The sequence below is a fragment of the Camellia sinensis genome, chromosome 2 (assembly GCF_055761805.1).
Source record: "Camellia sinensis isolate YWXY chromosome 2, ASM5576180v1, whole genome shotgun sequence".
Classification (NCBI taxonomy): domain Eukaryota; kingdom Viridiplantae; phylum Streptophyta; class Magnoliopsida; order Ericales; family Theaceae; genus Camellia; species Camellia sinensis.
In genome coordinates this window covers 96,475,317-96,547,405 of record NC_138962.1, presented here as the reverse complement: position 1 = coordinate 96,547,405, position 72,089 = coordinate 96,475,317, and the positions used below count along the sequence as shown (strand labels likewise).

The 72,089-nt window shown below is 36.2% G+C and overlaps 1 protein-coding gene across 6 annotated transcripts; it reads left to right on the top strand.

Annotated features, from left to right (window-relative positions):
* The first annotated feature begins 13,271 nt into the window (after window positions 1-13,271).
* Window positions 13,272-64,620, top strand: LOC114268835 (protein HASTY 1-like). 6 transcript variants are annotated; one of them, XR_014361378.1, is made up of 22 exons: window positions 13,272-13,649; window positions 20,256-20,357; window positions 21,867-22,010; window positions 22,101-22,181; window positions 22,274-22,343; window positions 23,927-23,997; window positions 24,072-24,235; window positions 24,317-24,388; window positions 24,493-24,730; window positions 26,634-26,696; window positions 26,811-27,098; window positions 36,995-37,108; window positions 37,263-37,389; window positions 37,489-37,658; window positions 37,775-37,876; window positions 56,156-56,259; window positions 56,356-56,650; window positions 56,774-57,018; window positions 58,359-58,862; window positions 58,991-59,285; window positions 59,435-59,592; window positions 64,256-64,620. XR_014361378.1 is itself a non-coding variant. In XM_082915209.1 (22 exons), exons 1-22 carry the CDS (start codon window positions 13,542-13,544, stop codon window positions 64,333-64,335), a joined length of 3,621 nt encoding a protein of 1,206 aa, XP_082771335.1. In that variant the 5' UTR covers window positions 13,272-13,541; the 3' UTR covers window positions 64,336-64,620. The 6 variants fall into 6 exon arrangements, 2 of the variants coding, with proteins under 2 accessions (XP_082771335.1, XP_082771334.1); XR_014361380.1 differs by having other exon boundaries at window positions 58,359-58,903; window positions 59,409-59,592; XR_014361377.1 differs by having other exon boundaries at window positions 58,356-58,862.
* The last annotated feature ends 7,469 nt before the right edge of the window (window positions 64,621-72,089 follow it).

Sequence of the window (72,089 nt, the reverse complement as noted above, 5' to 3'; positions counted from 1 at the left end):
TACATTTGTATATTTTGAAAAATCATCAATAAAAGTGATAAAATATCGGTTACCACCACGAGTTAAAATTCTTTCAAACTCACACAAATCAGTATGAAATAATTCTAGCAATTCGGTATTTTTCTCAACACTTTTATGAGGCCTCTTGGTAATTTTTGCTATACTACATACTTCACATTTGTCAAAAAATTTTGCCAATTTAGGAATCAATCCTAAACTACTTATGATTCCCACATATTTACTATTAATATGACACAAGCGAACATACTAAAAATTAATAGAAGACAACATATAAACCAAATTGGTAGATGGTTTATTATTTTCAACATTTAGTTTGAACTTCCCATCATAAGCATAACCCTTACCCACAAAAATACCCTCTTGGTAATCACATATTGATCAGATTCCATAGTTTGCTTAAAGCCAACCTTATTCAACAAATAACTTGACATCAAATTCTTCCTTATAGACGATGTATAAAGCATACATCCAGAGATGAACTTAAGGTCAACCTCACCACTCCCAAGTATCTTGGTTTGACTATAGTCACTAAGCATAATTGTTTTCTCATCATCAAAGAGAGTATACACCTTGAACCAAGCTTTATCATAACAAACATGTCTAGTAGCATTAGAATCTACCCACCAACCTTCCACATAATTAACCATGCAAATGTCTGTAATCATTGCCACAAATGGCTCATTGGTAACGTTAGCCTTTGGGACATGTGCACGTTTTCAGAATTTACAAGTTCGAGCAATATGCCTCTTTTTGCCACAGACAAAGCATGCAAAATTTTGTGGAGGTGGTGGACCTTGGTTCTTATTTGGATTAATTCATTTATTGTGAGGTTTACCATAATTCTTCATATTCTTTTTATAAGGCTTCAAATAAGTATTCTTGGAATTTTGACATTTGGGTAAGTTATTATTTACTGAAACAAAATTTACATATGTGGTGGAATTGGCATTATCCTCTTGTGTTATCAATGCATCTTCGCCTCTAGCCTTCTCTTCGACTCGTATGTAAGTGATCAACGCCTCTAGGGAAGTCTCATTTTGTTTGTGGTGCATGCTATTTGGAATTCTCTCCAAGATGGCGATAACTTGTCAACAAGTCCTACAATTATCAAGTTGTCACCAATCTTAATGCTTTTAGATCTTGCTTCTACAGTTATCATTTGAAAATCTTGTGCTTGCTCCACAACAGATTTTCCATCCACCATTTAGAAGTTAAAAAATCAGTTAGCTGCATACTTTTTTGCTCATGTCTCTTCAGTATCACACTCAGTTTATAAAGCTTTCCAAATTTTCTTTGCGGAAGTGTAAGTCGTGTCATAGTAATCATAAAATTGATCAGCAAGGCAATTTAAGAGATAAAAATGACATTTATACTCATTTGTATTATATGAAGCCACTTTTGCTTCATGTGCCTCGTAGTCTTTATCATCCATCTCCTTAGTTGGGATTTTGTTTAGGTTCTTCTCTGTAAGAACATAAGCAACTTTCAAAAGGCTGAAGTAAAAAAGAACTTTTCCTTTCCACCTCTTAAAATGAACTCTCTTAAACTTGAAAGGCTTGTTGAGATCTCCAATTTCGTCATTGGCTTTTTTTGGTACTTGTTCCATTTTGATCTCCTTAAAATTGTTGGTGACATAGCAAAAGAATTATATTTTATTGATAAATAATGCAAAGAAAATGAGATATAAATAGATTATGCTAAGGCACGGATATCTCATTTTCTTTAAGGAGATCAAGCCCACTGTGGTAGAAAGAACCCAAATACCGATACAGTAATCACTAAACTCTGACTTGTCCCCTCCAGGATACAATAGCCCAACCACTAGTCGTATGGTTCAGGCCAACTCTACACAAGATGGTGAACCCAAAGCCTCACCAAGAAAAACACCATTTTTTGGCTAGTAATTTCTCAAGTGTAAAAAGAGTTGGAATAGAAATGAGTAGATGAGAAAAACAATTTGTAGGCCACTAAGACTTTACAAATTACACCTAAAAATAATGATCATTAAACTAGAAAAAAGAGAGAGTCCCAAAACTTCCAAAATACTAACTCAGCACCAATGCCTATGACCTTCCAATAATCTTCATTCATAGACAAAACAAAAGGTCACCAAAAAAAATAAAATAAATAAAAGATATTAAATTGGTCCAACAGTTTCCGACGAAGATCATCATATGGTGATTTGTTATGGTGATTTGGTCCAATAGAAAGATAAAGGCTGTGGTTTTAGAATGAGATGAAGGAAAAGAACAGGGTAGTTTTAGAATAAAGTATGGTGAAATTGGAATGGAGATGATGATGGAAAATGATGGCTTTGAATGGAGAATGAGAGGGAAAATAGTGGCACTGAATAAGGAGGGAAAAAGGTGTAGTCAAATGTGGTAACATGTATGGTGTAATTGATGATAAATGGTTTTGATATAGTATATGGTTATTAGAGTGGAGTTGTGGTGAAGTTCATAATTAGAATTTACATTATATTGAAATTCACAAGCTCATAATTAGAATTTACATTATATTGAAATAAAGAAAAAGATAGTGCCATGTGTGTTTCAATTATATTTTTTATTTTTTTGATAATTTAGGATTTCATATGAAAAAATATATATATATATATATATAACTTGAGGTTTTATTTTTTGCAAGGGTCAAATATGGGGTTGTTTATGCATTATTTTTCTTTTGAAATCATTAAGGTTATTTACGAAGCTTTTAAATGGCCCCTATATTTTGGGGAGGTTCTATTTGCACCTCAAAAGTTAGGTTGGGCACCCCAACTTAATAAAACTTTTTATATTATTATTATGTCTTCATTTAAAATAAGTACTTAATATTGAAAAGAATACAAATCAAAGTGTTTTGAACATCCTATTCCTAATCAAACTTTTAACCTTCCTTTCTGCCTTCTATTCTTTTTGTACTCATTTTACTTTGGATCTTCATACTCAATCATATTTTTTTAATCCATCATTCTTGTATTCTATTTCATATTGACGTTAACAATTGAAGAAGATGTTTCTAAGCAATTTTATTTATTTTTTATTTATAGAGAAGTTAAGTTTTATATTCATGTTCATCATTTTCGGTTGTTGGATTTATGGAATTTGTCTGAAAATTCAGTACCGAACAAATTGCATTTATTCATGAATTTGTTTGTAAACAAAATTCGTATATTCAACAGTGTGTTTCTAAAATAATGGTCATTGTTCAATATTTAATATCCGAACAATTGTCTATGTTTGGCTATATGTTTCCAAACATTAAATTTTTTAACTTCTTCATATTCTAATTATGAACAAAAAGAACTATTTGGTGTTACATATGTTCTAATTTCCTGTTGTTCGGACCTGAGTATCCGCACATGTTTCATTTATTTGGCACCCAGTATTCAAATCAATGTCATAATTTCATAATTAAGTTTTTGTACATATATAATTTGTTCGACACTGAGTATCTAAATGGATTAGTTGGAACCAATTTTTTGTTGTTTGGAATTGAGTATCCAGACATATTTGATTTGTTCGATACTGAGTATCTGCATGAAAAAGCTGGAACTAATTTTCTATTGTTCGGAACTAAGTATCCAGATATATTTAATTTATTCGGCACTGAGTATCAAACATACTATAGAACTCACTTTTTTCAAAGAATTAAAATTGAAATCTCCAAATTGATGGAATGTCAAAATATCCTAAAACGATAAGGTGTTAGAGACGAGTATGGGTTGGAGGTTATAGCAATTCTGGTTTAGATCCGACCCATTTGATATTCTAGATCTGAGTTTTATTGTCTTATATGATTGTTCATGTTTTATTTCTCCTTATTCCTCATTGAGATTGATTATTGGAGTGTCTTGGTTACTTTTAGAACAGGTCGGGAATTAGTTTTTCAAATGGTTCCTACCTAGAATTTGGCTTCTTCGCTCGAGCGACATTTCTTGGCTCGAGCGGTCTTTGAGAACTCTCAATACTTTTGCAGGCTTGCAAAATTAGTGGGAGTTGGCATTCTACGCTCGAGCAATCATTCTTGCGCTCGAGCAGTGTTGGCTCGAGCGATCCTTCTTGAGCTCGAGCGATGGTCCTCTATCTGTAAAACTTCTGGGAGTTTGTATTCTTTGCTCGAGCGGTAAACTTGTTCGCTCGAGTTGTCTCATTTATTGTGTCTGGTCGTTCGAGCGACACTTCTTGCACTCAAGCGGTCTAAGCATATATCAGTCCGTAAAAGTCACTTTTTGAGTCACTTTTTCATATCTCTCTCTCTAAACATTTTAAAAACCCTAGATCCGCAGTCTCTCTCTCTAAAACTCACATTCTCTCTACAAATACACCCTCATCCATTGATTTCTCAACCTTAGTCCCTTTGTCAAAAATGTAGAGCTTATCTAAAGCTTCGTTCTAATCGGAACAAAGTTGAGTTTTGACATTTTTGAAGTTTTTCCTCTCTCTCTCTCTCGTCTTCTAAGCTTGAGGTAGGGATTCTTCGTACTTTTTATAATTTTTAACTTAGTTATTTGCTATTTCTAAAATAATATTGTGATTTTTGGAATTTTTGAACAAACCTAGGGTTTTGGTTTAAAAATCAAAAGTGGAATTTTCAAATGGTTTGTTGAAAATGGTCGTGGGATTGGAAATAATGAGGAATTGTGATAAAATGGTTTGTAAAGACCCAAAAAAAAAAAATCAGAATTTAAACGATGGGTATTTATTTTCCAAAATTGACGGATAAGCAAAATTTTGGTGAAGTTTTGGGTTTTAAGACCTATGACATATTAATTTGGATTTATGTATGTAAGTTTTACTTAACTGTTTGGTCCTTTTTAATTATATAAATAGTGGGGACCATCTTGAGTCCATCTAAAATATTTGTAGTCTAGTCTCAATCGAAAATTTATTTTAGATAATTAAACTTTATTCATTTTAGATCTAATTGATTAAATTATGTGTCATCTGTAATTACTTGTTATTGTTATTATGAGAAGATTGTGAACATTTATGATATGTACTACCAAACGAAATGTATATTTGTGATGAGAAAAAAATTATATCATTTTATATTATAAAATATTTAGATGTTAAAATAAATTTTTAATAGATATATATACATATATATATATATATATGTATAGATGTATGTGTAGTTAGATAGATGTATATATATATATATATATACACATTATAAATTGAAGCAATAAAGCAGGCAACCCACGTGGGTTACCCCCATCCCTCTTCCCTTACTCCTTTTCTTTATTTCTTCTTATTTATTTTGTTTTGGTTGTTTTGGTAGAGACACTTTCTATCTCTCTCTCTCTCGGCTGCTTTCTCTCTTTCATTTTTTTTTACTTTCAAGACACAAAACTCTTGATCCACCACATTTAGAGTTAGAATCTCACCCTAGTCCTTTGGGCCAAAATGATGGGCATGTTGAGGACATCGTTTTGACTGGTGGAGATTGAGTTTCGGAAAGATTGATTTTTGGGGCTTTTTCCCTCTTCTTTTCTAAAGGTAGAGATTTTTCCTACACTTCTTTATGCACTTTTACTTGATTATATGGAGTTTAGAGTTGTATATAATTTAATTAGAACTTTTGAAAAATTTGTATTTTATTTGCTTAAAAGAGAAATTTTGAGAAAAATAAAAAGTTGATGCCCAAATTGCGAAAGTGTATACTTGGAATATGTTTGTAAGGTTATGAAAGAGTTATGTTTTAAATTTGAACAAAAACGGATTTCGATTTGATTGGTTTTGAAATTTTTACCGGTTTGTGGCCAAAAGAGCATTTTTAAAGAAAACAAAGGAATTCGTTTAACTTTTGGGGATTTTGATCAAAATAGGATGTCATAGTTGCATAATGCTTGGAGAATGAGTTTGGAAAGAAAATGATGTTTTCTTGGGCATTAACGGTATTATTTTTCTTAATGTATCTGTTGGAACAAAACTGACATGGTTACAAATGGATCTTGAGAGGTTACCGGACGCGCTTGTGATATGAAAACTAGTGTAGTTGTTCATATTTGATGAGATGTGGAATAGATTGCATTTATCAGAATTTTTTTTTGAAATTTAATTATTTAAATATCTGTTTAGAAATATCTGTTTTGGGCTATCGGTGGAGCATAGCCATGATTGTTGTAGAGATGCATGAAACTTAGGTAAATTGAACCACATTCCTTATTTGTTACATTAGACATTGCATTACATTCATTTCATTGGAAATATATCTACTTTTGAGAAATGTTTGGAAATATATCTGTTTGTGAAAAAATGAATACTTGGTGAATCTGGGTAGGGGGTGTAGAACTTCGCGGTTAGGTGTCAAGCCTTCTAGTTTACTGGTAAAAATGACAGTGGTAGTGCATTAGGGCCTACTTGCAGACACTTACCTAGAGATTTACAGAGCCTGTATTCATGTAGCAGATATGGTTTAAAATAGAAATGGTTTTATATCTGTTATTACATCTCAGCATTGCATGCTTTATAAAAAGAGAGATAAATTATTTTATCATGAGCATGGCATGAGCATACTCCTCTTTAGTCTTGTCATGGTTCATATGTTGTGTAGTATATCTCTACTGGGCAGTGGCTCACCTTATAAGGGAAACCATTTCAGGTACGGGTGCTATGCCTTCACCAAGGCATTGACTTAGGAGGAATCGGAGTTGAGGCTTCATTTTTATTTTATATTGTTATTTGTTGAATGTAAGCCCATGACTGTATTTGCGTTGAGTTGAAACTCTATTTTGTGTAACCAAGAATGTTCTTGGATAAATTTGTAAGCCTGTAGGGCATTTATTATCTATTTGGCTTCCATTTCATACTTGTTGTAAAATGTATGCTTGGGATTGGAACTGGGGCATTGAGATGTGAATAGCATGTATTTGGCATTTGAGATTTAATGGAAATGGATGTATGGAATAGTTAGCTATATATATGTGTTTGTCTATTAGATGGGTTTTGTAGCATAAATAGATATACACTGCCCAATTTTCGGGCCGTTACATGGTTGGTTTTGATACTTGGAATTGATTTTGGAAGAAAAATGGGATTTTGTCCTAAATATCTCAAATATTGATTTTGTGTAAATAATTGGAATTGATGTTGGAATTGTGAAATTGGATTGATGTTGATGGGGATGGTGGAGTTGGGTATGTATTACCACTTGTATCTTGGAATTTGAAAAGTTTAGCTTTATGAAATTTAATTATTTGTTTAGAAATATCTGTTTTGGGCTATCAATGGAGGATAACTATGATTGTTGTAGAAATTGCATGAGAATTAAGAGAATTGAAACTAATTTATCATCCATGGCATTGAGCATTGTTGCATATTTACTATATTGAAAATGTGCATTTGTTTTGAGAAAAATGAGCGAATCTGGAAAGTAAGTGTTGTCTCGATTGAAATAAGTTGGCCTGTGTGTCCATGATAAAAGTCCTAAAAATTGCGCATTTACATGAGTGCCGATCTCGCAGATGAAATTTTCGTGAAATGGCAATAGCAGTGCTTGTATAGCCTACGTTTATATGGGTGTCGGTCTACAGTTTCCTATGGACGAAATTTTCCATAAAAGGTTGTATTTGTTTTGATATTCCTGGAGATTGTGATTCATTGCCCTGTTTTTTATTGTAAAGGAAATAATTTCATAATTGTGATAACCCTGGCATGGCATGGTTTTGGGAAAGTGATATAAAATATTTTGGCGCTAGCATTGCATATGTATATCATCATATATCTTTGTTAAGATTCATATATTGTATTGGATTATTTTTACTGAGCTTTGGTTTACCCTATGTGGGAAAATCATTTTCAAGTGCTAATAATATACCTCCACCAATGCAATAACTTGGGAAGACTTGGAAGCAAGAGCTTCATTTTGGTTGTTTTGTTGTATTTATTTTGTATAAGTCTAGAGCTTTAACTATATTGGATTTAAATCTATTTTGTTATAACCAAGCACTGTCTTAGAAAGCTGTAAGCCTTACTTTTATTTTATTTCCTTATCAAGTAACATATGTTATAGATTCAGGGTTCGACTTGCGAATGTATACCTGCATATGTTACCCTTTTGTACAAGTAATTGGGATTAATGGAAGATAATTATTTCACCATGTGTTATTATTTAACTAACGTATTATATGGGTTATTGTCATTTATTTCGGGGCATTACACAATGGGTCAGAGATGGCAGGTTAGCGACAATGGTGTTGGAAATGACGGGTTGACTTTGCCATGAATGATGAGTTTGTGTTTCTGTTGTAACTATTAGACTGATAGGGTATAGAAAATATGTTTCTAGCATATTTCTAGGATTTTTAAGGGCATAATATGTATTATTTGGAGTGTCCAAAAAAATAAATAAAAATAAAAAATTTCAATTGGGGTGTTGTAGCGATCCCGGTTTTGACCTGTCTCTTTGTGGTGTTCCAGGCTTAGGTTGGTATGGTTTTGAACAGTGTTACGTATCTTAGTTCCCTGTAATGTCTCATGTTTGTATCAGGTAATGGAACAGGTAATGTCTCGTGTTTGTATCGGGTTGTAGCGTATCTTTTATGTTTTGTCACTTCGCTGACTATGTCAGGGATCAAGTTGCTCGATCAGCTCGCGGGGGTCGAGGAGGCAGCGCCCCTTAGCGGGTCCGAGGACAGCACCCTGGCAGGGTCGAGGGGTAGCGCCCCCGAAGCAAAAATGCAAAATGCATGCGAAGTTGCTTGTCTGCTCAAGCGGCCGTTTATGCGTTCGAGCAGAGAATATTTGGTTCTAGAAGTTTAACCTGTCTGTAAAAGTACTGGGAAGGTGTATTCGACGCTCGAGCGGGGTTTTCCACGCTCGAGTGGACTATGTTATATCAGTTTGTGAATCTGATATTTCATATCACTTTTATATATATCTCTCTCTCTAAAAACATTTCCTCTCCCTTCTCTCTACATTTCTCTACACAAACGAGATCAAAAACCTTGATTTCTCAAGATCCATTTGAGTTTTACCATTGCTTCTTCATCAAAGTGGGTTATCATCTCGAGAGCTTCATTGTGTGTGGTGAAGATCAAGTTTAGGCATCGTTGATTTTGGGGTTTTATCTCTATTATTCTTCAAACTTGAGGTAGGGATTTTCTTTGAGTTATATATATATTTTTGCAAGATCTAGATGATTTTCGAAATCATTATTTAATAGCTTTTGAAAATTGATTGTTGATTCAAGAAGTTGAGCAATTTTGAAAGTGTGTTTGTCTCTTGTTCTTTTAAAATGATCTTATGGGTCTTGATCTTCGTTGATTAAAGAAAAGATGATTTTGGAAAGTTTTCTTTCAAAAGATTTGGGTTGTATAGTTTTGGTGAGAAAACCTAGAAATTGGGAATTTTTAAAAGAGATTGAAAATCCATGAATAATATTGTTATATTTATTTTGTGTGTCAAAATAAATGGATGTTTGGAAAATTTCTTATTTATATTTATATAAATGATGAATTTCATGGAATATAAGAATTGTTGTTCATTTTGGAAATTATTGTTCAAAACGTTGAAATAGTCTTGAAATGACTAATTGTTGAGGATACTTGAGAAAAGGGAATTGTGTTATTCCTTGAATGATGAATTGAAATAAAAGTATTTATATTTATCTTGTGAAATTGGCATATCAATTCAATTGATTACATTAAACTTTGAAAGTTGATTTGAAAACTTGCATTGAGAAAATAATGTTGAGAAATAAGTTTTCATGAAATGGTTTTGGGATAAATACGTTGATAAGTCTTGATAGGTGGTGTAGATGATATTGAATAAGTTGGCCTGAGAGTCCGGGGTGAATGACCGAAAACCCGCGCGGATAGGTGTCGAGCCTTTCGATTAATACCGGTAAAAATGACAATTTGGTAGTACTTGTATAATTTACTTGCAGACACTGACCTAGGGATTACCAGAGTCGTATTTACCGCCCTTGAAATAAATTGTTAAGTTTTGAACAATTGAAATTGCATGACATCATTGAGCATGATGGTTTTCAAAAGATGAAAATGTGATTTATCTTCAAACAAGGGCATAGCATGGCATGTGCATTTCATCTCTTGAGACTTGTATAAAATGTATATACTTTGTTAGGAATTTCCTACTGGGCTTTATGGTCACCCTACGGGATTTTTGTGCAGGAAAAGATGTGGTGATCCCACTCAACTAGAAGCGTGAAAGTATGTGTGTTGGAAGTACAATGCTCTTATTTTGCGTGACTCTGTTTTGTAAGCCAAGGGCTGTATTTGTGTGGGTTTGAATAACCGCTTTGTATAACCGGACCTAAGCCTTGGAAACTTGTAAACCCTTGGGGATATCTATTTGTTTATTTATTTGGTTTTGGATTAAACGTATAATCGCATTGAGGAATTAATTGTATCATGTAATGCAAGTGTGGAGAATTATTTATATTTTCCTTTAAGGAGCCATGATGGTTGTGTGTTATCATTTGGGCATAGAAAATTGGGGCGTTACAGGTGTTCAAAGTAATGGAGTGCCTAACCTAATTTTGGGATACATTTAGAGCTATCCTTTATTTAGTCTTCAGACCTTACATCTTCATAATTTTTTTATTACAATTTTACCCTTCACAAAAGTCCTCATTTAACCACATTCCTAACTATCCCAACTATAACCCTAATCCATTCCTACATACTACTACTTGGGGGTGCTCACAAACTTGACCAATTCGCCAAAACCAACTTGACCCGACCCAATTCACATGCTTTTAAGCAGTTTTGATAGTGTGGACAGATGGATGTGGATGAAGATTATTCAAATCCGTCTATATTTGGATGGATGACGGATAAGAGGTCACCCAACCTAACCCGATCCACCAACCCCCTTAAGAAAATGATATTATGTTTTTATGCTTTGTATGTAAAAAAAGAACATTTTATTTAGTGATAATATTCGCTACTTATGAAATATGAAAGTTTGACCTTTATTTTAATAATAAAAAATGAAGAACAAAAAATTTTGGACTCAAATAAGGTCCAAAATAGTAAATTACTCTAAAATAGTTTAAAAAATATAAAAAAAGTAAAGCCTAAACTGTTAAATTAATTTGCTTCCATTCGTCAAGCCGTACGACCTGCTTAATCTACATTCGCTAATTAAGCAAACGGATGTGGATTGATTTTTTTCAATCCGCCTAAGTTTGGAAGGATAGGCAATGGAGGTTATTTGACCCAACTTGATCCGTAAACCCCCTTACTATTACTAGCTCTGACTAGCCTCCACATCCTTTCCTACTTCTATTACCACTACATAGCCCCTCATCACCTTCGTTCACCACCATGTAACCCCTTTTCATCTCCAACATCCACTCTTTAGCCTTTCTTATTTACAGTTGCCACTCCTAGCCGCTTCTCAAAATCGGTCGCTCTCTCTCCGCCCCTCTTTATCTTTTTCTGCCATTTTTTTATTCTCCTGCCACCCCAACCCCTCTTCAACCTAGCGATACTCATTCTCTACCAATCCCTCGTGTAATCTTCTCATCATTTATCTTTTTCTCTCTTTCTCTCATTCTGCATTTTTCTTTTTTTGTAGCATTTTCTCTTTGACGTGATTTCTCTTTAAGGTTGCGTCGAAGCTGGGAAGGGGCTAGAGGGTTGCACTATAAATAAGGAGGGGCTGAGAGGCAACATCTAGAATTAGAGAAAAGCAAAAAAGGATAGACAAAGCTAGTGGTAGTGAGTAAGAGTAGGGTACGATTGATTAGGGTTTGAGAGGGTAGAATAATTTTGGTATTAAATGATGCATTTAAACAAATTTTACAAAAAAATATGAAAAAATATGAAAAAATTGAGATCACATATATTATGTAGGACATTTAGAAGCTCTCAAGTGATTAATGTAATTTTATTTTGAAAGTACGAGGGAGGCATAGGGATCAAATATAATAAGAAAAAGTGCCATGTAAATAAATCCAAACCCTAAACCCTTTATAAAAAAAAAAAAAAAAAAACTAAAAATGGAGAATTGAGAGAGGAAAGGGGGGATTCTATTTACACCCAAAAAATCATTAAGTACTCCCAATTTTTAAGTACACTTTATTTAATTATTCAAAATTTTATTTTACTCTCACTACACCCTATTATTTTTCCTAAATTACTCTCAAGGTAAACCCAAATAATAGATAATAAACAAACTAAAAAAAACTAAATTATTTCAAAAACTTTTCAATATAGAAAATAATTCTCAAATACAGAAAAAAAACCAAACTTATAAGTACATAAGTATTATAAATACAAAAAAAATCAAACTTTTACATAAGAATTATAAAATTTTCAATACAGAAATTTTTTTTTACATTATAAATTATCTACAATAATACTCGTGAAAAAGTAAAAACCAAACTTATAAGCACATAAGTATCATGCACTAACAAGAAAGAGTAGTTCTTTAATAATGTACTATATAAATGATAAAATAAGAGCAACTCCAATAATATGTTATTGTTAATCTAACTACTGGACCCTTTAATTTTTATCAAAAAAGATATAGAAAATAATTGATGGTGCTCTACAAAAATTGTGAAACTCTTTATATGAATGCTTACCTCATTTTTGATGGGTTAGTTCAAAAAACTATTTTGATGATTACTCTCATCCATTATTTGGTTTTGTTCAAATTTTCTTCTAGGGTTTAGGGTTTCAATATAATAAAAAATAATGATGTTGATGATAATGGTGAGTTTTGGTAGGGTGTATTGGAGTTTTAGAGGGAGGAGGAAGAACAAGAAGAAGAAATAACTTTGATCTCTTATGGAAGAAGATACATAAATTTGAATAGGCATAACTGATTAGGGTGTACTATGAGAAAAAAAAATATTTTAAGATTTAATATGTGTTGTTCTTATTAGTAAATTCATGTTAAAATATAATAAGAATTAAAATTTATAAATTTAAATTGACCGTGCTGGCACATATTTTAGTTTCAAATAGAATCCCTCAAGGAAAGGTGAGTAGAAATGAGAATAAAAAAAAAAAAAGTTTTATTTTGTAACTAAATAGAAAAGAAAATGAAAGAAATGAGAAGTTTTATTTTGTAACTAAAAAAAGAACAGAAAAGAAAAGGAAAGAAATGAGAATAAAAAAGGAGGGATTTTTGAAGACTCGAGGCCAAGGTCTTTATGAGTATTTAGAATTTATTTTGTAACTAAAAAAAGAAAAGAAAAGAAAATAAAAGGAAAGAAATGAGAATAAAGAAAGAGGGATTTTTGAAGACTCGAGGCAAAGGTCTTTATGAGTATTTAGAATTTATTTTGTAACTAAAAAAAGAAAAGGAAAGAAAAGGAAAGAAAAGGAATGAGAATAAAAAAAGAGGGATTTTTGAAGACTCGAGGCCAAGGTCTTTATGAGTATTTAGAATTGAGAATCTCCCCCTTCTATACATTCATCAGTATAAGCGTAGATTTTGTCGTGCTCTCTCCACATATATCATCCCTCAATTCTTCCATTGCTCTCTCTCTCTCTCAAACGTCAAAAACCTCGATAAACCCCTGAGAAAGCGACAGTGATGGAGGAGAATGGCATAGCGAACAATGTGGCTCGAGCCATATTAGCTGCCCTAGACTGGAACTCCTCTTCCGATACCAGAAAAGCTGCTGTCTCTTACTTAGAATCTGTATCCTCTCTCTCTTTCTCTCTCTACAATCATATATATGCATGTGTGTATATATATATATATATAAGCCTCGTCTAATTTGTAATTCGATATTGATAGAGTCTGTTGTCCATTTTTCTTTTCCAGTAATCATTTTTTCTCATACCCAAAAGTTGGAAATTTGATATTTTAGGGTTCTATAGGGTTTCCAGTGAAGATCATGCTTTTAGTGTCACTGGGAAGCGTTTTAGGTCAAATGGGTTTCTTGAATTGATAAATATCATAGCACTTACAGAAGGAAAAATGTGGCATTTGTTCTTTGTACCCCACAAGTGAAAGTGCTACTCGAATGCAGTAACTTAGGGCTTGACAAATTGCAAATTGATAGATTTTTTTCCCTGCAATTATAAGACTATTGTATCAGAATTTCTAAAGTTATGGCCTATTATTGAAAACTAAATTGTCAAATTCTCTAGAAGTTTTCACCCCAATATGAATTTTATTTGACAAGTTATTTTTTTGATAAGTAAATTGTTTAAAATGCAGTATATTCAGCTCTCACCCACATAATGTAATTTGATGAGCTTTCTTCAAAACTTTAAAGGATAGTGGAATCAGTGACTTTTGTGGTTATTTCTGTTTCGTTTGTTATTTAGTTTTTTGAATCTGTTGAACTTCTGAATTTATGGCCTACATACTAAATATTCAATCTGGGTTGCCTTTTGAACTCCACTTGGGTTGAGGCAAATGTTAAAAGCTATCGAAAATTTTAGCTATTATAAGCAACAATTTTAAAGACATAGATGCAGCCTGAAAGTTTACTGGGATACAAAAAAGTTTATGATTTTCTTGTTAAGTGCTGCATGTGGTACATTGGAGACTGTTAAATCCGAATGTTGGGTGCATTGGCTGGTCTTCTATAAAGTCCTTATGGAGTAAAAAAGGAGTTTCTATGTGTTTTAATCAGTATCTGAAAATACATGGCCTAGTATATGATCATCATAAATTAAATATTAGGTGGAGAAAGATCTAAATTGACATAGGATGTAGTAGTAAAAAAAAGATATGAATTTATTTTGGGGTTTAATTACAATTAAATGTATGGTTTTAAAGTTGAGGGGATTTAGGTGGTATTCAGTAATAATAAATCTTGGAAAAGCAAAATGATGTTAAAAGATTCATGTAGTCGAACCCACTTGATTGCAATACAAGGCTTATTTGTAAATCTTTAGGTCATCGGCTAAGAAGATGCATAAGTTGAATGTTACTTTCAATTGGTTATATGGAAGTGTGATTTGAATTGATTTGTCTTGAGCTTAATCAACAATTTTATCGAAGAAAAGAACCTAATGAACCTAAGAAGAAGAAGAAACTTTTTTTTATATGCCACATTTTTTTCTAAGAGTTGGATTGAAATTTTGTGGTACAATCTCTTGGAGGGATTTAGTTGTTTCTACTTTCTATGAACACCTTGGCTCAAGCAGTCTTTGGAAAGTAGCTTGCTAAAGGAAGGTTGGTTTGAGATCAGGTTACGGGCTGTAATGTCTGACAGTGTAAATAACTTAATTAATGTGGGCTTATAGCAGTAACCTTGGTGCTTTATAGTGAGAGGTTGTAAATGCTAGTTGTATAGGCCCTATTAATTAGGTTAGGAAAAATTAATGCATCATTTGCACTGCATAAGTTAACATCATCTATTCCTACTCACTTGTACATACAGACCTAAATTGGAGTCCAGTTATGCCAGAACAATTCCCAGAATGTTGACTTCCTCATTGATTAGGCCAAGACTGATTATTTACTTCTTACTCTCAAGATGAGCATATATTTTGGCATGTTTATTGGTATTTTCACCTTCAATCTAGAAGAATGATATTTAATTGTAATTTATTTGTAGATGTGTGAAAATTTCAACAATTTTCAAAACTACGGACAGAATTTCTAGAATAGGTATTTGATTTGTATTTATTTCTAGATGCATAAAAATTTATAATTTTTTCTATAGATGGATATATATATATATATATATATATATATTTGAAAACATTTTATATGGTAAAAGTAAAAGAGGTGCATAAGGATTAAGGAGGAGAAGAAGTTCATTGGAAAAGGAAGAAAATTATAAGTCACAAACAAACAACACACCAATCTCTACAGATAAAAAGCAAAGGAATCCTTTGGAAGGGAACCGAAGCACGAAAGAAAAAAAAAATCTTTGTCTCTAACACTTTAAGATATTCACACTAAGCATCAAAAACCCTTGCATTCCTCTCTAACCAAATGACCCAATACATAACACAAAATATGCTTCTCCAAAGCATTGTTGTCAAATTGAGAGTTGTATTGTGAATTAAAAATATTATTTTTTGTAATCCCAAGGGGTTGGCCTGGTGGCAAGGCTTTGGGTCTTGGGGGTGTGTTCTCTCAGAGGTTGAGGAATTGAAACCTCTTATGTGCTGACAATTCTTTGGGGCCATCGGACTGAGGAAAAACCTTTGAATTAACTGTGGTGCATTTGCAGAAAACTCCTTGTTGAGGGCCTGTGCGCTCCTGGGGGATTAGTTGGGTTTTGATCTGAACACTCAAGTGCCAGTCAAAAAATATATATATATATATATATATATTTTTGTGTAGATTGGATTGAGTCGAGAATAGTAAGACTCAATAGAAACTGGAAAAAAATAATGTTAAACAATTGTATATATTAAAAAAATAAAATAAATTGTTTTCAGTATATGTACAATAGTTCCTATACAAGGAAGTGGTTACTCCGTCTAGTTGAGAAGATATTGTTTTCATAACAATAGATATGGGTCCAATCCCACCAACCATAAAATAATTTAAACCATAATTTAGTCTCTATTGACATTCAGAAATGGATCTAGAAACCCTAAATAGAGTATAACAAGAAGAAATCTGACCCTCCCACATATTCTTCTAAAATTGTATATCTCCCCATTACCCACAACAAAATGCGTAAATTGAGAAAAAAGGGAGTTCGTCGACTTCCATAGAGATCAAGAATTTTCCCAATGACCCACATGCGAATCCCAACCATTAGCTTATATACCATATTTACTGTTAATAATAGAAATTCATAAAGAATTATGCTCAATGGAAAATTTCCATTAACACTTTCCAAGCGAAGTTGCATTTCACAACCCAAGACCCCCTTTGTTCTTGGGGATAAAACCACATTCCAATTAATTAGATAATCTTTCTTTCCCTCGTCGCAGCCTTCCCACAAAATCTCTCATCGGTTTTTCATTCTTATTTGCCACTCCAATAGGAATCTTGATCAAAGATAAATAATACATAGGCCCACTTGACAAGCATATTGAATCACAATACATCGCACCCCTAGATATCAAAGCTCTTATTCATCTGTCCAATCTTTTACCAATTTTCTCTACAACTAGAGCCCAAAAAGTTTCAGTCTTAGTATCTTTGTTACATTGGCTCTTACTTCCTCCAGTGTACCCTTCCGTGTTTAGTGGATATGACAAGGATAAGGGTGTGGGATATGTGTTCACCCTTACCCAAATTAGACTCTTGGATCCTCAAATTTTATATGATATTTGATCAAGATGACACTCACATTTGTTAGTAAAAAAACATTTCTAGCTTGTCACACGAATAAGAGATATAAATTCCATATTTCCCTAAATCACATTTCATTTGAAGTATATTTCTAAATAATTTACAACATCTTATCTAAGAATATTATACAATATGGAATATATATACAAGTGTTTGAGACGTGTCTCCATACCCATGCCAACTTTTGGATGTATATTCCAATATCCTAATATTTAGATTTAGGTAGATCTGATGCTTGGACACATACTTGCACCCGAGTTCATGTAATATAACCTAGGATTACCTCCCAAAGGTACTTTAAAGCTAGGATTCAATGGAGCTTCTCAATGGTCTTGCCAAACTTCACAATCTGTGTTGTGAGACATTGAGGTCCCCTGGTGCACTCTTATTCAGATTAACTCTTATCAAAAAAATCTTCAAAACTGAAAGCAAACTACCCATCTTAACCAGCTCACAAGATGAACAAAGTATGGTATCATCTACAAATTGTAAATGAGATGCATGCAGGTTTGTTGTCCTTCTCTATTAGAAAGCCCTCAACCAAAATGCCTCCTTGGAGGATTGGCCTCGTCGACCCTCCTACCTAACTCATCAACTACTATAGTGAATAGAAATGGCGACAAAGGGTCACCTTGCCTAAGAGCCCTCTATTGTCCTTAAAGGTATCGCTTGCATTGCTATTAACTATAACTAAAAAATTACAAGAAGGAAAATAACCGTTAATCCACTTCCTCCACTTAAGACACAATCTTTCTTTTCATAATGAAGTCTGAACAATCCTAATCTATCACATGCTTTTTAAAATTCTACTTTAAAGACGATGTCTTCCTTATTTGAACTCCTATTCTCCACCACCTCATTACTATCAAAAGCCACATACAGAATTTGTCCTTCTCTACCAAGTGTGAAGAAGATACTTATATCCGTCAATACCACTGTCAATTTCTGTGAAAAAAATGTTCGCAAAAATTTTGTACTAGGATTTAACCAAATTGGTTGAAAATCACTAATCCTCAAGGAGTTCTCTCTCCCCCCCCCCCCCCCCTTTCTCGGAACTAAGCAAATAAAAATAGCATTTGTACAAGGATTTCACAATCCCATTCTCATTTCCGCCAACAAAGAAAAAAAAGAAAAAAAAAAACTTTTGCAAATCATGTTTGACCACATCCCAACAATCTTGAAATACACTCATAGAAAAACAATCAGGCCTTGGTTCTCACATTCAAAGATTGCATTGGAGACCACTCCAAACCTTCCACCCTTGGCCTAGAGAACCCCCTCCCTCGCGCGTGGGGGAAGAGTACAACTTAACATAAAAGGAAAAATCTCTTGAACAATTTGATCTTCCCTATCTATCAATTGATCATAACCATTTTCAAGTCTTTTGATCGACATATGGATATTTATATTGTTGGAAAGATGAAGAAATCACAATAAATTGGTTAGGTAGTGTATTGTCTATAGATTTTTTAATATGTTAGGTATGGGTACGATCTTTCTACCCATTTAGAAGGTGGGCTGTGTTTGATCAAGAGAACTTTTGAGCTTTGAGCTCTGACCTCCTAAGCTGACATTGTCTTCCCATCCAGCCCCCTCCCACCATTAAAACTCTGCATTTTTTTGATTTTGAGGCTATTCTTGAGCTTTTGTTTGTTGAAAGTGGTTGAGAACTGTATATGTGTAGTATGTGTGTGTGTTGGGAGGGGTGGTGTTGGTGTTGGTGTTGGTGGTGGTGGGATTCTTAATCTTCATCTCGATACTAGTAAGTAATACTAATAAGCATTAGAATTTCATGAACTAAAGTGACTAAGTTTTGACACACGGTATTTCAATCAAGGAAATACATCACTTTCAAAAATGATAATTTTTGAGCTTTTAAATGCCACATGGCAAAACATTGGTCAACTTGAAGGGGTGTGATAGAATTCAATTTGTAGTATGTGTTTACACGATGGTCGATTGATTTATAAAGGCAGTTCATGTGTCTCTTTCAAGCTAAGAAGCATGGACACGGACACGTGACACGACACGAGTACGACACGGACACGCCGACACGTTAATTTTCAAAAAATGCAGGACACGACACGAGGAGGACACGCATGAAATATATAATTTTATATATTTATTATATGTTATATATATATGAATATATCATTCAAAGATAATAAAAAATGCAATATGACACTAATTCTTATAAATTTATATGGTTTTTATTTTATTATTGTATCTTAAGTTATTTTGTTCAAACATAAAATTAGTTTTACGTATGTCTAATCGTTAGACACGTGTGTTTAAACGATTGACACGTGTGTCCTTCAAGTGTCCAAAGAGTGTCCAAGTCTTTAAACAATAGGACACGTTTTGAAGAGTGTCGGACACGTGTCCTGAGAGTGTCCAAAGAGTGTCGGTGTCCGACACGTACCCGACACGGATACGTCACCTTCTTAGAAGTGTCCGTGCTTCTTAGCTTTCAAGTATTCTGATAATTATGGAAGTGTTACCTTGTTATCATTGTTTTTATTGAAATTCTCATTATTATAATAATACTTTTGAAAGTTCTCATTAACAAAAATTTACTACCCCAGGATAGCATTTTAGAAATTGTTCTTTCACTTCTTTTAGCTTTTGCAAATTAGTTCAGAACTACTTTTGTGTATTGGACTTGTGTGGGTACATGGTTAGTGCAATATTTTCAGAATTCTGACATATTCCCTTTTGTTTGTTTGTTTGTTTTTATTTTTTTATGGTTCTTAACTGTGTGGTTGGACTTTGGAGCATTTTTTTAAAGATTTCTCACATATTCCCTCACTTTCTCTTGTATTTTAAAATTCTCATATAATCCCTGATTTTCTTTTTTGGTTTTATCTGCTCATATTTTTCCAACTTTTCGAGTTTGAAAATCCATAAAGATGTCAAATTATGTTATAAAAACTTTTTTATTTTTTATTTAAAAGGAATGAGAAATTTTAGATTCTTACCTTTGTTTATATATTTTTCTTTATGCGTTATTTTCCCAATATATTGCAGATTAAAGCTGGGGATTTACGTGTCTTGGCAAACACATCATTTGTTTTAGTCAAGAAGGACTGGTCTTCAGAAATTCGGTTGCATGCTTTCAGAATGCTGCAGGTTTGTGTCCATACTTCTTTCACTCATTCTTATGCCAGAGGGTTATTTTTCTAGTTCAGTGATTTTTAGTCTAGCCACTGTAAAATAGATGAGGACTGAATAGTATATGGTGAGATTCCTTATCTGATGGTTTGTAGTTGAAATCTTTGAAAACAATGTCATGTTGTTTCCATTTCATTTCCTACATTGTAAGTATGGTCTATACATCCACTTCATTTATGGAGATACATATTTATTGATAGTTGGACATATTTAAAATATCTACTACAGCCTGCTACATTTACTATAAAAAGTTGAATGTTTCAAACTTGCAATGTGTTTAATGTATGCTTGTCTAAATGATGGAAATGTGTGTCCTCAAGTGTCCGTAGTGGTCTGATACTAAAAAAATAGAAATCTAATAGGATACATTTGGACATGTGTCCGACGAGTGTTGGTGTTTGACATGGACACACCACCTTCTTTGAAGTGTCCATTCTTTTTAGTGGGCCTTATATGTTACTAAAGAGTTCACGGTTTGGATGGATAGATTATATTCTATCCCGCCTGATATTGGGGGGAGAGTACGGTTTGGAGGGGTATATTTTTCTGTTATGCTTTTAATGCTGTTGTTTTGTTTAATACTCTTTTTCATACTAGTGGGGGAAAATTGCATATGGTTTAGTTTTGTCTTGTCTGTGAAATTGAAATTGTGATGGATGAACATGGAATCAATCAATGAAGATTGGAATGTTTATTTCAAAATTTTTTCTTAGAAGCATGCTGTGTGCTTGATTATCAAGGATTTTGGTTTTGAACAGATTTTTATTCAGTTGGAAACAATTTCAAAATGTCCAATTTCAATAGGTTGGGTTCTCATGCCAGGAATCATCGTAGTACATTGTGTTTTAATGGCAGACTTTCTAATATTGTACTTGTACAGATGAAATATAATTTAACGCTTAAGGTTTTCCTTGGCGCTTTGCATAACTTCCACCTTCTGATTTTGTTGTGTTTGTTTTAGGAGCCTGCAAGCTAATACACTAGGTTTTGCCAAAAGACAATGACTTAACTTTAGTCCACTATGTTGGTGTGTTTAAGGATCACAGTTGTACTAGTTTTTTTTTTTTTATCTTATGAGATGTGTTCTGTTTTTGTGGCCTTTATTGGTTTTCACATTCGCCTAATGGCCATTAAAGGTTGTTATAGGCTTATGATGTATGGATTTTGGCAGGCAACTGGATGACAATTTCTGGCTTATTTTTCCATTATCTTCACCAGTTCACCTTTCTCCTAATCTAGAATGAAGGAGCTATATTTTTCACTATCTTCTCTAATTTTCCTTCCTCCTCTCTACCAATTGCTTGATTTTGAAGAGCTTTTTGACACTTTCAAGATTCTCATAGTTTGATGGCATTGTGTTTACTGCTTTTTTTGGTGGTTGAACAATATGATTGCGTTTTTGAGATTTACTATTTCTTTTAACTGTATGTATGAAGACGATCTACCTGCCATTTTGTCTCTATGCAGCATTTGGTGCGACTGCGGTGGGAAGAATTAAGCTCTACAGAGCGAATGAACTTTGCAAATGTTGCTGTTGATTTGATGTCTGAAATTGCTAACCCTTGTGAAGAATGGGCTTTGAAAAGTCAGATGGCTGCTCTTGTTGCTGAGGTTTTCATTATTTAGCTCTTGATATTTTGTTCCAGTGGCTGATGAATCTTTTGGAGATGTAGTAGTCATTCTCTTTTACCTTGATTACAGATAGTTAGGAGAGAAGGCCTTAACCTATGGCAAGAGCTTTTCCCGTCCCTAGTTTCTCTTTCAAACAGTGGTCCTATACAAGTATATGGCAGCTTTCCCTATTTGCAGTTGTTGATTACTTTGGCTCTTAATGCTTGCACAAGTAACATAGTTGATTTGTTTTTCTATTTTAGGCTGAGTTGGTTGTGATGATTCTAAGGTGGCTTCCTGAAGATATTACAGTTCACAATGAAGATTTAGAAGGTTTATAACTTGCAGACCTGAGTATACATTTTCATTGTTAATGAGTCTTGAATCTTAATGTTATGAACTAAGGAATTTGACTTTTACATTTTCAATGTTCCCTTTCAATTTTAATGTTATGAGCTTAGGAATCTGTGCATTTAATTGTCTTCTCACTGTGAAAAAGGAAAGGAGTGGGGTGTGCATGGCCACCGAGTATACTTCGGGAAGGATGCACCTCTGGCGTACCAGTTATCATGCCCACGGTAAACGTTGGGTAGCCAAGTGCAGAGTGGATAACTGCTGAAAGCACAATGCTTCAACTTTAAAACTAATTAGAAGCTTTGAAATGGATTAACATAATGAAAATTAAAAATCGAGTGATCTAGTATGGTTGGTTTTGGAATTATGTCTTAATTTTTCTGTTTAATTTGTTTGTTTGTAAGATACTTGTTTGGTTAAGATAATTGCTTTTGTAAGATTTGTGGTGTGATGAAGATAAGAAGAGGAAAAGGGAAAAGAATGAGAAGCTAGAGAGATTATTCTAGACAAAAGAGAGGATCCAAAATTAGGGTTGCCGCTCTTAATGAGTGTATTTATTTTAACAAGGAGATAAATACAAAAATACCCTCATAACTCCTACCTTAACACTCTCCCTTAAGTTGGTGCATAGGAATCTCTCATGCTTAACTTGCATACAATAGGGTGAAAAATTTATTACCCAATCCTTTAGTGAATACATTAGTTAATTGATTTTCTGATTTCACAAAAGGCATGCAAATCAAACAATTATTCAATTTTTCTTCTTGCTTTGCCTTGTAATTAGATTCCCCTCCTCTCCAAAACTTCAATAGGCATAAATAGATCTCTTATCTTGTGTATTTAAATAAATAAAGAGATTAATACAAAAATACCCTAATAACTCGTAACTTAACAGTTTTTTAAGATAAATCGGTTGTTGGACTCGAACGCTGTCACCAATCAGAAGGGGCAACATGTCAGTTGGGGAAAACTCAACAGGTGAGATGGCGGCTTAGGGGGTGGGTAGTGTTTAGGAGGAATCTTCAAGCCTGGGAGAAGGTTCTGAGTTGTGAGAGTGGGTTGAAGAGGGTCAATGTCCTTGATCAAATTCCTTGGAATCCATGCAAATGATTTCAGAAGGATACTGTATAGTTGATAGCAGCTATTGAAGCAAAGAAAAGGCCAAGGATAGACTAATTCTGTTCTGAGGCATGCGAGGATCAAAGTGAATAGTATAAGGGAGTTAAAAAAATTTTGGTTAGTAGTGTTACTTATGATGGCAGAGTGAAAGGAGCTGGAGTGGACAGAAGTCGACAAGGGTTTTGTTGATTTTTGTTCTGGATTTTTGCTTTATGTTTGGGATAGATCTTTCCTTTTCTTTGTTTTCTTTTTTGCTTTTTGGCCTTTTTTGGTTGCTTGACTTCCTGTTAATACTTGTCTGTTGGGCTTCCTTGTAGGCTTTAAGTTTTTTCTTCTCTTGCTTTTGTACTTTGGTGGTGCCCCCTTGTCACCTTCTTTTAATTTGCAGTTGCTTAGTACTGTTGCTTGCTTTTATTAACTGATTCTGAATGAATTGCCTTCAGGTGATCGGCGCAGAATATTGTTACGTGGACTTACTCAATCTTTGCCCGAAATTTTGCCATTATTATACACTGTATGTCTTGGTTCTAGCTCTTGGCATGAGATGCATGTTTTGGAATGCTTTTGATGCCTTGGTTTGTATTACAGTTACTAGAGAGGCACTTCGGAGCTGCAGTGAGTGAAGCAGGTAGGCAACAATTGGACATCGCAAAACAGCATGCAGCCACAGTAACAGCTACTTTAAATGCTATCAATGCATACGCTGAGTGGGCTCCTGTAGCTGATCTTTCAAAATATGGAATAATTCATGGGTATAATTTGCTTCGTATTTTTTAGCCTAATTTGAAATTTTTGTAAGGGGAGTTCACAATTCTCTCTGTCTCTCACAACAGGTGTGGCTTCTTACTTTCTTCTTCTGATTTTCGTCTGCATGCTTGTGAGTTTTTCAAACTCGTCTCTCCACGGTACAGAATTTTACTTCTTTTCCACAATTATGTATATCATTAAGTTGCAAAAGATGAAAGGCATTCTTATGTTGTATTTTGTAATTTTGAATTTTGGTTTGCAGGAGAAGACCTGTTGATGACTCTGCTTCTGAATTTGATTCTGCAATGAGTAATATCTTCCAGATACTGATGAAAGTCTCTGGAGAATTCTTGCTTAGATCTAGCTCAAGTGTTGGTGCTATTGACGAAAGTGAATTTGAGTTTGCGGAATACATATGTGAGAGTATGGTATCTTTGGGTTCTTCAAACTTGCAATGTATCACTGGGGACAGCACAATACTCTCTTTTTATCTTCAACAGGTAATGCAGTAGTCTACAGGTTTTTCAAAAAAAAAAGAAAAAAAAAAGAAAAGTAAAGAAAAGAAAAAGAAGAATAGAAAAATAGCAGTAGTCTACATTATCTTATGCCATATGAATTACTTATGCCTGAGCTGGAGAAAGTAGGACACTATCAATAGAAATAATTGTTGGGGAAGTAATAAAATTGGGCTATTTTTTTGTTGTTTGTGATCTTCTCTTTATAATGTAAAATCTATTTGCTTGTAACTTCGATTAAACCAAGTACAAAAGTTTTTAGGACTCGGGCAACATATTTTTAAATATAGAGCGGATTTGGGTAGAAATTTAAAATCTCAAATTAAATTTGGGCCGGGCTGAGGAAAAGACACTGAGCAACCTGAAGCACAAATTGTTTATATAAATTTATAAAAATACTAAATAATAAATTATTTATTGTTGAATGATGTTAAATATTCTTGATCTTTAGATCATATTTATTATATGTATCAAATACACAAGTAACACAACACAAAACCCACCATTTTTCTTTCTCAGAAATGGCAATGACCACTACAGTGGTGCCGCAGTTTTTCAATTCTCCTCTCTCCTCTGTCTCTTTTTTATCACAAATTCGTTAACTTAGCTGGAAAAAAAAAAGAAGCTCAAATCTATGGTTAATTTGGGGCTGTTACACCCTGCAATCGCGTCAACGCTACCGTTATTGTTACGGTAACCGCCATCGTTATTTAAAACCTTGAGTACATCTTTACTACATCAGCAATCAGAAATTTATTTCATACTGTTAATGGAATTTTTTCAAAGTCCTTTAAGTTGATATTACTTTTACACTTTTTATCTTTAACTTGTGTATTGGCACCTATTTAGGGGTGTAATCGAGCTGAGCCGAGTCGAGTTTATCAATGTTCGAGCTCGGCTCGATTTATTTTGAAGCTGTTCGAGCTCGGCTCGAGCTCGAAACGAGCCCCAATATATTGGCTCGGGCTCGGCTCGCACAAAATTTGTCTAATGCGAGCTCGGCTCGTTGTGGCTCGTTAGCCAAGTCAAACTAATGAAAGGCATGAAGCCTACTACACTACACATAAATAGAGATCCCTTTACCTGAACACCATTGTGTAGAGACGATGTGGGACAAAAATTGTTTGACATTTGATACACTTGTTTTGTTGCTGAGAGGACTTGCACAAGAAAGTCCCACATCGGTCCAAGACAGAAGTGTGGTCAAGAATGAGTGCTTATAAAACTCCCCCACATGGCCCAATATTTCTCCACTCAAGAAAAGAAAATAATCCCAAAATTGCTATATGTATGTGTGTGTGTGTACGCATATATATTATAGAAAATAAGCTTGTGCAGTTTAAATTTTATTAATTAAATTTACACATATAATAGAAAATTTTTTTTGAAAAGTTTAATATTTTGTTAATCATATTTATGTATATATTATATAATTATATATAAATAATATATAATATAATTATATATATATATATTTGAGCTCGTGAGCCTATCGAGCCGAGTATTACTGAACTCGGGCTCAGCTCGTTTGTTAAACGAGCTTAAAATTTAAGCTCGAGCTTGTTTATTTAGTAAGCGAACCGAGCTTAAACGAGCCTTAACGAGCTGAGCTCGAGCTTGTTCATGAACAGCTCGGTTCATTTGCAGCCCTACACCTATTCATAACCAGAATAGTAGTTCCGTTTCACCTTTAGTTCTTCATAGCTGGTTATTATTGTATGCTAATATTGATTTGGGCCCTGTTAACCGTGGCTTCAAATCTTGGTTAAATAATTAAGTAGACTAGGGAGTTTGTTCAGTTCATAATCTATTCTATACTGTTTTTTGACTGGAGCATATTTTGAGAAACTTAATTATAGATTGGAATCTAACTCTTCTGTCTTTTCAGATGCTAGACTATTTCCAACATAAGAAGCTGGCAATTCATTATCAATCTCTATACTTTTGGCTGGTATATAGATTTTTTTGAGAAATTACTTGTGAACGTTCTAATAAATTCCATATGCCTCCATGCATTCTTTGAACATTTGTGTGCGTGTGGGTGGGTGGGTGCTTGCTGTTGCAGGCACTGATGAGAGATATTTCATCCAAACCAAAGAACGTGGCACAGGCAGCTGCAGATGGTTCAGTTAACAATCTGACTTCTGGTTCAGGCCATGGTGATAATGAAAAAAAAAAGGTTTTAAGCTTTCTGAGTGATGATATCTGTAGTTGTATATTGGATATATCCTTCCAACGCATGCTCAAGAAAGAAAAAGTTCTTCCTGGATCAGCACTTTCTGTTGGGTCTCTGGAATTTTGGAGTGATGATTTTGAGGGCAAGGGAGATTTCAGCCAGTATCGTTCTAAGCTTGTATGTTCTACGTTTCATTACTTTTATTACCAATTTGTATGGTTATACATAACTGTTATGGTAATTGGATTCCTAGCAAATTATTTGCTATATATTTCTTTACTTTTGGGGGTGACCCTTGGTTCAGTGGTAAAATCTTGGCCTAATAATAAACTTGAGGTTATGGTTTCAAGTCACGAGGCAACCATTTTATGCACTATGCTAAAGGTTAGGTGTGTACTCAATCTTTTCTCTTCTCAAACACACATTAATGTGTACTAATTGGGCATTGTTTTTTTTTATATTTCTTTACTTTTCTTGTATGGTTGTATATATCTGTATTAAGTAGTTCCTTCAATCATTGTAATATATGCAACTATTGTAATATGTATGACTATTGCAATATATATATATATATATAAGGCTTTGGTTTATTTCAGTTACAATGTAAATGCTATAGAGATTGGTAGTTCTAAATTATCATTGCTGACAAGAAAAAATGTACTTAGATGGAGATGTCAAGCACCATCTTTGTTTGGACTTTTGATCTTTCTTTTCATTTTGACAAATATATCTTGTATAAACTGGAAATGTGTTTAGGGTTTGAAAAATGATGCAGACCACTAATTAGTGGTTGCTCTAATGATGTGGCAGTGGGTGACCCACTGCCACATGTATTTTGTGTCTTAGTTTTGTTTTGTTTTGTTTTGTTTTTTTTTTTTGCTTTCCACATCATTAGTGATGGTGTTAGTGGTAGGAATTTAGTGGTCTGTAGCATTGTTGTTAGGGTTTAGGGTAGCTTCTCCTTTTCTGCTAGCATCTGATCAGTCTCGTGGTTTTTACTTCTTAGCTGCTCTTCCAAATTACTATTCTGGTTCCGTAGAGAGTCCACCTCCCGTTCCAGGTTCTTCACCTGTACCATAAGACCCTCTCTCTCTTCGAGCATCTTCCGTTGATCAACAATATTTTTTTCTGACTCCTCTTCCAGAGTTCGTATCCGAACAAGGTATTCTGACATTTCTAGAATTTTTTTCTACAGTTGAGATTCAAATTCAATTTTCTGGCTATTTAGAGCATCTTCAATGGTGTGCCATTGGAGCTGCTATTGCCAAATTATGGCAGCAGTTGATAGAAAGGCATCTCCATTAGCAAAGATAGCAGCTGCTAAAAGTTGCCAATAGAAGTGCCTTTCTATCAACTGCTGCCATAATTTGGCAATAGCAGCTCCAATGGCACACCATTGGAGATGCTCTAAATAGCCAGAAAATTGAATTTGAATCTCAACTGGAGAAAAAAATTCTAGAAATGTCAGAATACCTTGTTCGGATACGAACTCTGGAAGAGGAGTCAGAAAAAAATATTGTTGATCAACGGAAGATGCTCGAAGAGAGAGAGGGTCATATGGTACAGGTGAAGGACCTGGAACGGGAGGTGGACTCTCTACGGAACCAGAATAGTGATTTGGAAGAGCAGCTAAGAAGTAAAAACCACGAGACTGATCAGATGCTAGCAGAAAAGGAGAGGCTGCAAGATCGAATTTCTGAATTAGAGGAAGACTACTGTGTTTATGAAATCTTGATCGAGGAACAACCAGGGGTCCAAGAAGAAACGAAGAGCTACGAAGATGATGATGATGATTTTGTGTTCCCTTGTGTGTGTGAAGACCCCACCTCTGCTGATGAGATCTTCTACAACGGCCAGATCAGGCCTGTTTTCCCTATTTTCGGCAGAGTTTCGTTTTTTTTTTTTTATGTTGAAAATTGTAAAGGTGAAGTGAATTCTTCTAAGCCTCCCACTTTGTTGCAATCTTCACACAGACAAGGGAACTCAAAATCATCATCATCATCTTCGTAGCTCTTCGTTTCTTTTCTTCTTGGACCCCTGGTTGTTCCTCGATCAAGATTTCATAAACACAGTAGTCTTCCTCCAATTCAGAAATTCGATCTTGCAGCCTCTCCTTTTCTGGTAGCATCTGATCAGTCTCGTGGTTTTTATTTCTTAGTTGCTCTTCCAAATCACTATTCTGGTTCCGTAGAGAGTCCACCTCCCGTTGCAGGTCCTTCACCTGTACCATAAGTCCCTCTTTCTCTTCGAGCATCTTCCGTTGATCAACAATAATTTTTTTTGACTCCTCTTCCAGAGTTCTTATCCAAACAAGGTATTCTGACATTTCTAGAATTTTTTTCCCCAGTTGGGATTCAAATTCAATTTTCTGGCTATTTAGAGCATCTCCAATGGTGTGCCATTGGAGCTGCTATTGCCAAATTATAGCAGCAGTTGATAGAAAGGCACCTCCAATGACAACTTTTAGCTGCTGCTATCTTTGGCAATTTGACACAAACTTTTGGTAGCTGCCAAGTTAGCTTCAACCAACCATTTCCTTCCTTCCTCCCTCCCTTTCTCATCATCCTTTTGAAACATTGTTTCAATATTCACCAAAAAATCACACAAATTTTCAAATTTTCAAACAATATTCACCCAACAATTTCCAAATTTCCAAAATCACGCAAGCAGAGCCGTCGACGAGGCTGTTCAGATGTTAGCAGAAAAGGAGAGGCTGCAAGATCGAATTTCTGAATTGGAGGAAGACTACTGTGTTTATGAAATCCTGATCAAGGAATAACCAAGGGTTCAAGAAGAATAAGAAACGAAGAGCTACGAAGATGATGATGATGATTTTGAGTTCCCTTGTGTGTGTGAAGACCCCACCTCTGCTGATGAGATCTTCTATAATGGCCAGATCAGGCTTGTTTTCCTTATTTTCAATTGTGTGTTTGTTTGTTTGTTTGTTTTTTTTTTTGTTTTTTTTTTATGTTGAAAATTGTGAAGGTGAAGTGAATTCTTCTAAGCCTCCCACTCCGTCGTGGTCCTTGGGAATCCGAATCTGCGACGGAGTAGGAGGCTTAGAAGAATTCACTTCACCTTTACAATTTTCAACATAAAAAGAATACAAAACTCTACAGAAAATAGGGAAAACAAGCCTGATCTGGCCGTTGTAGATCTCATCGGCAGAGGTGGGGTCTTCACATACACAAGGGAACTCAAAATCATCATCGTCGTCGTCATCATCATCTTCGTAGCTCTTTGTTTCTTGTTCTTCTTGGACCCCTAGTTGTTCCTCGATCAGGATTTCATAAACACTGTAGTCTTCCTCCAATTCAGAAATTCGATCTTGCAGCCTCTCCTTCTCTGCTAGCATCTGATCAATCTCGTGGTTTTTTTGTTTCTTCTTCTTCTTGGACCCTGGTTGTTCCTCGATTAGGATTTCATAAACACTGAGTCTTCCTCCAATTTAGAAATTCGATTTTGCGGCCTCTCATTTTCTGCTAACATCTGATCAATCTCGTGGACGGCTTTGTTTGTGTGATTTTGGAAATTTGGAAATTGTTGGGTGAATATTGTTTTGAAATTTGGAAATTTAGGGTTAAGGGTTTGACAATGCTTCAGAAATATGCCCATTTTTGCACACCCCATCCAATAAGATACCATAAGTTCGAGAATCTAGATTTATGCCTGCAGCTTGCATATCATTAAAAAGTTTTTGAGCAGCTCCACATCTACCTGTTTGAAACAAACCCCATAACATAGCTTTGAAAGTTCCACTGTTGGGTTTCAACCCCCTCCGAGGCAATTCTCGAAAGAGAAGCATGGCCTCATCTATTTTCATTTTCTTGCAATATCCATTGATTAGAATGGTATAGCTATACACATTAGGGTGAAGGCCCCTCTCCACCATGGCATTGAACACTCTGATTGCTTCATCCATGTGGCCTTGCAGACAATATCCATCCTTTAGAGTACTGTATGTGACTACATTAGGATCCACACCTCTTTGTATCATGACTTCAAGTACCCGCTCTGCCTCTTCGATCTTCCCTTCCTTGGTACATGCATCTAGCAACACACTATACATATGAACATCCGGAGCAATATCACTATCCAACATTTCTCTAAACATTCCGGTAGCCTCCTTCCACCAGCCAAAATTACATAGACCATGAATCAAGTGCCGAACTCTTTAATTGCTACTTCGATCCTTGCAACAACTGAGCTTTGTCTGCATTGGACTTCGGTTCTTGTACAACTTTGTTCCTGAAAAATGCTTCTAGCTTTATTGGTAGCTATGCCTCGGTAATTAGCTTCTCACTGCGTGCATTAGAGGTCAAACGGCTAACCATGAAATTGTATTTACAATCTCATATAGAAAACAGTGGCTTGTTTAGATGGGGAAATCCTTAATACTAATTTGTCAACCACTATCGGGTAAGCAGCCAGCCATTGCTTTTCAAGAAATCATTTCTCTGTTCTTACCAGCAAGAGAGAGAGAGAGAGAGAGAGAGAGAGAGAGAGAGAGAAATATTATTCTCAAATACTACAGGTAAATTGCTGGGTGTTGGCTCAACTCAACATCCATCAGGAAAAGAGCACCGTTTAGGCCACTTCAGCCTAAATAATATCCATCGGGTTTTTATATTTTTTGTATTATAAAAAATGTTCTCTATTAGATTCACCAAATATTCTGTTCTGTGAACCGCATTATTAATAATCAGTGACCACTTTGTGCTGATTAATAAAATACCTGAAACTATGAGCTGCAGAACTTTGTCAATTAAGAATTGTATGAATAAATGTTGTGACTTATTATTCAAAAAGGAGGAAGTTAAACATAAAGAACTTTATTATCATTAGTATATGGTGTCATGAACGTGACTTTGTGCAAGACATTTTGCTGGTGGTGGCCCCAAGTTACATACAATCTACTAGTGACATCCAAAACAATATGTTTATTAATTTTACTAGCTTAGTATCACCCAAACATTTTTGATGATCATAGCGGATTACCTGCCCCTCTACTGTAGCAGATACAGGCCATTTGCATTTCTCAAAGTTTGTTTTAGAGTTCATTTTTGAATATTTGAATAGAGTTGCTTCTTGTAAAGTTGTTCAAGAGACATGGGGATACAGGATTGGTATGTGGATGTTGGAAACTATAATTCTTGGAAATTGAATGCAATATATTTAAATCATTTGAACCTACTGCTCCTTTTCTTTTTTTCTTTTGTTTATGGGATAGTTATTTTTTTTTGTTTTGTTTTTGGGATAGTTAAAGGTATGAACCTATGTTAATGCAAATGCCACTTGCAACTATTTATTAACCCTTAGATTTTCACATCAATATATATGTATGTTCAAATGGTTTTATGTAGCTTCTCTATATTTTGCTAACCTTTATATTTTGAGGTTAGTTTAATATATATATATATATATATGCAAATAGATGAATTCTTTAGCCCAAGATACATATCAGAAATGAAAAACCAAATGCTATCCACAACTATTAACTGGACTTTACATTCTCACATTAATTTAGTGTATGTATGTTCAGAGAGATGAATTCTTTAGCCCAAGATTCCCAGCAAAAATGCAAAACAAATGGTTGTGTTTAGCTTCTCTGTATTTTCCTTTGCCATGCGAATCACAGTAATTGAAGCAATTGTTTACGGTAGGGCCTTAAGTTTCCCAAGTGTGGCAAAATGTAAGTGTGTGATAGATTGGGATTAGATAAATGAAGTAGACACACACACAGAGACAAAGAGCTTGATTTTTTCACATATTCTAGTGCCTCAGGGTGAGAATATCTTCAACTTACTTTTAGATTTATGGCCTAAGATAGGATCAGCTTACACTTGTGCAAGATGCACACAAGTATTCTTACACCTCATAAGTTTTTGTAGGATTCATCTTTGTCCACTTCCGGGGTTGGTTTTTATTTATTTTTTAATGTTTATGAAGCATGCCAAATATCAATTTATAGGATAGGGGTATTCCGTTAAAAAAATAGGATAGGAGGACCGTAGAAGGCAATTGGAGATTTAAGTGATATCTTATTGACACTAGGCTCTATGTATTACTTTGTACTTTTTTCAATGTAATGAGAACAACAGAAGATTGAAACATGTGCTGTAGATTGTCCATGCAACGAAGAAATTTTTTTACTACTATATTTTTAGGCGCTCCATCTCTACTTCTAAATCACAGTTGAGTATCAGAAAGTCCATGGATTCAATGAACATAAACTCAAATTAGGACCACGGATTAAGCAGAGTGTATTTTAAGGCTTGATTTAAATGTAAATCCGAGGAAAAAGTTTCACTTTGTAAATTTATCTATTTATTTTTAAGCTTTCATTGATGTATGTTGGTGCAATAAGTTAACAGGATAGTTTTAGAGTAACAGATCTTTTAGTTTTATTAGCCAGTGAAGTATTTTTACTACTTTCAGGAAATATGCCAGTATTACATTCCATTGCCTTTTTTGGATTTCTGCAAAACTTAGTTTGGAAATCTCTGATACAACATTTTTTTTTTCCAGTACTTATTCACCACGACCTTCGTAAACTAATTCTGCTTTTAGAGTTGTTACTCAAAACAAAATCAAATTAACAAAAGTTGTAGCAAACTCTAGTAAATAAGGAATACTATATTTTTCTTCAGGGACTCGCCTTGATCTAGAGCATGCTGCCAAGCTGTCCAGTCGACCTCTTATGCTTTTCTCCCTGTAGTTTGTATTCCAGTTTCTGTAGGTTGGACAAGTTCTAAGGTGGCTTCATTTGGGCAGGATTTGCGAATGATTTTGAGTGTTATGACTGTTATCTATGGCACTGGAGTTCTAGTGGTGGGCCTAGGGCCATTGGAAAGTAGCTGTGGAGATTTGGTTTGCAAATTGAAAGCTTGTGGACGAATGTTGTAACTTGAAACCATGCTCATGGAAAAGAAGATTGGAAGTCAAAAGATGTGAAGGAAAGCTGTGGTGTTGGTTTTTGGAAGCTGTTAAGTTTGAGGTTGTGGAAAAATGAGATCTATAGTGGAATATTTTGGTGCGGGCATGGGCTGCATAAGCGTGAATTCACAGAATTGTTATACACTGTTCTGAAGAAAGACATATTTGGGTTTTTGTTTGTAGTCTATGAGGGGCAGTAGTGGAATCCTACATTATTGAAAATGTCTGGGAGATTGAGTGTGTTATATTTTTAGAGTTGTTTTATCATAGAAAGGGTATATAGGAGGTAGCGCGTATGATGGCCTGGAAGAGGGGCAACGATGAATTGTTTAGAGTGAGTCCTTTACTGCCATTTGAAGCTTTGTATCCAAGAAAGTTCCCGTGTCTTGTGTCTTGTGTTGTGTTCCATCACAGTTTGCTTTATTTGTGTGCAGTGCTGCTAGATATAAATGCTAATGATGAACCACAAGGTTAGTACAAAGATTGGAAGATTTTTAAAGATGTAGCATGTATAAGAAGATGAAGAAATGGTTATTCATCTTATGTTTGTAACTGGTTTGAGCTTTTGCTTTCTTTACCTGGGTGTAATCGGTCCTGGTCATGGTTGACATGTTTGAGGATTTTGTGCTTCAACAATTGATATATATGAAATATTTTGGAGATCGGTGTCTTTTTGTCTTCATTTGTGTGTGCATGGATGGAGAGGGAGTGGGAGAAGGGAGAAGGGAGAAGGGAGATGAATTTTTGAAGATAGCAGCTTTCTGTTAGAAAACTTATCATATGTTTTTGGGTCTTTTTTTTTGTCAGTACTTTCTTATGTAGGTTGGGAAGGCTTCATTCTTCGAGTATTTACATGGTTATCGTTTAACGTGATGTTACTATGTTAGGAGGTCTTCATATACCTTTGAAGGGATTGGGGTGGCGTAGCAATGGCTAAATATTCTTTTGTTGGCTATGGTGCAATGCAATGTATTTGTCGCTCAGTTGATCCTATTCTGAAAGCTTATATATCTTTTCCAAAATATGCGTTGAGCATTTGTTTATGCTTTTGGGAGTACTTTTCAAATTAAGGAAAAACAATGTTTGGTGGTTTTATTTCACTCTGTGAACGTTTCAAAGTTTCAATATGAAATTTTATCAAAAGAAAATGCTGTGTTATTCTAAATGCTAATAAGAAACATATAATGATTAGATGGGGAAGGGATAACATACACTCAATCCATTATTTATAAGATCATGAGCTTCTACTTTATTGTATGGTTACAGTTCCTCACAAGTTTCATTAACACAAGGAACAGATCGAAAGATGTCTAGGTCATCATTCAACATGTGAATATTAGGGAGATAACTATATTTGGAAGGACAACTTAACTTTTACCATATGTGTTGGGAAAGAAGATATCTACGGGGTATGTGTGGGCAACAAGTGACTCCACATCACACATGCATGGGTCTGCATCTGTAGATGCGACCCAACTAGGGTTTCTCTGAGTTGTGACTTGCCCTGAATGGCTTAACACCTGTTACACTTGCATGGTTCACATCTATAGATATATTTCTATGTGATTAAATTTTGATGAGTGATGTCGAAGTGATAGCTCAGTTTGTCCCAAGCTCATCATTAAGGGTCATCATTTGGCTTTTGGTTTGGCCCAAGCTCATACATCAGATTGCCCGGCTTAAATGGGGCTTGGGTTTTTCCTGAGCCTAGGGTTTGAAGATCAACTTGACCCTTGGCCTGTGAGAGTGGAAACAAAAGAGAAAAAAAATAGGCATGAATCTTGACCCGTTGGCCTGCGAAAGGTGGCCCGCCTGGCCGCGCTAGTTTGCAAGCCCACTCAGGCCAAGCTTGTTGTGCAGGGCTTGAGCTAAGGTTTTGCCGGCGGCTCGACCCATCAGGAAAATCCGTTGAGCTTAGCCTGTGGACAGTGCATCATTCCATCATCCTTGCTGTCACGTGTCATGCATGCACGGTTCCACAGTTAATAGATGTGGCCTAGTTTGTTTCTACTGATTGCACAGTTTATTCGTCATTCTTGGTGACACTTCTCATACATGCATGGTTTCTATTGTTTTACTAGTGTCGAATGGTAGTGAATGTACTACTAGAGGGTGTTTGTTTGGACTGATTGGATAAGGGAGGATTGCAATGCAATGAACTGTTAGCTATGAAGCACGGGTACAAGTATTCGTACTGGTACGATACAGGTACGTTGATACGGTAAAATCTAAAAAAAATAGGGTACAAGGGTACGGCTAGGGCTGGGTACGTTTATAAATACATATATATTAATTTGAAGTAATGCAAAAATTAGTTAAATGGTTTAATTTGTTCAAATCCAACCTACAATTCACATTTAATCCAAAAGTACAGGTATAAATCAAAATTAAATGTCACTATGTTAAATAACTTACAAACCATAGCTTAATTTTAAAATCATGTTAAGCATAAAAATAAAAAAGAATTCCAATGAAATTGATTTTACTTTTGTATTAGAAGAAAATACTATTTTGATCGAGGTACAATACAATTTAGGTATATATTAGGTACGTCTAGGTACACCAAAAATTAAGAAGGAAAAATTTGGGTACATGTTTTGTGTACCTGATACGTATGAAGAAAGAGGTACCATACAAAGCACCAGTACCCGGTACTGATACGACATGTTTATTGAAGTACCATGCTTCATAGAACTGTTAGTCATGCGATAAATAATCTCTGGACTATTTGGCTGAAAATGATGTATAATTGACTATTAGTCCAACTTTCACCTTTCCAACCAAACGATGGACTAGTAAATCTATTGGATATGGAGTCCAATCCCATGAAAAAACGCCCTTAAAAGTATCTAATGCTAGACAGGACAAAGTAAAGCAATCAACAATCCTGTACAATTTTAAACTTGTAAGGAAATTTGGTGGCAATGTCAGTACCTATTACACTAAAGCAGTTAAACAATTCTTCTCATTTGATGCGAACTTGCATTTCTTTTTGGCCAATTGGTTACTCATGCCCATCTTGTGAATCCTGTTCATTACTATAAATTTTAGCTCAATTGAGCTTTATATTTACCCTAATTTTCAAACTATAGTTTTCCTCATTTGTTTTTTTATTGATGCTCTAACCCTCGATGCAGTTGGAGCTGATCCGGTTTGTCGCTTCTGTTAAGCCCTTTATAGCTGCTTCTAAGGTTTCTGAGAGAATAATTACGATTATCCAGAGTATCTTGCTTGCTGCAGTGCCTGCACAGGTTTGGTTATACTTCTATTGGACTTTTTCATGGTGGCTTCAGATGTTGGAATTTTAATCTCTGGGACTTTTCAGAATTTCTGATTTGTTGCATGCTTGTGGAAGTTAACATAAATATATTAAAAAGCACAATCTTTATCATTTGACAATTCCAGGAATTGGCTGTAATGGAAAGCATGCAAGTGGCTTTGGAGACCATTGTTAGTGCAGTTTTTGATGGATCAAATGAATTTGGAGGGAGTTTTTCTGAAACTCAAATTGCATTGTGCAGAATATTTGAAGGTTTTCCATGGACTTCTTTGCACATCATTTGAGTTTATCATTAGTTTTTTTACTTTTCATCTTATGGCTTTGTGATACCCTGTTTACTGTGAACTGAAGGTTTACTTCAACAACTTCTTTCTTTGAAATGGACTGAACCTGAACTTGTGGTAGTACTTGGGCACTACTTTGATGCATTGGGTCCCTTTTTGAAGTATTTCCCTGATGCGGTTGGCAGTGTCATCAACAAACTATTTGAGCTTCTAACCTCATTGCCCTTTGTACTGAAGGTACTGTTGTAGGTATATGTGAAATTGTGAATATATCTCTTCTCTGAATTTTAATAAATGTAAAGAGAATTTAGCTGTGGAATTTTCAACCATTTGATTTTTTTTTTTTTTTGCAGGACCCATCAACAAGTATTTCCCGACATGCAAGGTTGCAGATTTGCACATCATTTATTCGAATAGCCAAAGCTGTTGACAAAAGCCTGCTGCCTCACATGAAGGTGATTCATTTTCTCTAAGAATTGGTTGTTATATTATTAACACACTTGTCTGAATGTTGATTGTTTTTCTGAATTTTTGTTGCTGGAAAAAAATTGTTACCCTGTCCGGTCAACCAATGTGATGAATCTTGATCACTGCAGTTTTTATCAATTACAAGGTCTTTCTGGAAAATAATGTAGTGACTTAGTCATATTGTGAAGAAATGATCCTTGATTGTGCAAGATGAAGTTTAATCTGAACTTAAGGGATCAATTTGGGATCTTGACTACTTTTTATCTTTTATTATTTATTATTATTTTTGAATGGAAAGCAACCGCCATCTTTCTTGGAATGAAAAAGTTGTGTGCAACAGTTTCTTTGGATTGCATTGATTCCAGTCTCATGGAAAATTCATGACTCAGCTGGCACCATACCCCTAATGATGACTGGATATGTTTTACTCAGTTACTGTTCAGTAACCATTTTGTTTTCCATAAAGAAGTCCTAGTAATTGTAATATAGTTGGGTGCTTCATTCAACTTTGGACCACTACCAAATATTACAATATTGTCTATCCTGACTACTTATCCCTTTCGTCGATAACTCAAGACAACTAAATGACTTGATTTGACATGACATGCAAAACTTGAACAGAATGGTACCTTCATTACACACATTTATCAGCAGGAATGTTATCCATGAAATTTTTAATTGTTTTGAGTGATTTGTTGGCTTAATTGGCTTCTATTTGGACATGTGGTAACATAGCTTCTCCAAATAATGCGTTTTTGTGTAGTCACAATGAATGTCTATCAAACATATTGTTATGTATACTTGTCTTTAAAAATTTAATTGTTAATTAAATAGTTTCAGTTTCAGAAAATATGATTAGACTCTGTAGCATTCTTAGTTTGTAATATCTTTTACAAATCAATTCTGCATGTATATTGAGAAGTGTTGTAGCATTATTTATAAGTCAGTGTCTTGATGTTTCTTCATAGCAATAAAATCTCTTCATCAATGATTTGACCTGATCCCTCCATTCTCAGTCAAGATTCTGCTGGTGGAGTGGTTCTCATACTTTTTTGGTCTGTTTAAATTAAACCATTCAACTTTAATCACTTTTTGGGACCGGGCGGCACTAAACTTAGTGGTTGCCTTTAAACTGTGATGTAGCATCAAACTAGAAAAAACATATAGCAGTGAGCATGTCTATCTTAAAATATTAATTATGACTAATCAATCCTACATTGTTGAGTCCCTTGGTGACATTCACTTCTTGGTAGGCTGTCTCTGGTGCAGGTAGAAGGTTAAGTAACTCAATAACAAATAATACCAGTACATGATGTTTTATTGCACTAGAAAAACTAGAATAATGATTTTATAAAAATTAGGTATACAGTAGACAATGGTCATGGAAAGGTTGTTGGTTCATGGTGTTCCACTTCCATAAAGGTAAAAGTTTAGTGGTAGGCTTTGTTTTATAAAAGTTGGAATTGCTCAATTATAAAAGTGAGTGGTTGTTCTCTTCCAAAGGAGAAGGCCTAATCACTTTCTTTGTCCTCCATAGTGCGTGATGTGCAAGACGAATCCGGAATCGGTAGATCATTTATTTCTCCATTGTCCGGTGGCTCTTTTATTATGGCAGCGTCTTTTCGGTTTGTGTGATGATCAGTGGGTTGCTCTAAGGGGAGTGCACACACATGCTTCTTGTTAGGTTTGAAGGGTTTGGTGGCAACAAGAGATCCAAATCTTGTGGTCTTGTATTGTTGTAGCTATCTTTTGGTATTTGATTGCAAAGAATGCATAGATCTTTGATGGCAAGGAGTTAGATGCAGAATCTGTATGGGATAATGCGGGATATTTGGCTTCGCTCTGGGCTTTTGTGTCTCGTCCTTTTATAGGAGTTCCATTTTCTTGATTTATAGGGATTGGGCTGCTATTTGCCATTCTTAGTGTTTGGTTTTTTCTTGTTTATTTTCGGTTTTTGTTTTGATCTTTTTCATCGTTTGAGGACTCCTTGTCCTCTCTCCCTTTTCTTGCTAATTCTTAATAAAATTCTTCATTGTTTTTCAAAAAAATAAAAAAAATAAAATATAAAATAAAAGTGAGTGGTTGTTGGGCTTCAGAAAATTAATTTTTCAATATTGGGGAAAACAACCATTGTAGGGTTTTGTCGGTAAATTGAAGGCCAAATGGGCATGGGAAAGGTTTGCATTTATGCATTATGGTTTGGATTGCTACACAACCAAAAAGCTTAAATTAGGGAATGGGTTAAACCTAAGAAGTACAAACATTTATATGCAGGAGGCATGGTCTGTTGTGCCGGACACCCTTATTGAACATCGACACTTTGCAAATGCTTGTCAAAGTGTGTTTGACACTTCAACATGTTTTAATTAAAATTTAAGTTCATAATATGTCAGACACTTTATGGACACTTCACGGACACTTTAACAAAACTGCTTGAACTTTCCAAAAATGACTTTTGTGGTTAATCTCCTCATAGTAACTCTGTTTTCTTCAGAATGCAACTTGTGTATATATTTTGCAATGTTTATAAGCCAAATGACTCTGTATTTCAATAGTGTACAATTGTTTTGCATTCTGTCTAATGCAGTTGTTAGATAAATGATATATCGATGTTTATGGAATATTTGACATTTTAATTTTCATTAGTGTTGTGTGTGTTTTTTTTTTCATTGAATAACGATTCATTTTTTTCATATATGATAAATTTATAAAAATATAAATTTTTAACGTCTTAGACATATTGTGTCTTGCATTTTTTGAAGATTACCATGTTGTGTGTCCATGTCTTCGCGACTTGAGGTTGAAAAATATCTATTGAAGCCTTACTCTTTAATGTGAGTTCTCCCCTCTGCCCCTCTGAAGTGATTTAGAAAGATTCTTCTTTATTGAGGGTGATTAGTCATGATATTCATAGTTTGGATTTCATTTTGCTTCTCCCCTTTCGTTAGAAAAATCCCCTCCCTCCTTGCGTCTAGAAATGGGCACACAAAGCTGGGTACAGGGGGAAAAAAAAAAAGGTGGGGTGGACCTTTGAATGCAAGATATCACAAAACCAAAGCTCTGATGTCATATTAGACAGCCAATTGCTCCAACTATTAGGGAATGGCTTAATGAAATATATCAAGCTATTAGAAGGGCAAACGATTAAAACGAATAAATACTAATTCTAATATAGAAAATGTAATGTAACACTAATTTATAAGGTTTAAAAGAGAAGAATATTTATAAATTTATGTATATATATTTACATCATAGCGTATCCAGTGCACGAAGCTTCCGCTTAAGCGGGGTCTGGGGAAGGGTTGAATGCACGCAGTCTTACCCCCGCAAGCGGAGAGACTGTTTCCACGACTCGAACTTGTGACCACCTGGTCACCAAGGGGTAGCTTTACATCATGGATTTTAAGTTATTTAGTTCAAACTTGTAATATGTTTTGTGTTTCTTAAGAATAGATACATGTTCTCCAAGTGTTTGAAACGTGTTCGAGTCTAGAAGTTTTTTAAAAGTAGGACATGTTTGGACATGTGTCGGGTAGGTGTGGAGAAGTGTCCGATGTGTGTTGTGTCAATGTTTAACACAACACACCAAATTCTTAGAAGTGTTGGTGCTTTTTATATTATGATTCATAAATAGGAAACTTCAAAAATATTTAGTAGTTAGACTATTCTAGACGTGCTAAGGACTACACATGAAAAATCGAAAACATTAATTGACTTACAATAAGAATTATATGGACCACCACTACATGTCAAGCAAAGCTTGAAAATATCCAAGTATTCTTGGCTCCTAAAACTTAAGAAATAATAAATAGAATTACAAAAGTAGCATATTAGCATATAAAGAAAATAGGAGTAAAGCCTTGAAATTAAACAAAGACTTCATTGCAAAAGGTCCTGAATGCACTTTGTATGAAATTGGCAATTTGCCTCCTTTCTTGTTGGCATCCTGTGCATCAATCTCCGTCACATGGAGAAAACGTGGCTTTAATTTTTTTAATGTTCAAGTAACCATAAAGAAGGAGCATCAATTTGACCCATAGAAAATTTATGCAAATAACCTTTCCAGAATAATATCAAGGATATAAAAGATTTCAACCTTTTCATTTTGCCATCCATATAACAGGCTGTTACTTGCAATTCTTTAAGCTAGTCAACTTAAAAACTGAAGTTATTCTCATTCTTCACTTTGACTTTGTTTCTTTAAGTTAGTCAACTTAAAAACTGAAGTTATTCTGATTCTTCACTTTGACTTTGTTTTTAGCACTGTGATAATCAAGTTTCTTTGCAATTTCCATAGGCACTTCGGCCATTTCAGTCTCTTGTTCTGTTTTTTCTACTTGTTGCTTGCTTTACGTGGTTAGCTTAGGTAGGTAAACATTGTACTGAAGTTGGAGCAAAATCTTACTACCACTCCCTAGTTCCTAAACCAGGTGGATCATCACCAAGTGTACACCATTGCTACACTAACGACAACATTGAAGTTCATAGAAATTCAATGAATATAGGCTCAAATCAATATCCGCGCGGAGGATTGTCAACATGGAGAATTTTCCTTTTTGACAGAAGATTTTCGGTGGAATGTTTTAGCTGTTGGGGATGTTTCTGGTGAAGGAGGAGACGGGTCCACGCCAACGAATCCTATTGTTAGGGGGTAGGACCTTTGAAATTGAGGTGGCGGCAACGGATCAGAGTGGCGTCGGCGTTTGACAATTGTGGAGCGAGGAGAAGGATTACGGCGAGAGGTGAGTTTGATTGGGTATGAAGTCTATTGGATTGGAACAAAGATGAAGCTGGCGTCACGCAACCCTGGGTGTCAATCCTTCTTGGGCCGCCTTGATAGGCGTCAACGGAATGTCGCAATTTGGATTCGGGGTGAGGAGGATGGTGGTCTCTTACTCTAGGTAGTGGTCATGTCCGGAAGCAAAAGGACTCGAGCCTTCTTACCCATGTCTAAATATGGGGATGGCTGGGAGGGAGTGGCATTGGTTCTAGAGGGCTTTGCAATGGGGGATGAGTGGGTGTCCTAGGGGGGTGAAGTCGAGAGGGTGGCGGCTATGAGAGGCGCGGCTATGACGACCTTGGATGCACATGTTCATGACGATGAAGGAGTGGCGATGGTGCAAGGCGTGACAGAAGAAGGGTGGTATAGTCTAGTATAGTCTATTGAATAGGGCATTAGTGGGCAAAGTGGTGGTGGTGGTGGATAAAGGGGTTAGTTTTACAATCATGACGGAATGAGTGAAAAGGTGGTGGAAGGTGACTGGTAAAGTGGAGATTTGACTAATTAGTGGCCAAGACTTTCTCTTCGTAATGCCGTCGCGGCAGTGTGATGGGAGTCGTGGCAATATGCCATATCTGTATGGTCAGAGGTAGGGCCGGAGATTGAAGCGGTTCGACTGTTGGTGGGGGTGTGTGGCGATGATCGTTCGGACACGAAAAGGTGAGATTAGATGCATCTTGGTTGGAGGGATTGGTGGAGTGACTGGAATGGAAGGAATCAATGACAATTTCATTTGGATCCTCACAGAGGAGGCTATCAAGGCAGGTCAGCCCAAGGGAGGAAAGGGATAGGCCTTATCCGCAAGGAGGTGGGCCAGATGGCCTATGTTGAAAAGGGTCGTGTGGACTAAGTTCAGGCAGATGGTGGATCATGTATTCTGGGCCATGGACAAGACTAATTTGGCCCAAAAGAGGTGGAGCAAACAGGAGCATTGTCTAGCCCAAAGACGAATGGGCTGCTCAAATTGGGTCAAGTGGTGGACCCATCTGTGTTTCAGGTTTTTGAAACCTTTCGTCATGACGTTGGGTCACAACCAAGGGTTGTCAATGATGGGCCTTTAACGTTGGCCAAGAAGGAGGCGTTGACTTCGTCGGTGGCAATTGAACCTCCAGTGGCTTTATACTCACGCCATCGATCTGTAGGGAACAGGGACATGGGGGCCTCTAAGTTGAAGCATATAGATGAGAGACAGATGCTGGTATAATTCGAACAACGGACTGAGGGGAAGGGAGAGTCTGGTGATGAACAGAACTGTGACCTATAAAGCACGGACACCTCTCCAAGGACTCCGTACCAGTGTCGGACACCGACACGCATCGAACACGCAGTTGACATGTGTCCGACACGCAACAGAGAGTGTCCCCCCCCTTTTTTTTTTTTTTTTGCAGCCAGACACGTTCGGACACGTTCGGATAGTTTCAAGACTCGTTCGGATAGTTTCAAGACTCGTTCAAGGTCAATTTCATAATTTATAAAACTTCTATGGGTCAATTTGTAAGAAAACAAAACCAGAACAATATTTGCCCTAAATCAATTTAGAACGGAAGAGAAAGACAGAACAGAAGAACATAAGTGAAATAGAGAAGACCTGGTCGCTTTTCGGTGGTCATTCGTCGGTCACCGTCGCTCGTCGGTCGCCGTCGCTCGTCGGCAATAATCTAAGGTACACCTTCGTTGCTCTTCTTCGGTCTTCTTCTTCCTCGGTCTTCTTCTTCCTTTTCGATCTTCTTCTTCTTCTCCGATCTTCTCTCTCGGTCTCAGTTGTTGTCTCTCGCTTTCTCGCAATCTTCTTCTCTGATCTTCTCTCTCGGTCTTAGTCGCTGTGTCTTTTTCTCTTGCAGTCATTCATTCTCTCTCTTCTCCTTTGAGTGAACTTTTATTTTATTTTTTTTCTTTTAAATGGCCAGTGTAACATCTCTCTTTTGTTTTTTCTTCTTTTTTCTAATTCCATTTTATATTAAAAAAAAAAATTGATTAGTTTTGTTCACTTGAAGAATATGTATTGAACATATAATATAATAAATAAAATTAATTATGACATATAATAAATAAAATTAATTATTTTTTATTAAAATAACATTAAATAAAATAAATAATTTTTTAAAAATAATTTTATGACATATAATAAATAAAATTAATTATATATATTAAACGTGTCCGCAGCGTGTCGTGTCCCTCATTTTTTGAAAATTTGCGTATTTGTGTGTCGTGTTCGTGTCCGTGCCCGTGTCCGTGCTTCATGGACTGTGACGATGATGAAGTCTGGGATGGTGGGAACAATAGATGGACCAATCGGAGTAAGATGTCGTTGATTCTTCGACCATTAATTATAGAGCAGGGGGACTGCGAGGAACAGTTTTCGCGGTGATTCAATTGAGATTGTCACGTCCTGTTTCAGATTGTTGGCCAGTTTTACTAGATAGTGGGGGGGTTCGGAGTGGGCCTATGCCTTTTCGGTTTGAAAACATGTGGTTGTAGTTAGAAGGCTTTGTGGATAGGGTGCGTGGTTAGTGGCATAGTTATTGTGTGTTAGGGGAGCTGAGTTACTGCCCAACTAAAAAATTGAAGCACCTCAAGTCGGATTTGAGTCAATGGAACAAGGAGGTGTTTGGTCTATTGGAGGCTTAGAAGGGGAAAGTCTTCGACATCTTACAAGGTTTTGATGAGAAGGATGTTAGGGAGGGTCTATCTGCGGAGGACCTGGTCTGTAGGGAAGAAGCAAGGAAGGAATTTGCTCATGTTGCTCGGATGGAGGAGATTAGTTACCGCCAGCGGTCTAGATGTTTGTGGCTGAAGGAAAGAGACCGTAATACTAAATTTTTCCATCGGATGACCAATGCTCATCGGCGGAGGAACCATATAGGGAAGATACAGGTAAATGGGAGGGAGTTAGAGTCCGAAGAGGAGCTTCGGGAAGGTATTGTTGATTTCTATCAATATTTATTCTGGAAAGAAGAAGGGGGTTGATGCCCGGGATTGGAGGGGGTTCAGTTTGATGCCATCTCGGAGGTGGACAAATTGATGCTAGAGAGATTGTTTATGGAAGAGGAGATTCTTGGTGCTTTACGAAGTATGTTGGGGAATAAGGCCCCAAGTCCGGATGGTTTTACTTTGTCATTCTTTTAGCAAAGTTGGGATGTTGCAAAGGCGGACGTTTTGGCTATACTGAATCAGTTTCATTAGATTGGGTGTTTCGAAAAGAGTTTGAATGTGACATTTATAGCTTTGATTCTGAAGAAGGCCGAGGTAGAGGATATTCAGGATTTCCGTCCTATTAGTCTTTTGGGGAGTGTATATAAGCTTCTGGAAAAAAAATTTGGCGAATAGGCTTCGAAATGTCTTGGAGGGGGTGGTATATGAGTCTCAGAACACCTTTGTGGGAGGGAGAGGGTGCCAGATTCTAGATGCTGTCTTAGTGGCAAATGAGTGTGTTGATTCGCGGATTCGGCAAGGGTAGGAAGGTCGTATTTGCAAACTTGATATTGAAAAAGTTTATGACAACATGAATTGGTAGTTTCTGTTATGTCTTGGAGAGGATGGGTTTTGGGCTAGGAAGCACGGATACAGATACGGGATACGGATACAGATACGATACGATACGGCGATACGACAAAATTTGAAAAACTAAGATACGGGTACGGCGGGGATACGTTCGTAAAAAATATTATTTTAACAATTTTTAGTAATGCAGTATGCATAAAAATAAAACTTAAAGCAAAAGACAACTTGATAAAGAAGAAAGATTCCTACAAAACTAAGAGTCTTCAAGGTCAATAGCTTCAACTTGTTCCCCTTCATTAGTGAATATCACAAGACCTTAGCTAAAGCCAAAGCCAAAAAACCATTCTTAAATAAAAATTTCAGCAAATATACTTTTTTAAGTTATCAATGATAGCCTAGGAAGCACGGATACGAATATGGTGATATGGGGATGTGGATATGGCGATATGTCAAAATTTGAAAAAGTATGATACGGGTACAGCGGGGATACATTCATAATTTTTTTTTTTTTTTTTAATAATGTAATATGCATGAAAATAAAACTTAAAGTAAATTAATAAATAAAGAGAGGGATTCCTATTAACCTAAAAGTGCTCAAACATTCATAAAACATCCAAAACTAAAAGCAAAAGCAAAAGCAAAAGCAAAAGCAAAAGCAAAAGCAAATGTAAATGTAAATTAAACATCATCCTTACATGCCAACACCAAAAAAAGAATGAGAGCAGAGAGAAGAAACGTGAGAGAGTGAGAAAGCGAGAGAGAAGTGAGAGAGACAACAAGGATACATCAATTTGACAAATTCTATTACTTAAGCTCTCACTATATTCCTCTTATGAAAGAACTAAACAAAATATTATAAGTAATATGTAATTTCGAGTATCCGATACTTCAAAATTAAGTATCCGATACTTCAAAATTAATAAAAAATTAATTAAGAAGTATCCGATACGTATCCGCGAGTATCCGAGGAGTATCGGTATCCGATAAGTATCCAATACGGATACGTCACCCTTTTTGAAGTATCCGTGCTTCATAGGTTTTGGGAATAGGTGCAGGTAGTGGATCCAGTTTTGCATATCTACAGTCCATATGTCAGTGTTGGTTAATGGTACGCCTGGTGGTTTTTTTTCCACTCACCGGGGTTTGAGGCAGGGTGATCCTTTGTCTCCTTTATTGTTCATCTTAGTTATGGAGGTATTGAGTCGGTTGTTATCTAGAGCAGTTCAAGGGGGTTTGTTGGTTGGCTTTCAGGTTGGTTTGGATTTGGCTTTGAGTCTGAGTGTTTCTCATCTTTTCTATGCTTATGATGCTCTCATTTTTGGTGGAGGTGGTGTGGCTTAGATTGATCATTTACAGTGTGTTGCTTTGTTTTGAGGCAGTTTCAGGTCTTCGGGTGAATTTGGTGAAGTCGGAGCTGATTGCGATAGGGGAGGTTGTGCGATTGCCGGTTCTTGTAGCTATATTGGGCTACAAGGTGGCGACTTTATAAATATCTTATTTGGGCTTGCCTCTTGGAGCCACGTTTAAAGCAACACGGGTATGGGATGGTGTAGTGGATTGAGTACAGCGGAGATTGGCAGTATGGAAGCGTCAGTATTTGTCTAGAGGAGGCTGGGTCACCGGGATTAAGAGTGTTTTGTCTAGTATTCCGACATACTTTATGTCGGTGCATGTGATTCTTGTATCGGTTGCAAAGAGGAATGAGAAGCTCCAACGGGACTTTCTATGGGGTGGAGGGGGTGAGTATTCATTATCATCTAGTGGCCTGGCATCGGATTTGCACTTCAAAGGAGGAAGGGGGTTTGGGGATTTGACGTTTAGTAGAGTTCAATTTGACTATTTTGGGTGAAGTGGTTGTGGCGGTTTTTGAGGGAAAAGGAGTAGTTTTGGAGGAAGGTAGTGGTGGCTAAATATGGTTTGGGGTGGGGGGAGTGGTGCACAGAAAGGGTAGGGTAGTTGCATAGGCGGAGTTTATGGAAGGGGGTTTGGTTAGGGCGGGAGGAGTTTTGGAGACGAGTGAGCTTTAAGGTTGGTGTGGGGGATAGGTTCGGTTTTGGAGGGATAGGTGGTGTGGGGATGTTTCTTTGGAGGAGAGGTTCCCTTTAATTTTTAATATTGTGGTGGATCGGAAGGCGACAGTGGCATCTTATGGGAATGGGCAAGGGTAGACGGTGGTTTGGAGTGTTCGGTTGCGTCATGGTATTCAGGATTAGGAGATGGATCAATTGATGGATCTCTTGGCATTCTTGTATGGGCTACGGTTTGGAGGAGTGGGGAAGGATGCTTTGGTATGGGATTGCCCAAGGATGAAGGGATTTTTGTGTCTTCATTCTATCGGGAGCTTGTGGGTGGGGCAGCGGTTTCTTTCCCTTGGAGGTCTATTTGGGTGCCTGAGAGTCCATCCAAAGTTGCTTTCTTTGTGTGGACGGTAACTTTGGGTTGTATTTTGACTATTGATAATTTGATTCAATGTCGGCATATCGTAGTTAATTGGTGTTGCATGTGTTTGGGGGTGCGAAGACGGTAAATCATTTACTTATTCATTATCCGGTTGCATTTAGGCTTTGGATGTTCATTGTGGCAACCTTTGGTCTGACTTAGAAGCTGGGGTGGGGGGAAGGTTGGGAAAAGGCAGCAGAAGGCGTGGTTGCTCGCTACTCATTGTTTAATGTGGTTGATTTGGTTGGAACGCAATAGACGCATTTTTTAGGGCATCACTCGCTCGGTTCCGTGGTTGGAAAGTCGGTTACTTTTGGTGCTTCATAGTTGGGTCACATTTTCTATTGAGCCGGATGTGTTTGCCTTTGTGGATTTTGTGAATGGCTTGATTAGCTAGCCTTTGAGTTTTCTGTTTTGAGTTTTGTGCTCTGAGTCTTTTGGTTCTTCATTTTTGTATTTGTTTCATCACCTTGATACTTTCTCAATAAAGTTTGTTTATATATCAAAAAAAAAAAAAAAGAAAAAAAAAAAGAGAATATAGGCTCAAATCATTCATATTAAGCTAAGGGAAAATTTCATTTTACCCCATTGTGCTTTTACCCATGTGCGGATTACCTCCTCTCATTTGAAAATAATCACATAACCCCCTTGTGGTTTGTGGACTAAAGTGCACCGTTAAATATTTCGTCCAACTTAATAGCAAGTGTGAAACACGTGCCAAACACAAGGGGTTATGTGCTCATTTTCAAATTTTAAGGAGGTAAATCGCACATGGAATAAAGCACATGGGGTGAAAATGCATTTTGCCTTCCAAACAAATGATGAAAATATCCATAGTTCACACACTTAGGTTACTTATATACTGGGGTATTTTAATCTTTTTCATTAAATTGTTAATGGGCCTAATAGTGCACTTCAGTTTACGAATCACATGGGGGCTGAGGGGTGTAATCAGCACATGAGACAATACAAACATGGATAGAAAAATAGCATGATTAATCATAATATCCCATGGAATTAATATACTAATCATTCAAGAAAAGTAAACCCTAGCAAGCTTCTACATATTTCAAATAAAATAGATGAAAACGCATATCCTCTGTTACCGCAAAGAGCAATAGAGATGGTATAGAGAGCTATGTCACCAACTAGTAGCTTTAACCCAAATTTTCAAGTTTCAAGTGGACTTTAAGCTCCAAGAACTCCTTTAAAATTGCCAAGAATGATCAACAGAGCAAGAGGGTGTGATGGGTAATGGTGTGGGGGTGCTAGAACTTTTGTTCTTCAATGGAAAATCAAGAAAAAACCAAGAGGAGGTGGTGATAGAGCTCTCAGGAGCATGGGGGAAAGTGAGGGAGTGTGTGTTGTTCTCTTTCTCCCTCCCTCCCCAAGTGTAAGACGATGTTCAAATAAAGTGGTCATGTCTTGGGCAAGACCTAACCTACCATTCAACCTTACATTCTAATATGTTTGACTAAAGTGTATACAAACCAAATGAAGACGAAGGAGGGGTGACAAGTGCCGGCTGGCAAAGTAAATTTGGGGGAAAAATTCCCTCCAAGAAAATTGGAACTATGTTGATTAGTCAAAAAACCCAAGCCCTAAGTGGGTGGGTCATGGGTATTGGGTCAATTGCCAAATAAATATTTTCTGGTCATGGGTTTGTTTGACACCCAAAGACCAAATCAATAACTCATGCAATTTGTCTTAATCTATTTAAAGTAAATGTAAAGAAGAAGTAACTAAATTAATTAAGTTTTATTGACAATTAATTTTAATTAGTGAGATACATGGCCAATTAATGCAAATTGATTACTTAATTAGGGAATAAGTTTATCGGACATTACACCTCCAAAACCTTTCAACACTATATATATATATATTTTTAAATGGATTTTTAAATTTTTTTTGAAAAAGTAAATTTTAATTGTCATTTGTTTGGTATGGCGACTACAATAGCATCTTAAGTAAAGATGGTACATTTTGTTCTAAAACGGTGAATTTAGTGATCCATGGCTATCTCATTTTTTTCTATATATGGATTTTTGGTAGGGAAATTTTTTTAAAGGAATGAACTGTAATGATTCTAAAAATGTGTTCTGATTAATTTGAAAAAAGAAAAGAAAAGAAAAGAAAAGAAAAGATGTTATTGGATGTCTAATTGTTAAAAGAAAAGTGCTTTAGAAGTACCTTAAATTCTAATGGTACAATATATTTAAGTCTATCTCTCTTGTACCACATTTTGTAGCATGTGACACACTGCATTTTTGTTCGCGGTCCACATACAGAAATGATCTGTGTTCCAAGTAACATAGCAAAGTAGTGTGTAGTAAAGTTATTTACACTCAAATTGAAATTATCACCCATTCCATCCAAAAACTTCCCGGTACCTTCATGATTTTGAGATATGGCTGCTGCCTTAGATTTTTCTTCCTTGTTGTACCATTGTGATAGAAGAGTATTATTTTATACAATTGGTGCAAAAGAAACTGTATGAAAGTGGTTGTAGTGGGGGTGCCGATCCAAAAAAAAAAAAAGGTGCTTGTAGTAGGGCTGTTTAGCTTTGGTACCAAACTGGTATAGGTCATCCTTAGAAAACATAGAGCAAATTTGCATACAATGAGATATATGGAGACCAGGTTAGGAGTAATGATGGTTGTTTTTGTGGTTTTGAAGAGGTTGGATTTACTTGTGCATAAAGGTGATTGGTACATCTATTTTGGTGTTTTCACATTAAATTAAAGGACAATTTGATAGGCAAAATTAGACTTCATTGAAATGAATGGTTGTATAGATATTCTAGTGTGGTGGAATCTATACATCTACAAGGATTAAGACTTCAAAACTATTAAGTCTTGAAACTTTTGACTAGTTAAACCCTGCTAGCCTCCATGAAGACCACACATGACAACCTATATAACATGGCTTAAGCTTTGACCCAAAATGTAACCGACAGCCTGTGTTATGCAAATCATGCAATCATAGTGACACCCTCAACTCTTAAAACTGAGATTCCAGACGTTAAACTACTTGAGTGGAAAAGAAACCCATAGATAAAAGAAAATAAATTGAAATTAAATAGTATTTGTACATGGTTGCAAGCTTGTACCTGTGAAGTGAAGTCCCACATTGCCCGCGTATTAAAATAATGTTAAGCATATAAAGCGTGAGTGCAACCTCACCTCGATAACTAGCTTTTGGGGTTGAGTTCTACCTAAAACCATAGAACATTGTATTAGAGCTGGGTCTTGGGTGGTCTCTAGTAGTGGGCCAAGTCTCCACTCGATGTCTAATCTCTCACCTCTCGTCTCTTTATCACCTCCTTAAGCTATCCGGGCTGCATGTGCAGGGGAGTGTTAGATCTGTCTCACATCATCTCTTTAAGCCTCCCAAGCTTGCTTAATATACTTGAGAACCCCTTCTACTCATTGCAAATTGGTTTTGAGTTGGATGCTTTAATGTAGTATTAGAGTCAACCACCACGTTGAGTATGGGATCAGATCTCCAATGCTAGTATGGGATCAGATGAGTGCGACTTTGTGGTACAAGCCGTGGAGGGGGCGATCTATAGGTTGGATTAAGACACATAAATAGGTGTTGAATACTATCAATGGTTGAAGCCACCATAAGGGAAAATCCTACTATTGGGTCAGTCGATAGAGTGGGCTGCCATAGACGTCGACTTCAGAGCTTGGTGTTATGTTATGATCCCACATTTGTTAACATAGGCCTTAGCCATGTGCATATAAGCCTCTTGGGCACCCTCCCGTTGCAAGACTGTTTTCGAGGGTGAGTTCTACCCAAGGGGTTCATATCACATGGTATTAGAGCTAGAGTACTCAGGGATGGGTAGGGTGCGTGTCCTTAGCCTACACACCGCACCACAAGTGCTATTGAGTGAGCATGGTGGGCGTGAGGGAGGGTGTGAAGTAAAGTCCCACATTGCCTGAGTACTAAAGTAATGTTAAGCAGATAAACGTGAGGGCACCCTCATCTTAATAGTTAGCTTTTGTGGTTGAGTTCTACCTAAGGCCGTGTAACAGTCCCTATCTAGTGGAATGGCCGGGGATTTTGGGTATAACATTCCCAATGGCCTCATGGAAGATGAAGATTTATGGCATGCTTTGCATCATGTATGGAACTTGTTAGAATTTCCCATCTTTACCTTCACCTACTCCACTAGCACCCACTTCACCTACCACCTCCACTACACTACACCTACTACCACCTTCTCTTCTATATATAGGAGTTGTAATACATAACACAACATCAATCAGAAATCAATCAATAATACTTGAATTTTAACATGGTATCAGAGCAAGGTTAAAGATCTTGGTGCTCTTCGTCTTCCAGCGGGCGGCAACCTTGTCTTGACCGCCCGCCGGAGCTCAACCAATTCAAACCTCTCCAAACACTCACTTCCGATCCCTTCGGTGTCTGCGCAATCAACGCCACAGCAACAACCCGATTTGGTGACCCTTATACCCATCTCTCTCTCTCTCTCTCTCTCACGGCGGCGTGGAAGGATCTCACTTCTCAGGCAGCTGCGGCAGCGCTCACCTTGTTCTCTCGCCGGAGATTGGACGTCTCAGTTGATTTGTTACTATCCAGCTGGAGATCCTTTGTGAAGTGAACTTTTCAACTTAAGTGCTGGCAGAGACATTTGCAGTCCGTACTCCGTCAGGTTGGGAAAAAGATTGGAGCATAATTACATTGCTTCTGCCAACTTCTCTTGTCATCACTCAAGGGGCTCTCTAGTACCTGGCGAGTTGCCTTATTTACAGAGCCTGTGGACTTCACCTTCTCTAAACAACTCAGGGAAGATGCTTGAAGTTGCCTTCTCAATCTCCCTACCAATTGCTTCAGGAATAAACTTCTGGACCAAATCCTTCAGATCACAAGATTGCGCCTGGTTTACCATGATCTCCCTCTTCTTCCTCTTCAAAACCATGTGTCCACTAATTTCCCACACTGCCGGGTTTACTTGGGTGTCCAGAAGCTCAGAACGCACTTCTCCAAGAGCCTGCTTCTCAGCGTTACACTGTGGGAAGAGAAAGATCCGTCTTCCGACCCGTGTGACCCGACGCGTTCCAGATCCGATTGACTCGGAGCTTCATCGTCTCGCCGGCCTCCGAGTATTTTACGCCCTCGCCGATACCTTTTCCGGCGCCAGTGACGGCTCCTCCGCGGTATCCGCTTCCGGTGTAGTATGTGAGGTTTTCGCCCCAAGATCGGCGCTGAGCGTTTTTTTTTATGGCTTCTTCTCTCTCGGATGTGTACGAGACAGCCCCACTCCTCTTGACGCCATGTGAGCTTTGAGTCACTTATTTCTCATCAACAACCACCACAAACAATATAATAAAAAAAAAAAAAAAAAAAAAAAAAACACAAGAATCGATTTTCTCTCTCTCCCACTTTAAACCTCTCTCTCACTTTCAACCATCTCTTTTCCTTTCTTTTTATTTTAATATTTACTTTAATATTTATCCAGTCAGTGTATGCTTCCACACAGACCCAAACCTCTCTCTACACAGCCAACCGCAGCACCCAACATCATTCATCCCACTTGAGTATATAGACTATATATACCTTTCCAAGTCACCCATGTGGGCTTGTCCCCTCTTCTTATTATTATTATTATTATTATTATTATTATTATTATTATTATTATTATTTTTAAACCAAACAAAAAAAAAAAAAAAAAAGAAAAAAAAAAGAAACAGGCAGACGACGAACTTGCACACCACACTCCTTTTATTCATGTCGGGGTTCCCCCGTTCACAATTTTACATCAAAAAAAAAAAAAAAAAAAAAAAAAAAAACCACACAAACAAAACAACCACACCCACAGGCGGGATTTTTCTCCTCTACTCTACTGCAGGTCTCTTCTTTTTGCCTCCGTCCTGGGCAGTCCTTGCCGGTGTTGCCTCCGTGTTTCCCACTCCACTGGGCATGATCACTCCACCATACTCCTCCACTCCCGCATCTGGTGGACCTCCAAATCGGAACATCACGGTGGCCTTCCGCTTCAGCTCCTTGTTTTCTGCCCTTAGCACGCTTATCTCTGCTCGCGCATCCTTATACATGCGTTGGAGCAGAGCCAGCTGGGAGTTTAAATGCTGCACCTCATTTGTCTTACTCTGCAGCCGGTTCGACAAGTTTGTGACCGCCGTCATGCTTTCCACACATGCCTTCAAAGTATACTGATTGGCCTCCACATCCGACAGCACTGCCATTCTTTGCTCCACAGACCGCATCGGATAGTTCAACGGAGTATACCCAGCGGTGTTTGGTTGAGGTTCCAGTGCCACCGCACCAGTTCTCTCTCTCGTTGACTCGTTGAGGTCGGGAAAGAGGGTGAGCAGTCCACGGGAAGACGAGGACGAGGCCATTTTTTCTGGGCAACAGAGTGTTACAGCGTATTACAGAGTTTCTCTCTCAGCACAACAGTGTTACAGCCTCTCTCTCTCAGCACAACGAAGAGTTTTACAGAGGATTTCGCAGTTTTTTGCTTCTGCCTCGGCCTCAGGCTCTGTCATGGTTAAATAGCCGAGGCAGCCACGCGCATCGCGCGCCTCTTGCCGCCCGACACACTGGCACGCCTTTTCATGGCACATCTTTTGATAAAGTGGGCACGCCTTTTGATGGCACGCCTTTTGAAAAATTGGGCACACCTTTTGAGGGTGCGACTTTACAAGGGTCCGACAAGACTCTGTAAACTGTCCCGACATTGATTCCGGTTAGCTTCTTTATGGGTCCGACAAGACTCTGTAAACTGTCCCGACATAGATTCCGGTTAGTTTCTACAAGGGTCCGACAAGACTCTGTAAACTGTCCCGACATTGATTCCGGTTAGTTTCTACAAGGGTCCAGCAAGACTCCGTAAACTGTCACCAAATTGTCTTCTACAACGGTCCGACATGACCCCATAAACTGTCTTCTACAACGGTCCGACATGACCCCATAAACTGTCTTCTACAACGGTCCGACATGACCCCATAAACTGTCTTCCACATCGGTCTGACACCACCATACAGTGTCCTCTACAACGTTATGACACCCCATACAGTGTCTTCACCAACGGTCTGACACGACCATACAGTGTCTCCTATCCTTTTTTATTTTTATGTATTTTCTTGTTTTGTTACTCTCTCCAAACTCAAGTTGGTTAGTTTCTCTCCTCCTTGAGTTTGCGGGGGGCTGTTAGAATTTCCCATCTTTACCTTCACCTACTCCACTAGCACCCACTTCACCTACCACCTCCACTACACTACACCTACTACCACCTTCTCTTCTATATATAGGAGTTGTAATACATAACACAACATCAATCAGAAATCAATCAATAATACTTGAATTTTAACAGAACTGTTGATTAGTGATGAACTTCTGTAGCCCTTTGTAGAGCGGAGTGGCGAAAAAGGATTCATGTAGCTGACCCTGTATAAGGCTTTGTTTGGTTTGGTTTAGTTTGTGTCCACTAACAGAATTGTGTCCACTATCAGGAGGAAAATATTTGTTTATTTTGTTGCTCGTTGTTCTATAGGGAATTGCTGATACCATGGCATATTTGCAAAAAGAAGGCCGTTTGCTTCGCGCTGAGCATAATCTTCTTGGTGAAGCATTTCTTGTCATGGCTTCTGCAGCTGGGTAATTAATTCTTACTATGGAATTTTTTTATTTTGTGTGTGATTTCTTGTTGTTTCCTTTATTGGTTTACTTTTGCAAATTCTGAACTTTGTGCAGGATTCAACAGCAACAAGAAGTTTTAGCCTGGTTACTTGAACCTTTGAGCAAACAGTGGACACAGCTAGAGTGGCAAATTGCTTATTTGTCTGATCCAACAGGCTTGGTTCGCTTGTGCTCTGAAACGCAATTTATGTGGTCACTTTTCCACACTGTGACATTCTTTGAGAAAGCACTTAAGAGAAGTGGTTTCCGGAAAGGCAATATAAACTCACAGAAAAACTCAACAGGAAGTTCTGGTCTTTTGCATCCAATGGCTTCTCATCTGTCATGGATGTTGCCTCCTCTCTTAAAAGTAAATTGGTCTTAAGAGCTGGCCATGTTAATTTCCTTGCATATGCTAGTAGAAAATCATCTTTAGGAAGGATTATACTTAATCACCACATTTATATAGTTATGGCATGTCCTTGATCTGCAGCTGCTTCGAGCTCTGCATTCTCTTTGGTCTCCACCTGTATCTCAAGCATTACCTGGAGAAATGAAAGCTGCAATGGCCATGAGCGATGCTGAGAGGACCAGTCTTCTTGGGGAAGCTAACCCTAAATTGTCAAAGGGGTCACTAACATTTGCTGATGGATCTCAAATTGAAATGAATAAGGAAGGTTATGCAGAATCAAATGAGACTGATATACGAAATTGGTTGAAAGGCATCAGAGATAGTGGGTATGCATTATTACTTTTTTTAGCCGTGGTGTACAGTTTGAGTGCTAGAAAATAGTTTGTTTTGTTTTATTTGAATTCTATTACTGTTGTTATTGAACTTCTCTTCAATTGGCTAATGTCTCATTTTAAGTTTATATGAATGGTCTACTAACAAGAATCTTTTAAGCATTCTGCCAATTATACCTCGACATCATAGCAAGAATTTTGCAGTGTCTTTGATCAAGTGTTCAGTTATTTGTTGCATGAAAAGATTATACTCATTTCGATTTTACATCTTATTTTCTCCTTTTTTATTACTCCCAACAGCAGATGAAGTTTTCTAGCTGAAGATTTTTATGATCCAAATTTTTCTTTCTAATGATCTGTTATTATAATTTTTTTCCCATCAAATCTGCTTGCCACCGTGCTAATGCCTGGTGCATATCACCACTGGTCTTTTAGGCCTAGTGATTGCTTGATGGGCCCCTAGTCTTCTTATTGTTCTGCTTATCATCACGAAAGTGAGATTTAAATAAAATGGAATGAGAAAATGTGGTGCATTGATGAAAAACTAGATGATAGTACTTAACATTCAAGTTCATGTGTGAAAGAGGTAGCGAAATAGGAGAAATTGTAATAATACGAAAGTGAAAGTAAGCTCTAGTTGTACGGCTAGTGTGTCGTGAGGTATCATGGTATTTCACTTTAATAACCTAAGTATATTAGATCCTTGTTCTGCCATGTTGGAAGAACATGGTAGCTTTCTGAACTAATGGACCATTCTAAACATTGCCAGTTGTTTGATATGCAATTCTAGTTAATGAGGACTAGGGTTGCAAACGAACCGAGCCGAGCTTTGCTGAGCTCGAGCTTGGCTCGTTTATTTATCGAGCTCGTTTATTGAGCTCGAGCTCGGCTCGATAAGGAACTGGGCTCGAGCTCGGCTCGGCTCGTTAATTTTAATGAAACCGAGCTTGGCTCGACTCGGCTCGATAAATTTTTTTAATATTATTTATATTATTTAAATATAAATATTTAAATAAAAAATATTATTTATATTATTTAATATATAAAAAATGTATTTATATTATTATTTTTATATATATTTATATTTTTTTAATATATAAATAATGTATTTATATATATTTATATATTATTTAATATATAAATAATATATTTATTATATAATTTAAATAAAGGTAAACGAGCCAAATATTCGAGCTCGAGCTCGGCTCGTTTACTAAACGAGTCGAGCCGAGCCGAGCCGAGCCGAGCTTGTTCATGAACAACTCGGTTCATTTGCAGCCCTAATGAGGACTCCATCTGATTAAGTGCTAACGCATATTATTTGGCTCTAGCAGGTATAATGTAGTGGGCTTATCCGCAACCATTGGGGATTCATTTTTCAAGTGTTTGGATGTCCATTCTGTTTCCCTTGCACTGGTGGAGAACATACAATCAATGGAGTTCAGGCATATAAGGCAGCTTGTTCATGCAGTCTTGATTCCATTAGTAAAATGCTGCCCTCAGGATTTTTGGGAGGAGGGGTTGAAAAAGCTCCTGCATCCATTGCTTCTTCACACTCAGCAGGCTCTTAGCTGCTCATGGTCCAGTCTTTTACTGGAAGGTAGAGCAAAGGTTCCAGATCTGCATGGCATACCTGCTGGATCAGACTTGAAGGTCGAAGTAATGGAGGAAAAGCTACTTCGAAATTTAACTCGTGAGATTTGTTCACTCCTCTCGGTTTTAGCTTCATCAGGACTAAATGCAGGGCTTCCTTCTTTAGATCAGTCAGGGCATATCAGCCGTGTGGACACATCTTCTCTCAAAGACTTGGACACATTTGCCTCAAATTCTATGGTTGGGTATGCATGAAGCACATTGCTTCTACAAGAGTTTATTTATGGTGAATTCCAAGATAATTTGATGTCCTCGTGAAATTCTTTAATGTTCTACAATTTTTAATTGTCTCAATCTTGTGTTTTAATTACAGTTTTGTTTTGAGACACAAAGATCTTGCCGTTCCAGCTATGCAGATAACTTTAGATGCCTTTAAATGGACTGATGGTGAAGCTGTGTCTAAAGTTTCTTCCTTTTGTGGAGCTGTAATTCTTCTGGCCATCTCAACTAATAATGTAGAACTCCAACAATTTGTTTGTAAAGACTTGTTCTATGCAATCATCGAAGGTTTGGCCCTTGAGTCAAATGCTTTTAGCAGTGCTGATCTGGTTGGTCTCTGTCGTGAAATCTTCATTTATCTATCTGATAGAGACCCAGCACCCAGGGAGGTAAGTGATATCGCTCGTGCTCTTCAAATTTGCCTACTATGTGCAACTAGGATACATTTTGAATAACTCAGTTGCTATTTATAATTGGATAATTTTATGTGATTCTTTCTTGGGTGGTATCAGATTTTGCTTTCTCTTCCTTGCATTAGTCGCCAAGATTTGCTTGCTTTTGAAGAAGCTTTGACAAAGACAAATAGTCCTAAGGAACAAAAGCAGCATATGAAGAGCTTGCTAATATTAGCTACAGGAAATAAGTTAAAGGCACTTGCCGCTCAGAAAAGTGTGAATGTAATTACCAATGTTTCAAGTAAGCTCTCTGCGTTCTCACTCTTTACTTTTCTTTCTTTCCCCTGCCGCTGCCGTTTAGTACGTGTCAAACTGGGGTTAGGTCAATTTTGATTTTTGCATTGTTCTTGAGCTGCTTTAGTTCATATTCTATTTACTTTTTTAAATAGTCATAGATTGTTAATGAGTTGGACGAACATACATTAGAGGTCTAAGGATTGTGAAATGGGAGATAAGAAATTATCACAATTGAGACAAATTGATTTTCTATTTTGACTCTGTCCACCCAGGGCATAGCTCATTTTTATAATCTGCATTTCAGTTGCACAATATTACACAAGTAATTTAGAAGGCTTTGGGCAGAGTTGACTTTCATGTGAAACATAAGTTTCCATTTTGAGTATCTCAATAACTTTGAATTTCGTTTTTTTTACAACTGCACAATCTTTTTTATCACTAAACTACTATAGCCTTAAAGCTTTCTAAGAAGTGGACACACAGAAGGGGGAGATTTAAGTGTGAAATAAGTGTAATTTAATAGAATACAAAGCTTGGGTGATGATTATGATATCATCACTTTTTATATTAATCAATCAACTGTTACAAAAGGAAGCCCTAAGGCATTGATTAAGGAATCACCTTTTATATTGATTAATTGATTGACTGATCAAGGAATCATAATCAATCAATCAATCAATCAATTACAATCTAATCTAAATAAGGAAATAAGAAAATATTTTAACACTCCCCCGTAAGCTGGTGCAAAGATATCTTGCATGCACAGCTTGCCTAGAATGTCATGAAATTGTTTATTCCCAACTCCCTTGGTGAAGATGTCTGCAAGTTGTTTGCCTGACTTCACAAAAGGAGTACATATCATGCCGCTGGTGAGTTTTTCCTTAATGAAGTGACGATCGATCACAACATGCTTTGTCCTGTCATGTTAAACAGGATTGTGAGCTATGTTGATGGTAGTCTTATTATCACAATATATCATCATAGAGTTTGTCTGGCCCATCCCTAGATTACTCAACAACAATCTGATCTACAAGAGTTCACACACCTTGTGCCATAGCTCTAAATTTAGCTTCTGCACTCGATGTAGTCATCACATTCTGTTTCTTACTCCTCCAAGTAACAAGATTGCCGCCACAAAGGTACAATATCCTGATGTAGATCTCCTATCAGTTATTGACTGTGTCCAATCAGCATCTGTATAGGCTTTCACTCTGAGGTGATTATGTTTGGAAAAGTATAGACCATTTCCAGGAGAAGATTTCAAGTACACTAGAATTCTCATAACAACCTTTAAGTGAATTTGATAAGGAGCATGCATAAACTGGCTAACCATACTGACAACAATAGCAATATCAAGACAAGAGTGAGATAAGTAAATGAGCTTACCCACTAGTCGCTGATAACTCTTCCTATCAACAGCTCTTCCTTCATCATCACCAAGTTTCTGATTACATTCTAATGGGGTATCACAGGCCTTACATCTAAGCATCCATGTTTCCTTCAAAAGGTCAAAAACATATTTCCTTTGTGAGATGAAAATCTCATTTTTGGAGCGAGCAACTTCAATTCCCAAAAAATATTTCAAGTTCCTCAGGTCTTTGATTTCAAACTCACTAGCTAAATATTTCTTTTACAGGGGTATTTCCTCACTATCATCACTTGTAAACACTATGTCATCCACATAAACAATGAGAGTCGTAGTCTTACCACGTGAGGAATGTTTTACAAACAAAGTGTGATCTGCCTGACTCTGTTTGAAACTATATTTAAGCATAGCCTGAGTGAATCTCTCACTCTCAAACCAAGTCTTTGGAGACTGTTTGCGACCATATAACGACTTCCAAAGCCTGCATACTTTACCCTCTATCTGATGATCCTTAAAACTAGGAGGAATGTCCATATATACATCTTCTTCTAGATCACCATGTAAGAAAGCATTCTTTACATCAAACTGATGAAGTGGTCAATCTAAATTAGTTGCTAGAGAGGGAAATATTCTGACTGAATTCATCTTACCCACTGGTGCAAAAGTCTCCTGATAGTTTACTCTATAAGTCTGAGTGAAGCCTTTTGCCACAAGTTGAGCCTTGTAACGTTCAATGGAACAATCTTCTTTGTACTGCACAGTATATACTCATTTGCATCCTACCGGTCGTTTGCCCTTAGATAATTCAGTTAATTCTCAAGTGCCATTCTTACGATGTGTTTTCATTTCCTCAATCATAGCAAGTTTTCATTCTAAAGTAGCGAGAGCATCCTGAAAATGGTTTGGAATACTAACAGAGGAATGTTTGACACAAAGGTTTTATAAGAGAGAGACAAATGAAGAGTAAGACACAAAGTTTGAGATATGATGTTGAGTACAAGATCTCACACCCTTTCTCTTGGCAATTGAAATATCAAGATCAATAGTGTCAGGAATAGCAATATCAGTAGACGCGAGAAACAAGAGGTTTAAAGTTACCTGGACTCTTATCAGAAGCAGGAGATGGCAGTGGGTGAGCAAACGTAGTCTCTTGTATCCAAGTAACTTTTTTTTGTCTTTGTCCCTGACATAAACTTGCCCTTTACTGTCCTTGGTGGCATTGGATTCTATAGTCCCAGTAATAGGTGGTGCAGGAACAACTGGTTCTATCATGGGAACAACAGAAATAACATGAATCTCTTCGCACCATGGCTTCCCTTGAAGGGATGACTGTGACACTGGAGAAGACAAGAAGTAGGATTGGGACTCAAAGAAGGTGACATCTATGGACACAAACCACTTACGAGGAGGGTGATAACATTTTACCCCTTTTGAGTAGGCGAGTATCCAAGGAAAACACCCTTGAGAGAGTGAGAGTCCAACTTACCATGAGTAGAAGAATGATTGTGGACAAAACAAACAGTCAAATATTTTAGGGGAAATGGAAAGCAAAGACTCTAAACAGAAAAGGACTTGAAGTGGAGGTTGTTTTTTCAAAACCTAGGTAGAAAGACGATTAATGAGATATGTTGCAGTGAGAATGACCTCGCTCTAGCAGGACTATGGCACACTTATAGAAAAACACATGCAGCGAGCCATATCAAGAAGATGACGATTCTCGTGCTCTGCAACCCCATTTTATTGAGGCGTATTGGTGCAAGATGTCTGATGTATAATGCCATGAGTGGAAAAATAACTCTCTAATCCCAAATCGATGTATTCACCCCCATTATCAGAATGCAAGATTTTGACAATTGTCCCAAACTAGGTACAAATCATTTTATGAAAATTTTGAAACACAGAGAAAACTTCACTTTTTTCTTTCATGAGATACATCCAAGTAGTACGAGAAAAATCATCGATAAATGTAACAAATCATCTATGGTCTTTTAAAGATACAACACTAGATAGACCCCACACATTAGAATGTATTAAAGAAAAATAAGTTAAACTTTTATTAAGACTTAGAGCAAAAGAAGCTTGGTGTTGTTTGCCAAGTTGACAAGACTTACAAAGAAATTCAGACACATTATTGTTTGTAAAAACAGACGGAAATAATGCCTAAGTAAATGAAAAGAAAGATGCCCAAGACGCCAATACCACAGCCATAAATCCTCTTTGGTGGTTGGGAACTGGATGGAATGATGAGCAAGCTTGTTCGGCTAATCCAAGAAATAGAGATCATTTTTTGCATTACCACTGCCAATTGTCCTCCTCGTGACAAGGTTCTGAAAAAGACAATAATCAAGAAAAAATGTCAAACTACAGTTCAAATCCTTAGTAATACGACTTAAGGATAGAAGATTAATAGGAAAATTGGGAACGTGGAGCACTAAAGACAGGGGTAAGGTATGGGTGACATGAATAAAACATTTCTCAGAGATAGAAGAAATAGTACCATTTGCAATCCTAACTTTGTTTTGACCTTAAGACAAAGTTAAGAAATCACCTTTTATATTGATTGATTGATTGGTTGATGAATGACTGATTAATCAATTACAATCAATCGATCAATCAATCAATTACAATCTAATCTAAGGGGTTGTTTGGGGTGTCCTAAATAAGTGTACTTTTTGTCTTTTTGGACTAAAAAATTGAAGAAAAAAATATGGATGTTTAGGTTAAGTTTTTGACTTTTTATGAAAAAATGTGTATTAAAAAATTGTATAAATTAATATGTAGGGAAAAATTTGAATTGGGAGTTGTACAGCCGTAATTTTTGACTTTTGGTGAATAGTGATAACTTTTTAACTTTTTGAGTAACTTTTTGATTTTTTAACTTTTTGACAACTTGCCAAACTTGGCCTAAATAAGGAAATAAGAAAATATTCCAACAATAAGTATTGAAAAACACACACAAAACACTGGCAGCACAGGAATAGTGGAGTATTGCAATGAAAATAGTTTCCTTTTCATGTGATTGCATAGAACACCTGAAACAAAAGAAATATAGAAATATTCATTGCAATGGAAATGGTTTACTTCAGGGTTGGAATGCTTTAGATTTGATTTCTTTCCTCCTTTTTTGGTTAGTTTTCATTAATAGATTGGTCTCACCTTGTTTTCTGTCCCAAGTACCTGTTTCATTAGAAGGTTCAAATGTGTAGAAAATCCAGAATTTATAATATTTTAAACTTTACTTGTCTGTATGCCCTGAGAGTTTATTTTATATCTTACTAACCATAGCCGCCATATTTTTCAGCAAGAGCTCATAGTTCAGACACCACTCCAAGGTCCAAAATTGATGAAGGGGATGTCATAGGATTGGCAGCAATTATGTAAGGGATATGTGTATAGTGAGGACTTGTAACTTTAACGTCATATGTGGAAGAGGTGCACCAAAAGTTTTTTTCGGCCAAAATATACCAGGTTGTGAAAATAGTTTATTTCCGAGGCTGCCTCGAGTGAAAGTCTGAGTGGATGTACAATATAGTTTCATATTTTGTATATTTTCTAGTTTTTTTCACCCCACTTTGGAAGAAAACATCTAGATCTGCATTTTACAGTCTGAATACATTGCTTTGTATTTAATACCTAGCCTTGAATGAAAACATACTTTCCGTGGAATTTTGCTATGTGTTGGAAAATTTGGTTTATATAGGCTTATTTTAGGCTAATTTTGAGCCCAAATTTGGATGGGCTCCACACGTCTTTTGGAGTGGGTCCAAAATCACGTGTTCCTTATCGCATGGTAAGTCATACGGTGAAGACGGTTCGTCAAGATCATTTATGAATGAATGGGAAGTTGACGTTGTTTTCGAATTCATAGAATGGACATTTAAAGAATTAAATGTGGGTTTTCTTGTAAGGTTTGTCCCACATTAGAAATTTAAGAGAATTTATGTGTGTATACAAGTTCTAGGTGGTAACACTTGGGTTGGGTCCCATGGGGCCCCCAAGTTTGTAGAAGGAGGAGTTATGGACAAATGGAACATTGGCTCAAACCACCACACACGCACGAGGGTGCTGCCGCCGTAGCTGTCTGACCGGCCAGGTTGAGCCGTGCTGGGCGCGGGTGTGGGTCGGGTCGGTTCTTATATTAATTTTTTTAACAAAATTTATTTGAATTTTTTCTAGAAATTGTTAATGAAATTAAATTCAAATTGTGTGCTAAAATTGAATTTAATTTTCTGTCCATTTTTTACCTCCTTCAGTTCGAAATTTCAACAGGTTTTAACTATGAGAAACTACCCAGCAGTTTCGGATAGTTACCAAACAGATTCAAATTTGAAACTACTGCAGATCTGTTGAAATTTTGAATTGTATCTGTTCAAAATAGTTTCGTACTTGTTCATTCAAAATATGACCTGTTTGGGTCTATCAAAATTGCCTATAAATACCAACATTTCCAGCAGTGTTTTGGTGTCAAAAAACATTGAGAAAAAATATGTTCCCTTTCCGGTTTTGCTGTCTCTTTGCATTATTCTTCATATCATTTTAAGGGAAAAAATTAAGAGTATAGAACACAGGTTTTGTTCGTCGTACAAATTGTTTGAAGTGCTACTACAATTTGTGAAGATCATTGTATCTTGGGAGATAGACGTCATTTATCTGTAAGTACCATAGCGGGGCGAATCTGTCTTAAGAACAGAGTGCCACACATTCGACTTGATCTTTTAAATATTTATTCAGTTTGGTAAAATAAATTCGGTACATAATTTATTTTATTTGTTTGATTTGTTTCAATTTATTTGTTTTACACAGAAGATTGTTCCAACAGAAGATTGTTTCAACAATCTTAAGACAGATTCGAATAATTCTGTTTATACAGAATTTTTCGTTTGTTTCCTTTTCTCTTTCTTCTTCTTACAGAAATTATTTTCTGTGGTTTTACAAAATAATATTCTGGTTGAAAAACCAAATAGTAGTTATATACTGTTTGACAGATAGTAGTAATATACTATCTATTTTGTTTGACAACTAGTAGTAATATACTGGTGTCATTAACAATTCAGAATATTTTTTGTGAAGTTTGTCAGAAATTAATTTTTGATTTTTAGAAATATTTTTGAGTTTGCATTAATTAAAATTATGTTTCAGTATTTTAATTATTGAAGTGTTACAGAAATATAATTTTCTGTGTGGAATTAATTTGTTTAAATAAAATTTTATTTTATTTTCAAATTAATTGGAAATAAAAGTTACAATTCTTGTTTCTTTTATTTGTACAGAATTTAATTATGTGATTTTGGTTTAAATTTTCTATGTAGTATAAAATTCTAATTCTAATTTTGTTTTATAATTTAGAATTTATGGTTATTGAAACTTGTCAAACTAATGCTCGAACAAGTATTAGTGTGGTGGCTGTAATTGATCCAACCCCTCCTGTTGTGACTGTGCCAGTCAATCACGATGAGAAGTTAGAAGTTCTGAGGAACTGATTTTAAAAGATAATAGCAAAAAATGTTGTTTTATCTTACTACTCTCAACCCGGCGCGTTTTCTCCATGAAGATGCTCCTATTCTGAAAGAGGATGAAACTGACCGGCAAGTAGTTGTTGCAGTCGATGCTTGGAAACATGCTAATTTCCTTTGTCGGAACTACATCTTGAACGGACTTGACAACACATTATGCAACGTCTACAGTCCTATCAAGACAATAAAGGAACTTTGGGAGTCTTTGGAGAAAAAGTACAAAACAGAAAGATGTTGGCTCAAAGAAATTTGTGGTTGGCAAACTCTTGGATTTTGTAATGGCTGATTCTAAGACTGTAATCAGCCAAGTTTAAGATCTCCAACTCGTTCTGCATGACATTCACACAGAAGGCATGTCTCTCAGTGAATCCTTTTAAGTTGTTGCCTTAATTGAAAAATTACCACAAGGCTAAAAGGAATTCAAGAACTACCTCAAACACAAGCGCAAAGAAATGTCTTTAGAAGAATTGATTGTGCGTTTGAGGATTGAAGAGGACAACCGTAATTCAGAAAAGTGGGCTGATAAGCATCTGATGAAAGTCAAAGGCAAATATGGTAGAACATTCTCCAAATGCCAAGAAACAGAAGTTTTATGAAGAAAGTTCCTCATGAAGTTCTAAAGGAGGGGAAAATAAGAAATACAAGTTTAATGACAAATGTTGCATTTGTGACAAAGAGGGACATCGGGCCAAAGATTGTCATAGCAAGCGTAAAGGCAAAGGAAGGACAAGCAAGAAGCATGCTTAAGCCCATATGACCGAAATGGACAATATTTCCAACGGCGTAGATGACATAAATTTTTCTATAGTTGTTTCCGAGGCAAACCTTGTCAGAAATCCTAAAGAATGGTGGGTAGACACTGGTGCTACTCGTCATATCTGTGCCGATAAAAAGATGTTTACATCTTATTTTACAGTGGACAATGGTGAACAACTTTTTATGGGCAACTCCTCGACTTCCAAAGTTGAAGGACAAGGAAAGATTATTCTGAAGATGATATTTGGAAATGAACTCACTTTCAACAATGTGCTGCATGTGCTAGACATTCGCAAGAACCTTGTTTCCGGATCTTTGTTGAGTAAAAATGGGTTTAGGCTAGTTTTTGGAAGTGACAAGTTTGTACTTACCAAAAATTGGATATATGTAGGAAAATGTTACATGTCTGATGGCCTTTTCAAAATGAATGTAAAGACTGTTATACCCTCTGTTATTAATAAAAATACATATTCTTCTTACTTGCTTGAGTATTCAAATTTATGGCATGGTAGACTTGGACATGTTAATTATGGATCTTTGCGTTGATTAATTAATATAAAATGTTTACTTAAATTTGACATTGATTTAAATCATAAATGTAAAATTTATATTGAGGCAAAATTAACCAAAACTCCTTTTCATTCAATTCAACGAAGTACGGAGCCACTTGAATTAATTCATAGTGACATTTGTGATTTTAAATCAATTTAAACTAGAGGTGGGAAAAATATTTTATCACTTTCATAGATGATTATACTAGATATAGTTATATTTATATTTATTTAATTCGAACCAATGATGAAACTTTAGAATCTTTAATTTAATATAAGAATGAAGTTGAAAATCAACTTGGTAAGAAAATTAAGAAACTTAAAAGTGATAGAGGTGGTGAATATGAATCACCTTTTAGTGAATCTTGTAAAGAACATGAAATAATTCAGCAAACCACCGCTCCGTACTCACCTCAGCAAAATGGAATTGCTGAAAGAAAAAATAAGACGTTAAAAGAAATGATAAATGACATGTTAATAAGTTCTGAATTACCTTAGAACTTGTGGAGGGATGCAATACTTTCTACTAACTATATATTTAATAAAGTACTCCGAAAGAAAGTGAATCAAACATCTTATGAATTGTGGTATGAAAGAGTACAATTCTACAAATACTTAAAAGTGTGGGGGGGGTGTTTGGCGAAAGTGGCTATTCCTGGTTCTTAAAAGACTAAGATGTGTCCTAAAACAATTGATTGCATTTTTATTGGTTATGCCAAGAATAGTAGTGCATATCGGTTTTTGATTAATAAATTAGAACATTCCGAAATACATATAAATACTATTATTGAATCTTGGAATGCGTCTTTCTTTGAACATATATTTCCAAACAAGATTGGAAAAGAGACTAGTACTAATAAAAGATCTTATAATACTATTACTAGTAATGATCAAACACAAGATCAAGAACAAGAGCAAGAGATAGATCAAAATGAGGAAGATGAACCTAGGCGTAGTAAACGTGCTAAAACCTCATCGAGATTTTCTAAATTATTTTGTTAGAAGATGAGCCTCTAACTTTTAAAAAGACTATGTTCAGTCCTGAAGCTCCTTTATGTAATGAAGCTGTCAATAGTAAAGTAATAAATGAATTTTCAAAAGAAAAATGAAAGCGGATAGATTAATTGACAAATACAAGGCAAGACTTGTGATAAAAGGTTTTAGATAAAAAGAAGGTCTTGATTACTTTGACACATACTCACCGGTTACTAGAATAACATCCATCAGAATGCTTATTGCCCTTGCATCTTTATACAATCTGGAAATTCATCAAATGAATGTGAAAATCGCTTTCTTAAATGATGAGTTAGATGAAGAAATTTACATGAAACAACCATAAGGATTTTCTATTCCAGAAAAAGAAAAGAAAGTGTGTAAATTGGTTAAATCATTATATGGTTTAAAACAAGCGTCAAAACAATGGCATGAGAAATTTGACAAGACAAGGATGTCAAATGGATTCAAAATTAATGAATGTGACACATGTTTTTATATTAAAAACATAAACAAAGCTTATGTTATAGTATGTCTTTATGTGAATAACATGTTTATCATAGGTAATAATAATGATATGATTAAAACTACTAAGAAAATGTTGAATAAACATTTTGACATGAAAGACATGGGGATTGCTGATGTAATTCTTGGTAGGAAAATTACCAAAATATCAAAAGGTTATGCTTTGTCACAATCACATTAAATTGAGAAAACACCTGATAAATTCAGCAAAGATGATGATCATCTTGCTAGAACACCTATGGATGTTTATTTATTTATTTCTAAAAATGTACATGAAATTATTTCTCAATTAGAGTATGCCTAAATTATTGGAAGCTTAATGTACTTGATGAACTGCACTCACCTAGATATAGCTTATGCAGTAAGTAAGTTAAGTAGATATACAAGTAATCCAGGAATAGAACACTAGAAAGCAATTATAAGGGTTCTAAGATATCTTCGATTTACTTGTAACATTGGACTAAATTATACTAGATATCCAATAGTACTTGAAGAATATTGTGATGTAAACTGGATATCGGATACTAGAGACTCAAAGTTCATCAGTGGATATGTCTTTATTCTTGGTGGGGCGGCTGTATCTTGGAAATCTTCCAAACAGACTTGCATTGCGAGGTTTACTATGAAATCAGAATTCATAGCTTCAGATAAAGCTGGGGAAGAAGCAGAATGACTTCGCCACATCCTTGAAGATATTCCAATGTGGCCAAAACCAATGCCTGCTATATGCATACATTGCGATAGTCAATCTGCAATAGGTAGAGCACAGAGTCATATGTATAACGGTAAGTTACGACACATTTGTCGTCGACATAACACCATGCGACAACTACTCTCTAATGGAATTATTTACATTGAATATGTAAAGTCTCAAGACAACATAGCGGATCCACTAACCAAAAGGTTAGCAAGAGAGTTAGTTGAAAATTCATCGAGGGGAATGTGACTTAAGCCTATTAAATAAGAGTTACCACAACGGCAACCCAACCTAGTTGACTGGAGATCCCAAGATTTAGGTTTAAAGGGACAACCGAGTTGTGTATGATTAGAAGGATCATTGGAGAGTCAAACTCCTACCCATTTCTATGATGAAATAGTGTCTACAATGTTTTAGGTTAAGTAATACTTTTAATGATTCTTATATCTAGGTATACCTAGTGGAGTATGGCAGGATACTCTTCAAAAGAATCACCTATATGAGTGTGAACTGGGCCGATTCTATGAGATTTGTGAAGGGCTACAAGTCTTTAGAGCACTCATGAAAGACCAGGTTGTTCAAGGCCAAAATGAACACAATAGTGAGAACTAAACTGTGTCTGGTAATATACTGTGTGAGTTCTATTGTCTTGGTTTACACAAATGGTTGAACAGTTCAAGACATCATATTCACTGGTTAGCTAATAAATCTGATAGTGTCTCACAAAGGATGGTTCAAAGCCAAAAGTTACCTATCCTTTGTAGAATATTCCCAATTTTGTACTCTCTGTAATTAGATCATGTTGTTGCATTTTCTTTCCGTCAAATTCCATTCATGTGGGGGATTGTTGAAAAATTTGGTTTATATAGATTTATTTTGGGCCAATTTTGAGCCCAAATTTGGATGGCCCCCATACGTCTTTTGGGGTAGGTCCAAAGAGGTGGCGTGTTCCTTATCGCATGGTAAGTCACATGGTGAAGACGGTTCGTCAAAACCATTTATGAGTGAATGAGAAGTTGACATCGTTTTCGAATTCGTGGAATGAACATTTAAAGAATTAAATGTGGGTTTCCTTGTAAGGCTTGTCCTATATTGAAAACTTAAGAGAACTTATGTGTGTATATAAGTTCTAGGTGGCAACACTTGGGTTGGGCCCCATGGGGCCTCCCAAGTTTGTAAAAGGGAGGAGTTATGAACAAATAGAACATTGGCTCAAACCACTACATACGCATGCAGGCACCGTCGCCGCCCGTTCGACCGGCCGGCAGGCCCGGCCGAGCCATGCCGGCGCGACTGTGGGTCGGTTCTTATATTAATTTTTTGAACAAAATTTATTTGAATTTTTTCTAGAAATTTTTAATGAAATTAAATTCAAATTGTGTGTTAAAATTGAATTTAATTTTATGTCCATTTTTTACCTCATTCAGTCCGAAATTTCGACAGGTATTAACTGCCAGAAACTGCCCAGCAGAGTTTCCCAGCAGTTTCGGAAAATTACCAGACAGATTCAAATTTGAAACTGCTACAGATCTGTTGGAATTTTGAACTGTATCTGTTCAAAACAGTTTCATACTTGTTCATTCAATAAGACTTGTTCGGGACTGTCAAAATTGCCTATAAATACCAGCATTTCCAGCAGTGTTCTGGTATCAAAAAACCATCCAGAAAAAATATGTTCCCTTCCTGGTTTTGCTCTCTCTTTGCATTATTCTTCATATTATTTTTAGGAAAAAAAATTAAGAGAGTATATAATACAGGTTTTGTTTGCCGTACAAATTGTTTGAAGTACTACTACAATTTGTGAAGATCATTGTATCCTGGAAGATAGACGCCATTTATCTGTAAGCACCATAGCGAGGCGAATCTGTCTTAAGGATAAAGTGCCACACACCTGACTTGATCTTTTAAATATTTATTCGGTTTAGTAAAATAAATTCGGTACGTAATTTATTTTATTTGTTTGATTTGTTTCAATTTATTTATTTTAAACAGAAGATTGTTCCAACAGTATGTACTGCTTACAAATTGGTATATGTTCTTTCAACTGTTTACAAGCAATTTGCAATGCTTTGTTGAACTTCTACTCTTTCAATCTGAGAT

What these genes read in the sequence shown, in the direction of transcription:
- LOC114268835 (XM_082915208.1), top strand. Translation starts at nt 13,542, where the DNA reads ATGGAGGAGAATGGCATAGCGAACAATGTGGCTCGAGCCATATTAGCT. An exon ending in CTGTCTCTTACTTAGAATCT is followed by an intron (nt 13,650 to 20,255) that starts GTATCCTCTCTC and finishes AATATATTGCAG; the next exon opens with ATTAAAGCTGGGGATTTACG. An exon ending in TTTTGCCATTATTATACACT is followed by an intron (nt 23,998 to 24,071) that starts GTATGTCTTGGT and finishes TTTGTATTACAG; the next exon opens with TTACTAGAGAGGCACTTCGG.